Below are 72,089 nucleotides of genomic sequence, written 5' to 3' on the forward strand. Positions count from 1 at the left end.
TAATTTTATTTGAATGATTTTTTAGTTATTTTTGCATGATATTTATTTGCATTATTTATTTTTAAATGAATTTAATTTAATTGCATGTTTTTGCATGGATTATATATATATATATATATATATTTGCATGAGTTTGATTATTTGCATGATTATTAATATTTTATTTGTGTGATTTTTTTTTGCATGATTAATTATTGTTTGCATGATATTTTAATATTGTTGCATGATAATTTATATTATATTTGCATGTTTAATCTATTTACATGATTATTTTTGTATAATTTTTTATATTATTACATGATATTTTATATTATTGTTTGATATTTTTGCATTGATATTTTGGTGTGATCCTGGTATGATTATATATTTAATTTCATGTTTATTTGCATTATTTATATTATTATTTATATGATTATACATTTAATTGGATGTCTATTTGCATGATTTATACTGTTAATTACATGATTATATATTTAATTTCATATCTATTTGCATGATTATTTATTTCTTTGTGTAATTGTATGATTATTAATATATATTTATTTATTTATTATTACTGTTGCATGATTTTATATTTATTGTATAATATGATATTATATGTTATTGCATGATTAATATTACATTTGAATGATATCTAATTGCATGTGTGCATAATCGTATGATTATATTTAATTACATAATTACTAATATATTGTGTTATTATATTTCGTTTTATATTTGTATGATTATTAATATATTTGCATGATATTTTATATTATTGCATGATAATATATTTGCATGATATTATATATTTACATGATTATTATTATTATTGTATGATAATTAATATATTTGTATGACATTCTTGCATAAATATTTTAGCATGATCTAGGCTTGATATTATTACATGATATTTGGTATGATTTATAATATATTTGCATGATAATTTTTGTACAATATGATTTTTAATATTTATTGTACGATTGTTTGATATTTTGATAAAATTTTTGTATAATCATATTTTGTAAATAAATAAAAAGATTGAAATTGATTTATTTACATTATAAAAATCATATTTGATAAGGCTTAAATAAAGTAATATACAGTTAATTTGATACCAATTTTGGGTGTAAAAGGATATTAATACATTTTTTTCACATAACTGCTCTTAAACCTTTATTCTATTTACGTAAATCAGAACTTATTTTTTTAAGGACTTTTAAATTACACTTAAGATAATCTCAAAGAAAATAAATTTAGATAGATGATCAATCACACTTAAATAAAAAAAATTGATAATGATTCTATGATTTTTTATGTTTAATGGGTAGATTCTCCCTGCCTAAACGTTATGACGGTACATTATCCTTCTGCATCAGCTTAGCAACTATAAGTGGCATTTTACCAGCTTTTGCATTTGCTCGAAGAAGTGTATACTGACATGGCCAGCGTTCCGAAGAATAACTAACAACTTCTCCACCTCTTCAGTACCACATAGCTCCCTGAGTTTCTTAAATACTTCTCCAACCAACCTGTCATTTGGATTCCACGTTTTACACTATCAACAGCTTGCTTAAAACAATCTAATACTTTTTCCATTTGGTGCTTCTTTAAATAACCCCATGTAAGAAGTTCCCAAGTAGTGTAACAAGGTGAAATACACTTCTGCACGATTGCGTGATAAAAGTTTTCAGCAATTTCCATTCGGTCTCCATTGATGTAAGCGGCAAGGAGTATGTTTGGGACTCTAGCGTCACCACTACGAGAAACAGACTCCCACTCTTTGTAGAGTTTCTTCAACATCCCCAAGTTTCACAAGTGAAGATATCATACATGTTTACTCAGCATCATTCATTTTGCGGGAGCTTGATTTCATCTTCTTCCAGATTCCCTGTGCCCCGTCTTTGTCCCCCATGCATGTTCGTAAGCAAAATGAGAAGGGAGGGATAAACAACTTGATTTTTCCGAGTAGACTTAGTCTCCATTTCCTTCAAAGTAGATGTTGCCTTACCAAATTGTTTTCCTCTTATCTACAGATTGGTCAATGTACTACATGTTACACAGTCAGACTCTTTTTTCGCATTCTTTAGCTCAATAATGATTTTTCCTGCAGTTTCAATGTTACTTTGGGAGCCACAAAACAAACAACAAAAATTATAAAGTAACGATATCTGGTGAAGCATTTTTCTTTAATTCCTTCACCATTCCAGGAACCTTTGTCGTTGCCCTTCTGAGATGTATAGAGAGCATGTGGTTGTAAGGAAGGGGAAACGTTACAAAACCATCTGACATTTTCTCCATCAAAGCCTCTGATTTAGCTGACAACTAGTTCTGGACATATGTGCGGAGAAGGGCTGTACATGTGGCTTGACCTCTCATCTTTTCAGAAAGGTCTTCGACGTTTTGTCCGCACTAGCCTAACCACGTACTTTTGTGATCAAGTCCAAGTGAATGGCATAGTAACCAGGTAAAAGCTAGATATCTTGCTGCAATCTCATCCATTCGCATATCTACAATAAATAACCATGGTGACATAAAGCCGGCCAGATTTTGAATATAAACATTTCCAAGCAATTCTATATACCCAGTTTCAATAAGCAATAATTATTCTCTAAACGGATTGGTTCCTCATCTCACAATGGGAGCAAAGGTGAGGAATAAAATATAGTTTTAGAAACAATCATGTTCTCATTAACCAGAATATGAGCAGCATTTCAGAATCAAGCCTAGTTTCCAAACAGAAATTACAAAATTTAGTGCAAAATTCCGAGGCCATATAAGCATCAATAAGAATAATGGGCATGCTTATAGCTCTTGAGCTTGCAAAGCTCTCGAACGACTCTATTGAGCTCTTACTTACGGACAGTATGACTTTCCTCTTTCCATTTCAGTACTGTAACCACAGCGCTACGTTTCGGATACACGAGGCCTATAAGCCTCCAGCCCAGCGTATCTCGGCCACCTCCACCACCAACCCCGCTTTTCGAGGCGCCGTCGATAGTTTGTACTGCTTTCTTCTACGCAACCGCTGCCGCTTCCGTCAAGAGAAAACGCGCTGCAGAGAAAGACGAGCGAACGTAGCGCGCCAACGTTGTCCTAGTTTAATTAAATTGGTAAGTCATCAATGAGGGTTTAGGAAAGAAGAGTTAGAGAAGCCAGACTAAAACGACACGGACCTGTAACACGCAATTCTGTATTATATGGGCTTTCAAAGGTCCAGTAGGCTCAAAGAGACCCAACCCACAGGAGCCACTAGTCCGTTAACGAAGGCGAGTACACACACTTTCGATACACGTAACCACACTCGGACTATTTTTTCGGCTGTCTGGCTTCAAACTTTAACGCGTCCCTCACAAAAGGCATTTTTTTAAATCTAATTATTTTTATTTAATAATCGATATATTCTTACCTGAAATTTAAACAAAATATATTTATTTTTTCATATAATAAAATTTAAAAATAATTAAAATTCTTAATAAAATGTCTTTTGGTTTATATGAAATATTTTACTTTTTTTTCATATGGGATTAAAATTACAAAAATGTAATAAGATGATAAAATTGTATAAAAAATAGAATCATAAATATAAAACTTCAATTTCTTTTTTTGAAAAGAAAAAATTTAAGGATAGATAAATTGTTTAATTCTTTATATTAGAATAAGATGTATCGTATCTGATAACTTAAGATAAATAATTTTAAATCGTGCATTCGAAATTATCTTAATAAATAATCATCAACAAGACTCGAACTCAAGATCTTTTCATAAAAAAAAGCTTTAACCAATTAAATTAAGTATTTATTGGTATTAAACTTCAATTTAATACATTGATAAATTTAACTATTTTTCCGTAATATTATTACATTCCCAGTTAGAAATTTGGTAGAATCCAGTCTCTTTCTCTCTTTTCTACTACAGTCAAGCACAGGCAGGTGGGAATCATGTAATTAACTAGTGAATATAGAGTTAAGAAATCTTGTTTTTAATCATTTGTAGAGAAATCACATAATTATGAAGTCAAAGATACTTTTGTTAAGCAGGTGGGAAACATGGACGGTTGTGATTCCTTGAAGCAATAATATGCAGTTGACGTTAACAAACTATGATCAACCTATATGAGTAGGCCCTGTCTATAACCAAACCTATATATATTTACTAGATATTTATTAGAAGGACGCTCAAAATGTTTCTAAGATACTGTAAGTGGAATGGGAGAGCTGGATATCCAGAATCTAATGATAACAGAATTAGATGGCGTGGGTCATGTTTGTGGTACACTCTTGGATCAACACTCTGAACATCCCATTTCCGCACTTGCAAACCTTTAAGAAGCGAGCCACCAGGTGAGCTCTGCCCTTCCCTAACGTCCCTTATCCCTGCTTCTACTCTCTCAGGAGACGTTTGATTTGGATCGATTCGTAAATTTATTTTTTAAATTTTGTTGATTTTTACGTTTGGTTTAATTAATTTAATTATTAAAAAATTAATAAATTTTTAGTAGTATCTAAAATTTTGAAATAAAAAATTTGCATTTTTATGATATTTTAAGATTTAAAAAAATTATTTTATTTTTAAATTTATTTAAAAAAATTTATAAAATAATTATTATTTTAAAAAAATATGTCTGAAAATAATTATAAATTTTTGTTAAATTTTTATATTATAATTAACGATGTTTGCTATAAAAAAATACTTTAAATAAATTATTATTTAAGATATTTTTTCTTACAATCATCTTAATTGTCTCATGGATATTTCTAGATTCTCTTTCTCTTCCTTGCTTTATATTTAACAAAAATAATACAAACTCATTATTTATTAATGCTTAATTTAACATTGTGACATCCTAATCCAATTTCTTTTTATAATTAAATATGTAATTTAATTTAAATAATTCATTAATTTTTTAAAAAAAATAAATTTTCGTGAGATTCGAATTCAATGCTTGTAATTTTTTTGTGACCATTATAAATAAAATTAATTTTCATAATCAAACAAATATGACTCAAATTTTAATGTAAAAAAATTATTTCTACTTGAAAGCTAATTTGTCTGAAAAGAAAGAACAAACTCTGCTAATGCAATGGGCAGTATTAATTACATTGGTTTTCCATTTTAAGCAGTGTTTAATTGGCTAATACAGCAGACAAGAAGTGGGGCCCTCTGATACTGTGTGAAGGATGAGGCTTCTTGAGTTTAGGAGAGAGAGAGAAAGAGATATGAGGGTTGATGTAATAAATGCCCTCGAGAATCATATATATTTAAAGAATTTTTTTTAATTAAAAACGATTTCAATAATTTTTAAAAACTTTGAATAAAATTATTTAAAATTATTTTAATAAAAAATATCTTAAATAATAATTTTTAATTTTTTATTAAAGTTTATTATTTAAATTATTTTTGGTTAAAAATATTTTAAATAATTTTTTTTCAAAATTAAACAAAATTATTTTAAATATTTTAAATAAAAAAGCTTAAATAATATCTTTTAATTTTTTACTGAATTATTTAAGATATTTTCAATCAAAAAATATCTTAAATGATCTCTTAAAAAATTAATTAAGATTATTTAAAATATTTTCAACAAAAAAAGCTTTAAATAGTAACTTTTAATTTTTTATTGGATTATTTAAGTTGTTTTTTAATTGAAAATACCTTAAATAAATTTTTTAAAAAATTGAATAAAATTATTTGAGACAATTTCAACTAAAAACGTTTTAAATAATTTAATTATATTTTATAATTTAATTATATCAATTTTTGTTACTAAAAGAGAGATTAAAACTCTTAATTGATAATATTTTATAAATAAAAAATAGTAATCAAATAAATTATTTGTTTTTCGTTATTACAAAAGGTATTGTTTGTCATTTGATTATTTATTATTAATAAAAATTAATAAAAAATTTATCATCATATATATCAAAAAATTATAAAATTATTTAAAAATTATTATAAGTGAATTTTTTTAATTAAATAAGTGAATATGAACGAAATACCATGAAAGTAAAAAAAAAATTTAAGTATCGCACTTTTTTTAAAATTTAAAATTTTATGAATCAAATGTCTTCTTTACAATTTTGCGCCATTTTATTTTTCTCACCCAATAGTCCTTAAATTATATCCACGAGTCTGATCTCCCGATCATGCACCTATTTGTTAGCCAAGTTTTTCATTTCATTTAATTCTTTTGTTTTGCCTGATCAACTCGTTTCTCTTCCAAGTAAAAAGAAAAAAATTAAGATAAAATTTATATGAAATTTTTTAGGTAAAATTTGTAAATAAAAAAATAATTTAATAAAAATTTTAATAAAAAATTTAAATTGATATATTAATAAAATTTAATACAAAAATTAATAATATATAAAAAAATTATTAAAAATATTTTTTACAATTCAAATTTGATTTGTATTTATTTAACAATGAAATTTTATCAATATTTTTTTAATAACATCTATCTAAAAATATATATCCAAATTTATTAATTTTTTAAATAAAATTTACATAATTTATATAACGATATTTTTAAATTTATCGATTTTAATTTTGATTTTGATTTTAATTTTTAATTTTTAATTTTTATTTTGTTATTCCTAATAAAAATTTTCTGAATTTTCATGTAAAAAATTTCGTAAAAGTTTTTTCCCAAATATCCACTCAATTATACTTTCCAGTTTCTTTGTTAGGCTTCACGGAAATCAAAACAAACCGCTATCACCAATTCACCGTCATCAACACCACCCTAGCAATAACTCTAGGTGGCCTTGGTTGTAAGCCATGGTTTATATATCTATATCTATATATATATATATATATATATATATATATATTTATTTATATGGAACCTTTCAGGGGTATGGTTCTCGTTTTCTTTCAATTCTTTCTCTCCTTGACGCTTCTAACTCCATTCAGAATCCCCAAGAAGCTGTACTCCATTGAAAGTTTGAATTGCTCGTTTTAAACGGAAACCTGTGTGTTACAACTTAACTAAAATGGAATCATTGTTTTAACCCCATAGTACAAGATTAAGTACTCTTGTGGATACAAATGCAAGAACCGAAAATTTTGCAGTATTTTCCAAAGAGTTGTTAAGAAAAACACTTTAAGTAGTACATAAAACTTTCAGTTAGACAATAATTAATGGAAACAAGATAAGGGTTGAGATTCCAATTCTTAGAAAGAAAAAAAAAGTAAAGATTCAAAGACTTTGAGGACTTGTAATTTGAACAGATTAAAGCAAAAGAAACTGGATTAGGTTGGTGACAAGGATGTCAACTACCATATCTATTATAAAAAAATGTTGCAATCAAATACATATGGAGAGCAATGAAGTTGAACACGTAGGAAAAGTGGGTGACATGAGTGGAAGACCACAAAATGGCGGGGGATATACAATTTCTTCGCGTTGGCACGGTAAGGCCGACTACTGGAAAAATGTTTCCGGTACCCCTCTCTAGTATTAAGGTTTTCAATTAGTCCTTCTTAATGTGACATTGTCGTGTGTTTACGTGGTGCATTTTTCAGGTATATATACCACTTGCCTTGTCATCAGCACAGCGATAAATAGAACTCAATATCTGCTATATTTGAGAGAAAATAAAAGCACAACGAGCAAATTACTCAAAGAAAGAGCTCAACGGGAGCCCATGAAAAAGGAAAAAGAAAAAGGTCACGAGCTTCGTATTCGTCAATTTTGTGGGGCTATGGTTTTTGTTTCTGTCCATGGAAGGTTGGGTGGACGGTGGGCAAGTGGTGGGGTTGGCGTCTTGACTTTGGTTTCATAAAAAAGGGCTAAAGCTGACTCCTTTGCTCGTCGATGCTGATGGGAGATGATATCAACTCACCCAACAAAACCTAGCATATTATCCAATATGAATGTTTGTGCCGAGTTCAAGGGATAAAATCTTAAAATTGATAAGAAAAAAAAAAAGAGCAGTTAAAAATAAAAGTTGGGAGTGGTCTCAATATTTGTGCTTTAACGCTCAAGTTAAAGATTCGTAAAGGAGGATAATAGGAAGGAAAATGTAAGGAAAATAGAAAAAAGCCAGATAGTGAAATGATACTTAGATGGTCTTATTTATGCCCAAGGTCAGTTTAGCCCTAGGGCCTAAATGACTTGGTAAACTTGGACATTGACTGTCCACTTTGGGGATAACAAATCAATGCTTAAAGGGTCTATTGGGTAGACTGGTGAGGTGGTTGGGCTAACGTGGAATTAAGTTGACCTGATATATTAACTCCAAAAATAAAAAATGTCTGCTAACAGTTTCTAATGGGAAAAAAAGTTATCCTACCCTTTGGACCTAAAAATGCCCCTAAAATTCTATCCCCCATCAAGTAGTTTGAGTATTAGACTGACGAGCTTTGATTAAATCGATCTTATGTGTGCTTAGTGATGCCGAGCTTAAATTCTAAGTGTGGGCTTTAAGAGCTTTATTCAATTGGTTTGATCTGAAGTTACCAAGGTGAATGACCAAGAATGTCAATGTGAATGAGGATTGGATCAAGTAGGTCTATGGGTGGATGTCGACGTATTTTATGTGTTTGACCTCACGTTTGGTTATAATTTGCTAATCCAGTGTCTTGATGACTGTTGTGGGACTTGTGCTTTTTTGTTGTCTTTAAATTTCTTATATTAGTACATTGCTGATTTAAACATGTTGCAGGTGTTTGGCCAACATGAATGGTCTTTGCTAAAATGATTGATGTACCATTTATGCATTTAATTAGGAAAGAGAAAATTAAGCAATAAAATGAATTAGGCTTGAGAATGAGAAAGGTCGTACTCAATAATCATTTTGGCTACATGGCATAATTTGGAACGTTTATCTGATCTTTATGTTTGCTATATAAAAGGTCCTCTAGGGCCTCAATTTCTCACATTACAACTTTTTAGCTTTTAGGTTGACTTGATTTAATTGGCCTTTAATACTACTAACCATCTTTCAACCAACTTTTTTCTTTTTCCAACTTCTCAATACATCTCTTATACTTTTTCTTTATGTTTTTTTATTCTAGCATGTTTAGAAATTTTAGGATAGAAGTAAAGGAAGGTCAATTCGATCATCAAGGTTTCTCCTCGGATGATGAAGTCTCTTCTATTATTACAAGAAGAGATTATAGCTAAGTTACTTTTTAGTTAAATTTGATGATCGTTAAATACTAGAAACAAATTGAAGACAATGCTCATGCAAAGTGAGAGTGGGTTTATCATGAGATGAATAAGCTTTTTATTACATTAGATTTTGAGACTCAAAATCTTTTAGCCCCAATGCTAAAGATTTGTTTAGTTTCTCTAGCTAATCTTTCTTCTTCTTCTTCTTCTTTAGACCCTTTTTTTTCTTTTTAATCTTTTTATTTTTTTATTCCCTTTCCTTCTCTTTTTTATTCTTTTTACCTTTTTACTTTTTCCTATCGACACTCTAAGTTGAGCTTAGGGTCTAACTCTAGCTCGTATTTTAAGATTAAAAAGTCCTCTAGCTCTTTTTTACCTTCTTTTTCCTCCAACGTAATGGAGGTTTCATCTCTTACTTAGGTGCAAGGTCTTATTTTTTTCCTCAAAAGTTGAGTCATCTGATGATGAAGCTTTTAAAAGTGAGTAGGCTTTAGGTAAGGAGTAAGCAGAAAGGTCAAACCAAGCTAAGGAAGACGGTAAGGATGAAAGAGAGGAAAAGGCCACTTAAGGCAACATTATAGAAAACTTCACCTCATTCTACACCACCTATAGTTTAGGTATAACCTTAAAGGATATGATACAAAGCTTAAAGGGCAAGGTCAACCTCGAAGACTTCCCTAACATGTGCTCGTTGCATCATTCCAATGCTTTAAAAGTTAAATTTAACTTTCTAAAGAAGAGGTATAATATAATATCATTGATCACCAATGACTGAGTAACTGTTTCTTTAGACAAGGATAAAATTTAGGCATATTGAAAGTCTATAATGGCCAATCTAAGGTTCCCTCTACATTTTTTTATTTAAATTTTTTTTTCGTAGGATTTAACAATCACTTAGTTTATCCCAAATTTTTTTGGGTACATTTTAGGTTTTATTATTCTTTGTGCAAAATTAAGCTTAATTTATACTATCCCTTTATTTAAGGAATTTTTTGTAATTAAAAAGCATTCACATAATAAAAGTTGATTTTATGTGATAGCTTGACCTGCTAAGAAGATTTTTACGAATTGCTTGAGCTCAATAAAGAGTTGGAAGCTACTCTTCTTTTTCATAGAAAAGAAAAATAAAGTGGTATTAAAGGTAAATAATGAGCCTATCACTTTTAAAAATGTCTAGGTCAACCCTTTCACGACCAACGAGCTCAAAGCTCGAGATAAAATAATTGACTTCCTTAAAGGGGAGAACTAGTTATTAAGGTAGGTGTGAGGTAATTTTATATGGTGTTTATTTTACCAACACTTAGCTCATTTTTCCTTTGTAAACATGTCAGCTTAAGGTATACCTTTTGATTGGACCTATTTTGTACTTGCCCCAAAGGCAATGGTCAGGGTTAAGGCCTCCATCCAACTTAATGTTCTTTCAAGGGGCATCAAAAAAATTTATCCATCTCCTTCTCAGCCTTTTTCTAGCTCTATCGCTTCCTAAAATAGGAAAAAAAGCATGGCGCAAACGCCTCAAAAGAAGTAAAAGATTGAGACTTTACCTTGCAAGCTAACCACAAAACTACAGGCCACTTTGAAATGGATGGCAATAAACATGGAGTATAACTTCAAGAAAAATGCATTTAAGGACCACAAGGTGGTCAAAAAGATCACACGAGTTACTTTTTTAAAAAAATGTTAGTATATCTTTCATCTCAATTTATTCTTGTTTTATGATTTGTTTTATTTGTCAAGTCTAAGCTTGGTTGATGCCTTTTATAGTCTCTAAATAGCTTTTGACCTTTATCTCTTGAATTGTGAGGCAGGGTCTATTGAGGTTCTATCAAATTCTTATGCATTATCATAAGATCAAGTAAGACCTCAAAACCTATGCTTGGGACCTTAATGTTGCCAAAAATGTGAATACGAAACTCAACGCCCATTATGATGAGATGAAGAAGTCTAATGAAAAGTTCAATGAAAAGCTTAAGGACATGACTGCTAGACTTGAGGATATGTCAGTCTAAAAAGCTATAGTTGAGTCCTTATAACAACAGGTTGACCTTAAGCTCAATGAGACCTTGGTAGAGATGAAGTGGTTGAAGTCAGAGCTTAAAGTTGAGAAAAAGATTAGGTAGCAAGTAGTGGAAGATTTGCTAGTGTTTGACGAGTTTTACAATATGCAAACAAAGTTTTCTTGGGGTTAAGTTTTCAACTCTTTCAACTTAGCATTGGAAAAGCTAAAGTTCCTCTATGTTGACTTGGACTTGTTTGGGATCAACCTTTAAAACCTAAAGTTCAAGCAAGTTCTTGCACCTACTGACACTATTTAAGATTAGAAGGACACAAAGATGGAAGCTGCTATTGATATTACCCTTAAAACTGAAGCCAGGGAGCTTATGGTTGAGGTCGGAGCTAGTGAACCCTTAACTTTTGTTCTTAAGGAAAAAAGAAGAAAGCTCGAAGATAAGCATGCTGAAGATAGATTTTTTTTTTTTAACTACTGTAATTTTTGTTCAAACTAACTAGATGTAAATAACTTTTGGTGAATAGAAAATATATATTTTTTGCATAAGTTTCAGTTTTGAATTTCTTTATTTTACTTCATAACTCATCTTTTTTTAATTCTAATAACCAAATCTTAGCTCGATATTTCACAGAATAATTACATAAGTTAAACATAAATTGCACAAGTGTCGGCTTGGTATAGGATTATGACAGAGGTTCCTACTTAAATTATAAATATGCTTCTCAAGATTAGTCTTTCAATATTAGCAGATTTTATGTAATGGTTTCTTAATAGAGTTGTTTAAGGAATTATAAAATAAAAAAAATAAAATCAACTAGTTTAATTTGTCAACCTAATCAATAGATTTTTGACTTCAGAATTCATTGTTAATTTGAACTTTATTATTGACTCAAATGAACAAGAGTTAGCTCAGTTCGTGCCCAAGCTAGACTTTACGTATAATATTAAATCTACTATTGTATGTTTTGAATAGAATTAAAGCTTTTATTCAGTTCATAGAACAAGCAACATAAGAATTTCTTCAAAGTTACAAGTGGTAGCTCAGCCTTATGCATTTTACTGGTAATAAACTTTTAGGTTGTCTGCATTTCATGTCCTCGAAATAGGACTATCATTTATGTCTTGCAACTTCTAAGTCGTATTGTGGACAACCTCTTTGACAATGTAGGGGCCCTCACAGTTCAAGGATAATTTTTTACCTTGGTCATTAACTCTTAAGGCTTTTACTTTTTTAAACACCAGGTTACCTTTCTTATGTTTTTTCCTTGGACTTTCTTATTTTAAAAATTGGATACTTTTTGATGGTAGACCACTATTCTGGTCAAAATTATGTCTCTCTGCTCTCCTATCAAATCTCGATTAGCCTTAAGGGCCTTATCATTCCTTCTTCAGTTTTAAGCTCAACTCGAATACTTGGGAGACTGATATTTTCAAACATGATAGCCTTCTTTTTAAAGGCCAAATTGAAAAAGGTTTCTCTTTTAGGAACTGTTATAGTCATTTTGAGAGCCCATAATACTTTAGGTGGCTTGTTGATCAATTTGCTCTTACCTTCATCCAATCTCTTCTTAAAGCTTCTAAAATGGTTTTATTAAATACCTCAGCTTGACTATTAAACTAAGGATGTGTAAGTGAGGTGAACCTCAAGTCAATGCTAAGATTGGAGCACCACTCCTTAAACTTCAGATTAGTGAACTATTTTTCATTATCTATTATTATGGCCCAAGATAAACCAAATTGGTAAACTATATTCTTCCAAATAAATTTTTGGACTTGAGATTTAGTTGTGGCAGCTAATACCTTGACTTTGGGCTATTTAGTGAAATAGTCAACTGCTACTAACAAAAATCTCTTTTGCCTTGTGGCTAGGGTGAAGGAGTTGAGTATTTCCATCCCTTATTACATAAAAGGCCAATGGCTAATAATGGAAATCAGTTAAGTTGATAGAAGGTGTTGTAAATGTGTGAATCTCTGACACTTATCACATTTTTTTACTAGATTGGTCATATCTTTCTTGATGGTTGACCAATAGTAGTGTTGTCTGAGTTCTTTATAGGTCAATGGCCAAGGTTCGAGGTGATTGCCACATATCCCTTCATAGATTTTTATCAGTACATATTTTTTTCTTTTTTTTCATATATGCATCTTTGATAAGGCAAACTCAAAAATCTTTTGTATAGTTTTCTATTGATTATGGTGTACCTAGGAGCTTTTATCACTAAGGCCTTACTCAAACTTTATTTTCAAGTAATTCACTAGACATCAAGTAAGCTCTAATTGGGGTTATCCATGACTCGTTTATTTCAATTTGGCAAACCAATATTTCATCAATGTTTTTCTCTGCCAACTTTTCCATTAAAACATAAGTTGAGTTGTTGGTTACTATTCTTGATGCCAATTTGGATAATGAGTTAGCTAGGGTGTTCTCTGATCTCGGTATTTTTTTTATCTCAACTTTAGAAAATGTGGCCAAGTGTGCTAATATTTTGTACAAATACTTCTTTATTCCTTCTTCTTGGGCTTCAACTTCTCTATTTATTTGACCAACGACTAGTTGGGAGTCATTATAGAAAACAATGTTTTTCACATTCAACTCGACTGCTAATTTTAGACTAGCAATTAGTGTTTCATATTCAGCTTCATTATCTAAAGCTTTGAACCCGAACTTCAAGGTATATTGGAATCACATGTTCTCTAGATTGATTAGAATTAGGTTGGCCTTACTTTTCTTATTAGTAGCTAATACATCCATGAAAAGTTTTCACATTTTTTCTTTTTTTTTTATTTCATTAACCTTTTTAGGCTGTTCATCAGTTTGAGCCAAGATGCATTCACCGACAACATTTGCTAGCACCTTTGATTTTAGGGCCAACAAAGGTAGAATATGTAAGTCATATTAACTGAGCTTTACTGTCCATTTGATTATTTTCCTAATAGTTTAGGCTTTTGTAGAATCTCTTATGTGGTTGGTAAGTTAAAACATTGATTATGCGAGCTTGAAAATACGACTTAAGCTTTATGGTTGATGTGATAATAGCATAAGCTAACTTTTTTTATTTTGGAGTAGTTTATCTTAGAACTTGTTAAGACCTTGCTCACAAAATATATTGATCTTTGCCTTCTCTTTTATTCTCTAACTAATATCAAGCTGATAACCTGCTCAATTATAGTAATATACAAATATAACGTCTCATCGATCCTCAGTTTAGAGAGAATAGGTAGAGAGGACAAAAATTCTTTGAGCCCTTCAAATACTTTCTAACACTGAGGCATTCATATGAAATCTGGTATATTTTTAAAAATTTTGTAAAAAGGTAAGCACCGATCTACCAATCTAGACATGAATCTGTTCAAAGTAGTAATTCTTCTGATTAACCTTTACATCTCTTTTACTGAGGTTGGTGCTTTCATTTCAAGGATAGACTAAATGAAAAGTTTACCTTTATGCCTTTTTTTTTTATCATGTAATTGAAAATTTTTTTTGATGTGACCTCGAAGGCATATTTACTTGGATTAAGCCTCATATTATATTTTTTGAGAGTATTAAATTAAAGGTCTCTTTTAGATCTTTCAAGTGTTTGGCAAAGCTATTACTTTTAGCAATCATGTCATTTACGTACACTTCAACATTTCAACTAATTTGATCATTAAAAACTTTATTAACTAGTTTTTGGTAAATTACCCCAATGTTTTTTGGACTGATGGGCATTATCTTATAACAATACAAACATTTTTTAGTTATGAAAGCTATTTTTTTCTTATCCTATTTTAACATTTTGATATGGTTTTAGCTAGAATAAGTGTCTATAAAGCTAAACAAGCCATACTTAGCACTGTCATCCATAATCGATCTATGTTGGATACAAAAAAATTATCTTTTGGGCAGGCTTTGTTGAGATCAATAAAGTTTATGAGCAATTTTCATTTTTCACTATGCTGCTTTACCATTATGATGTTGGCAATCCAATTAAGGTAATGTGTTCCCCTAATAAACCTACCTTAATAGCTTGTCGACCTCTTCTTCTATTGTCTTTAACCTTTTTAGGGCAAAAGTTCTTTTTTTGTATTAAACTATTTTAATGCTAAGATCAATATATAACCGATGGACCATCATTGTGAGGTTTATCCTAAGCATATTAGATAGAGTCTAGGCAAATAGGTCGACATTATTTCTCAAAAGTTGAATTCATTGCTCATTATGGTCAAGCTTTGCCCTAATTTGCATGTGTCTTTCAGAATTATTCACCTAGAATGGCATAATGATAAGATCATATTGCTTTTTACCCTGATTTTCTTATTTTTTCAATCTCTTTGACTTTCACCTCTATTACTTTAGCACATTGTGGTCTCTTGGCTTTGGCCGAACTGTCAACCTGCTTTTTCATCTTACCATTCATCATCGTTACATGACACTGTTGCTCCATGGACTAGTTTCCTCTAACTTCTCAACCCCATTTGGTGTTGGAAACTTGATCTTTAGATGAAAAGCTAAGCTGATCATTCTTATAATAGATTCACTAGGTCAATCTAAAATCATATTGTAAGTTAAAGGTACATGCTCCACCATAAATTCAATAACCAAAATGATACTTCTCGATTTGATACCCAACAAGATCGATAGCTTAATAGTTTTTGTCATTAGTACCTGCTAATTTTCAAAGTCGATCAATATGATGGTGTATAATTTCAACATCTCTTCTTTTATGCCCATTATTAATATTGTGGCATGGTATAAAACGTCTATCGAGCTTTCACTATTGAATAAAATCCTCTTTACCATATGATTATACATAATAATAGTGATCAAAATGGTATCATCGTGTGAAAATTGGATCCCTTTCATATTTTTTAAAGTGAAAAAGATCGATTCTTCTTTCTAGCTCTTTTTTTTTTGTTAAAGGCCCTATCGCAATCACCATTCCTTGATCAGACTTTTTTTTAGTCAACGTAAAGCTTTTCTAGTTATCACTTGATAATGCCCGTAATGGGCATGTTATTTATAGCTCGTCATTCTTCTTTTTACTTGTTCTTTGAGTTTTCACCACATTTATTTCTTTATTCTTTGTCCCTTTGATTCTTTCTTGTCTTTTTTTTCTAATTCCCTATTTTGAAGTCTACTTTACCCTGATCCTGTGTTGTTTAATCAACAAACCTACTAAACTAACCTCTTTTGATCGAATTTTATATTTCATTCTTTAGGTTAATACATTCTTCAATGTTATGATTGATGTCTCTATGAAAAGTACACATTTTTGTAGGATCTTTTTTTATGTTATACCTTAATAGCTTTGGTCATCTAAGTTAGGGTCCCTTTCAATATACATCAGAATTCTTTCTCGAAAGGTATTTAATGTAGTGTAATTTTTTCATTAGCTTGGGTTTTTAGCCCTTAGGTACCTCATTCTTCTCCCTCTTGAGAGCTTGTAGCTTTTTTTTTTTTTTTTGGATTGAGGAGGGGGCATGGGCTTCTTTTACCTCACCATCGAAGAAGAGGAATGAGATTTTCTCACTTCATTATAAATTTAGCATTAATATATTTCTCTATAATGAGTAACATGTCGGCTAATGTTTTTGATGGCATTAGAGAAAAGGTAAGTTTGAAGTGGTATTCTTTATCATTGAGCCCATTGTTTAGACTAGAAACAATAGTTGCTTGTTCCAAGTTTTTCACTTAAAAACTTCCACGTTAAAATGTGTGACTAGTCTTTGAAAAACTTATTTTTATCCGACTCGATCAACATCAGACTAAGTATAGTTTTCTTTTTTCATCGACTACTGATAAATTGGGATAAGAATAAGTCGCTGAGCTATTTAAACATGGTTATGGACCTCAACTTTAAACTGCAACACTAGGATTGATCTACCTCTTTGAGCGTAGTGGCTAATCCTTTATACATTAAAGCTTCACAGCCTTTTACATCATCATATTAATCCAATAAAGCTTTAAATAATAAAAAAGGGTTAGTAGTACTGTCATATACCTCAAAAGTTGGCATCTTGAATCCTTTCAGGGGCATGGTCTGATCTATTTCCTCAATGAAAAGTGAAGTCTTTAGAAATTTTAGCTCATGCTCGAACATTATGGCTTTTCCTTTCAATTTGTTCTTAATGGCCTATATCTTGGCTTTCATATCTTTTTTTTTGTTTGAGGCTTAAGGGCAATCTTAAGGATTATCTATTTGGACTTTCAGGTGGTGGTTTGTGTTGAGGTATGGATATGATAGTGGCTGGCTGGGGTGGTGTGTTTTTTTTTTCTTAAAGTTAAGGAAGCTTTAATGTCATTGTAGCTCGATAGCTTTTCTTGGTGTGGATTTCTTAGGGTGATCAGATCAGGTGCTTTGGAAGTTTATGATGGAATGAAGTTTTGAATTATCTCTTTAAAGGACTACAGTTGTTGGTTTAAGGTTAAAAATTCATTCATTATAGGTTCTACTAATGTAGGTTGGTTTGTAGGTTGGCTGGTTTGAGTTTTCATCCCAATTACAGTAGTTGGTTTTTCTTTCTCGATAACTTTCTTTCTCAGTGGCATAGTATTTTAGCTTGGCCAAAAAAAGAAATGCCACTATCCGGCATCCCAAATGTTTATGTTGAGCTGTTTTTAAAGGGTAAAACTTTGAAATTGATAAGAAATAAAAAAGAGAATGGTTAAAGATAAGAGCTCGTAGTAGTCTCAAAGTTTGTGCTTCAACATTCAAATCCAAGATTGGCAAAAAAAGATAATAAAAAGGAAAATTTAAGAAATGTAAAAAAAAGCCAACTATTGAAATGGTATATAATTAGTCCTATTTATACTTGTAAAGAGATAAGGCATGGGTAGCCTAGGCTGCCTTAGTCAGCTTTAGGGCCTAAGATGACCTGGCCAATTGAGTTGACCTAGATATTGATCGTCCCTTCTAGGAATGAAAAGTTAGCACGTAAAGGGGCTTATTGGGTAGACTGGTGAGGTGGTTAGGCTGACTTGGCCCGTGGAATCAGGTCGACCGGACATGTCAGCTTGGCCCAAAAATAAAAAATATTCATAGCTATCTACTAATAATCTCTAAGGGGAAAAAAAAAGGCTATTTTACCCTTTGAACCTTAAAATGCCCCTAATAAAAAGTAACATTATTTTGTTTGATTTTCGATTGGTTCATTACTCGCAAGTGGCACAACAAAAAAAGTTATTTTTACTAGCATTATAAGTGCTAGTAAAAGATCCAAAAAATGCCGCTATTACTATTATTGGTAGTTTTTTTACAGTTTACTAGATGAGTGTCAATGAAAACTTTCTGATGGTCAAGCCACCAATACCAAAATTAACAGATATTTGCTGGTGTGACTTTTGCCAATAATTTAAATTGCTGTTGTAAGTAAAAAATCCTTTAAAGGCATTTTAAAGTGCCAATAAAAGTCACATTTTATTTAAATTTTTTATATTTATTGAGTGAGTTATATTAACACTTAAATCTACCTTTAAAAGTCTTACTTTATTTTTTAAAATAATTTCCATATTTATAATCTTTGTACCCAATGAAATTAAAAAACAATCCATTCTTGTTTACTTGGTTCACTGGTAAAATGAAAAATGAAAAGAATGCACACCCATCTAGTTCACCACAAAATCCATTTTGGCCATGATTTTTTCCTTAGAAAATGCAAAACAGAATGGATACTTCCGAAAACATTCCCAAATATCTTTTTTAGACTTACCCCATTTCTTCTAAACATCAAACTTCCTGTCCCGAGTGGATTTGCTCATTCCAGCCAATATACATACAGCATAAACAAATTTCAATATCAGAGGATTCAACCCAGTTTCCTTAACTTTTTCCACAATCTCCTTCAAGCTACTGGGATTTATCAACAATGCTCTAGGAAATTAATAAAGTATTTTGGTAATATTTGATTTTGGCATTCCATGATCTCAGATTGATGACTACGAACTAACATAATAACTAGTATTATTACAAGGTAAAAAAAAATGATAACTAGTTCATTTGGTAGAAACTGTTGGTAAGTTTACAAAGAACATGGAATTTCAGCTTGGCTTAACTCTACCTGTCTACTTCATATAGTTGCAACCTGATACCAATCCTATTACAAATACCGAAACATCAAAAAACCAATTATTAATAAGAACATTGTAGTATTATCCTTAAAATATAATAATAAACATCATTCTAAAGTATAAAAACATATATTTTTAAATGCAAATCTTAAAAATTGACTAACCTTTTGCATATATTCACTACTAAACCTAAATTTTTTAATTCAACTTGTATTCATGGTTGTAATATTTATGAAAAAAGAAAATAAAACAATGATGAAGAAGGACACAATTTAAAAAATAAAGCAATTTTTAAAAATTATAACATAATAAAAATCAAATTTATTTTAAAAAATTTTATGCACATGAATATTACTTGGGAAGGGATTAAATCAGAAATGGACAAGAATCACTTTCTCTTCTCTGTGCACAAACACAATGGAAACAAAATGTTATGATGGGAATCGGAGAGTATTATCAACTTCAGAGCACAAAATGATATGATGGGAATTGAAAAGTATCATCAACTTCGAAAAATAGATTTTATAATTGAAGGCTAAGAAGCATTGGTTTGGGGTTCCAATTCATCAAACTTTCCTACTGCTGCTTTACCTGACCTGACTGCGACTTGACTTTCAAAATTGGCCTAATTTATTTCCACTTTGTAGAGGTGAAAAATAAACTTTAATCTTCTACTTCTTTTATGGCTTTTCAGCTGTTATCATTAAAACTATTCATCTATTATTGTAAAATTAAGTTTCTGCTATAACTATAACAATAATGAATTTCAACGCTGCATTTTATGGTCAAGGGGTTAATATTGAAAAAAATTAATAAAAGCATGAAATGTAGTGTGCAGAAATCTGTTTTTATAGTACTCTCTTTTCTTAGCAGTCAATCTTAATTTGGAAGAAAATGAAGATTTCTATATACAGAAAGTAGACAAAGTTCTAAGAAAAAGAAATACTGAAAAGAGGAAGAGTATCTATGCATGGTTGCAAAACAAACAATAGAGAGTTCATGAATAATTGATCAGAATTATTTTGAATTCATTATAAGGCCTGTTTAATATAAAAAGCTTAGTTCAAACAATTTTTATATGGTCGGTTTTGTAGCCTTAAAAGAAAGTGCAGTAAATGAAAGTAAAAGAAAAAAAAAAAAAGGAAGTTTCCACCAAGAAACACATAGGAAAAAGGCACTTGATACAGATTGGAAAACTGGGTTGTTTAAATGGAAAATCTTGGGGTTAAAACACTAATCATAGGATTTGAGTTTTTGGTATTTGATACTGTAAGAGAAATTGAATCGTGATAACCAAAATTAAAAGTTTACTATTCTCCCTATATATCACATACTTTTTTTATCTTGATTATTATGCAATTGTAAGTTGCAGAAGGAAATGAAAATCCATTATTTTGCTAATAACTGCAAGTCTAGCATTATCCTAATATTATTAATATCTTAAGAAGCTAATTTATGGTATGAATTTAATTTTCAAAATGCAGGTTGTGGTGCATTGTGACACAATGCAGGTTATTGAAGGATATAAGGTGCATAATTTTTGTGTAAAGGGTTATTAAAACCATTGTGCTTCAGTCACCATTTAGTGAACTGCTTCCAAAGCACAATAGCTGCAAGACCAAATACATTGCAGGAAATAACTCTGGATTGCATAAACAGATAAGGAAGAAACAAAATGAAATTGTAGAAGAATTCTGCGAAGGCATGGTATGTTTATATGCCATGAAAAGGTTAAAGTAATTTGTGCTTCAAAGAAATGCTCTCTTTCCACTCAATTTGTTGCAATAGCTATAAATTTTCAATAAGTTGAGCTTTATGATTCTAAAGAATCTAATCTTAGAAATTACTACTATTGTTTTCTTCTAGATTTCTTTAGCTAAAAGGCTTTCCTCACAACACAATATACACAATTTCCACTACTACAACACACACGAAATCTTCTTCTAACAACTCAGACACCATAAATTTGAATCAAATAGCTCTAGAAAAAAATATACAAAATCAAAATCAAAATAAGGAGTGAGCGGAAGAACCTATTTTGAAATGGCGTTGATGAATTTTAACACAACGATTGAGCTGAAACTAGAGAGGAAAAAAATTAGGGATTTTAAAAGAAAAATTAAAGAATGATTTGTTAGATTTGAAAAACAATAGATGAAAAAAATTATTTGTAAAGAGTGATTAGCTGGAAATCGAAGAAATGCAAAGGAAATTGTGTTATATCTAACTGCAAGAGGAGGAAATCGAAGTTTGTAGCAGAGTTTATAGCAATCGAAGAAAATGGTGAGAATGAGAGTGAGAGATTTAAAAAAAAAAAAAAAAAAAAAGGGAGAGGGGAATATGAAATATGAATTGTGATTAAAAAAAAAGTCCTATTAAGAGTACGAGATAGATATTCTAATTTTATTGAGAGAGATAAGAGTGTTACATATGGGTTAAAGTGCCCTTAAAAATTAAGCTCTTATAGAAAATTTTATTAAACCAGTAAAATAAAAAAGATTTATAGGCACTTTTGTGAACCCTTAGAATTTTAGTGTCAATAAAATTAAAAATTTTTGTAATGTAGCATAATTTTGTTTTCTTTTATTTCTATTTCCATGCATGCATCGGATTATCATGGTTATCATCAAATTGGCTAGTCAGTCACCTTTCTTTACTGCCCAGCATTGGACGAAGGAACAATACTTAACTATGGTCATATATTTCAAATGTGTGCAGGTAGAGTGAAGAAAAAAAAAAAGGTAAAGGAGAATTAACTGCTCCTGGTGGTTAGGTTTGAATAAACCAACCAAAGTAACTGATTACTTTAAAAAAAAAAAAGCAACCAAATTTTGAGATGCTGACAATCTCCGGAAGTTTAGGAAGTCTCACACACAGTTTTATATTCAAGTAGCTAAAGGGATTGACTTATTCTACTACTACTAGAAAGTTTGGTCATAATTCCTTATCAGCACATGGACTGAATTTGACATTTGTTTCACTAAATTTGTGGAATCTCTAATGGATGGCATGGAGTTTTATGGTAAAAGTAAATTCAACTCTTCAATGATCTCAACCCTTTCACCTTCTCACCTAGTAGCTCCTCCATCTCCATCTCTGTCAAACTTCATAAATTAACCAATGTTATAAACTTTTCTTCGATTATAAATGCAGTTTTAATTTAAAAAATTGAAATATTCTAGGTAATGGATTTATTTTTGTTCCTTCTTGCTTGTAGGATAATCTCGGCAAGTTGCACCTTCCATTCTGTCTTGAAAAGAGAAGTACTGAAAGATTGCACTACAAAATTTTCGAATCCCAGCCAAGAGGAAACGTCTTGGTATCCGTCAAGCATTTTTTTTAGCCAACCTTTTTTTTTTTTAATTTATATTTGATTTATTATTAATATATAAAATTTATATATTATCAATAAATCAAATTATATTATTTTATTAATAAATATAAACTCCTAAAATAAATATATAAAAAATTAATATTTTTAAAAAATTTTATTTATTAATAAAATATTATCATTCAATTTATTGATATAATGTATAAAATCTATTTAGTTATGATACATCAAATATAACTTTTTTCCTTTGAAAAAAAGGAGACGTGCTGATTTTCTAAAAAATTTGCTTACTTGTGGGTTGATACGGTGAGAGAATATGCGCCTGAAGGAAGGTCTCTAAGGTTCTCAAAGCACGTAACTTTAAAGACACGATGATGCATTAATGCATATGCAATCTCTGACAAATTCTGACCCCCTCCCCCCCCTCGTAGCAAAAAATAAATAATAAAAGGAACCCTAAAAACTTAAAAAAAAAAAAAAAAAACCTTTATATACGGGGACGGATCCAGGCTGGGGACAGTGGTGGCAGCTGCCCCACTGGAATCTTGAAAATTAATTTTAATTATTAACAAATTATCTAAAATTTTAATGATTTTTGTATTTTATTTTTATTAAAATATTAAAAAAGTAAGTAAAATTATTAAAAATAAATCTAAAATTTTTATTTATTTTTTGTTTTAGAGCTAATTAATTGTAAAAGAAATATTTAAATATGAATCTTTTATAATATTAAAAGATATACGAATGTATTAAAATAATTTAATAAAAAATTCAATTAAATAATAGTTTACAATGCAAATATAAAATTATTATATTAATATTATTGATAGTGAATATAATATATTTGTCTTCATTCAGCACAAATCTTAGATCCGTCCTGTTTATGAATGGTTATCCAAATTCCACGATGGGACACTGCCCACCTCTTTTAAGGTAGGTTACCCACTCGCCATCCCCCTTTTCATTTTCCATGAACCAGACCAATCAATTAATTCCTAGCCTTTGCCCATGTCCGGTATCCAAAATTATGTTACCTCTGTAACACCCAAATTTTGAACAATACCCTTACAAGTCAACAGCCCAAATACTTTTTCCGTACAAATGATATTTTTCAGTATCTATGATCTTGATTAGTTCCATGATCTTTCATCTTGCATTTTGAGAGGACATAAATCGAATGTCCTAACCTTACTTTATCTTTCTCAGCTCGGGAGGGAGGGTTTCAAAGTAACTTCACAAGAAAGATATTGGGGCACGAGCGGGAAATTTAGATAGTGGACAGTTTCCCCAAGATGAGGTAAGAATTGTGGGGTCGTTTTTAAGTGAAATTGTCTGTCATGTGACATGAAGAAATTAACCTCATGAGTCGTAGTCACCAACGAAGGCTCGGAAAGAAGTTTCAACAGTTTGGAATCTGAGTAAAATAGGGGAAGCAGCAGCTGCAACCGAAGCACATGGATGATCATGTGTAATGAGTTCACTAGCATGTCGCCTTGGTGGGTCCGAAACTTGACAGTTTCCAGGCATTAGTACTCCAAATCTCCAATCCTGCACCCCGCAACTTGCCCCTCTTCCACACCCCCCCCCCCCCAACTTGCCATTCAACTTTCAATTAACGCAATATTCTTCTTTTTTCTTTCTTCTTTTATTCGATCGATCAGCATTAGACAGTGATTTAGTATTCGTACTCTTCCAACTAATTACCCCAACCATCCATCGGCGCCTATTTGACAGTTGATGGATTAACGAAGATATTAATACAAGGACTACCAACTCTCTTTTGGTGTTGTACATTTACCAAAAAAAAAAAACAATCATATATTGGAATTTCAATTAAAATCAAAGGGTAAATGCAGCTGAGGCCTTCCTACAGTGACGTACAGTGATTCACATTAATCAGATATCAAAGTATGTTTAAATTTCTTTCTTTTTATTCCAATATATCTCTAACTATCCAATGCGGAGGATGCTACATCTTGCCCTACAACTGAAACAAATCACGTTCGTTTAAGCCATGTTTCTTCTATGCCACCCTTTTTTGTCACCGGGCCATAAAGTATGATCATTTTTTTTTCACTTTTGATTAGGAGGATCATTGTAATTTAGAGTCTAAATGTCCAAATACCTCTTAAAACAAATAGGAAAACAATGTAATAGCAAAAATTCACAAAGCAAGTATTGTAAATATTTGGAAGTTCATAGTAGTAATTTTTTTCCCCGTCTCGTGTTTCCTTTTCTTCAATGATGGTGTGCCCCTATATTGAAAGCGATGAGCACATAAATTATAGGAACCCCATTCCCATTAATTGATCGTGCTTGGTTGGGACCATCCAGTTCACTATACTTGGTGGTTGGAGAATTAAGCCAATCCTTGATTGATCCATGTCCCTTTTTTTTTTTTTTTTTAATTCAGAAAGATATCATTTGTTTGCGTAACTCTTGCTTAAAGTAAGTGTTAATTGATCAATCCAAGTAAAACTATTGTATTGGAATTTGGAAAGACATATAAACAAGGAAAAAGATTGTATGAAACACTTAATTTCCATTCAAATTATGAAATTAACCACATTACTGCAAAAGCCATTCATTTATTATCAGAATCATTAATAAATTTATTAAAATAAATATTTATCATTTAATTATCATATATAATGAATAATAAATAATATTTTTAATAGTGTAATTATATGTCATAATTTAAATGAAAAAAGTATATACTGATCTAAATAAAAATCTCATATAATTTTTTACAAAAAAAAGAAACATAAAATATAAATTAAAAAATTAAATCGAGAAAAAAGACTACGAACATGGGAGAAAGGGATAGAAGAACGATGTGATTGCATAATGAGAAAGAATTATATGAAATAGTTAAGTCATGTCAATATATACTTTTTTTATTTAAATCATGTGATATAATCACATTATTTAAAAAAATTAATTATTTATTATTAAATAAATTATTAATTTATTAAAATTATTATTTATGATTTAATTATCAGATACGATGTATAACAAATGATTGACTTTTTTTCAATGACACTATAAGAAAAATAACTTTTACTGATGAAATTTTCTATCGATAATAGACAAATTGGCAATGCTATTTCATCGATAATAATTAAATAAGTCGGTAATTACCGATCAAATTTTTTGTTGGTAAATTTCATCAGTAATTACCAACAAAATTATTACCATCAGTACATTCTATTGGTAAATTCGTCAGTAATTCGTAGTTAATACTTATATTTCAATTATATTTAATATATTTTATTTATAATTTTTGTCATTTTATTTTAGTTTTGTAATTTAGTTTTAAAGTAATTACATGAATACTAAATATACAAAAATGAAAAATAAATAAACAAAATGCTCCATTTTATTTATAAAAAAATGTATAATATTTTACAAAATTGTTTATGAATTTTATTAAATAAAAATACAAAAAAAAACATATATGTTACAAATTCCGTACAAACATTTTGGTAATACATGCAAGTCAAATAAACAAGTACTTCTAATATATAATAATAAAAATACCTACAAAACATGTGAATGTTAACAACCTTTCCTTCCTTACCTTAACCTTCTTATAGAAATAACACAAATACAAATGTAAAAGTTTAGAGTTTACTTGAATTATTGCTCAAACAATTTAGGAAAAAAACATTGTCTATAACAAGTTATATTAATACAACCTTGTGGAATATTTATGCAAACATATATCTGCCCATATGTATATATATCTTGTCTTATGTCTCATATGAGTTCTACATCCAAATACAAAAAACCAAAAGCCTTGCGTATAAACATGAAAAACAATATTTGACAAGGGAAATAATATATATCACAATTCGTAACCAACAAGTTGTTAAGCATTTATATATAGAAAAGAAGAAAATGATTAATAAAATGAAAAAAAAAAAGCAAAAAAGCTCAAAAATTAAAATTTTAACCTTCTTAATCTATCATATTTAACGTTGAGTATTGTAATTTTCATTATAAATTCCACCAAAAACCTACCAAGGTTGATGAACACTTAATGGATGAAACATTGTACTCAATTCTTCGTGCAAGTATACACATAAGAACGCACTTATTGTATAGGTTTAATAGGGCATTGTTAACACACGTAAAATTTTTGCCTAGTAGGTAAAAATTTTTATAAGTTCTCATAGGAATTATGCAAATTAAGCAATTATAAAGAAACTTGAGCAAATAAATAAGGAAAAATATGTCAATTTTAAGTCTAAAAATTTATCTTTTCAAGTTGGGTTTTAAGGCTTGACAATGACCTAGGGTATAATTTTTCTTTGACACAACATGGAAGGGTAGGTAGGGTAGGTGTCATCAGAAAAAAACTTGTAAATGGTGGCATTAAAGAGCCAAATGGGGTGGATTGAAGTTCATTGTGTAAATCATTGATCCTTTGCAAAAGCTTCTTTAAGTAATTAATGGCGTCCTTAAGAATTGAAGCCCTATCTATCTTAGACATAATAAGCACGATGAATAGCTAGTTACCAAATGTTGTAACTTCAATGATTTAGATTTTAGAGTATTAAAAACTATAATATTGATGGAGCGCTCTTTGAACAAAGTATTAGAGAAGACCACCAAAATGGGTAAAACAAGTTATTTCAAGAAGATTTCTAGCTTTTGTAAAGAGACAATTGCAATAGTAGTCAGACAAAATGTTTTTTTTTTTTCTTTGTTCTCAGAATTATAAGATTGCATTCTCTTAGATATTCCAAAATGTATCTTTTTTTTCTAGGAAAATAAGTTTTGGAATATTTAAGAGAATGCAATTTTGTTTTTAGATTGAAAGTACACAAGTAATGTATTCTTATCTCTTAAAAGAATTATAAAATATTTTCATTAAAAGTAAAACAAATAAGTTCACAACTAAATTGATTTTCTGATCCACTTTCTATACCTTAGAATGACATAGAACTAATGAAATGATCCATGTATAATTTCATAACTTTATTAAGTCCTAGTTAGAGATGGTGCCTACTAATTTGATAGTTTCATGTTCCTCGTAGAGTAAGATTTTACTTATTTGATAAATGATTTAACTAGAAATGAGCAAGTGGAAACTTAAGTTTGTGTTTATATCATCATAGCTATTGAAAATGGTGGAGATAATTTTAAAGTCTTTATTATTAGTTTCTTTTTGTAGTAAATTTTCCCCCATTATTTTCTATAATTAGAATTGATGTTTAAGGAAAAAGTCTTAGCTTAAGTCATTCCATTTTAGACCCAATTCTCATAAATAGAAAAAGCTAGATGTAGTTACACTTGTTTAGTTTAGACTTCATTTAGTTATTACTTTTATAATTTACTTTTTACTTTTTTAATAGAAAAGTGAAAAGAAAAACTAACATAAAGAATGCATAACAAAAGATAAAAATAAAAATAAAAACACCAATCAAAGGAATCTTAATTATCCCATTGGTCTCCCTCAAATAGACTAACCAACTAGACAATCATGGTCCATACCCAAATTTTATTAGTGATTAACAAGGCTAAGTCTTAAGCCTTAGCATATGGAAGTAACAATGAGAATGACAGAACATGTTGGGCTCATACAGGTTTCTTAAGCAAGTGTATTACAAAAATACATGTATTGTATAGTCAAATGTTGGTGGTAATATGATATATTTCATTAATAAAAAAAAAAAGCATAGACCCATATTATTTGGATGTTACTGATTTGGAATTTTGCATTTTTTATTTTTCTATTAATATTCTTAGTTCAATTTAACAGAATATCCAAAACAATATGAAAACCCATACAAAGTACCTAACAATCAAGAAGAAAAGAAGTTTCGTGCATTTGACAAGTTCTTAAGAGCCCCTCTTCCTTGTTATAGATAAATTTATATCTAGATATGATGGCATTTCATTATAAGAATTGCTTGTCCAAAATATATAGAAACTAAACCCTAAATGCCCTAAAATAAAAAAAAATCAAGTACATCAACTCATAATACTATTGAATATTATAAAATTTACGAACATTTTATCAATACAATAATACCATAATATTTCAATAATTATTATTAAATTTTAAAAATATTAAATATAGAATTTTTTTCAAAACAAATAAAAATCTTAATACACATTAAATCCAAATTTAACATAACATCAACATGAAATTTTTAATTTTTATAATTATTATAAAAATTAAAAAATATATTGAATTTAAAAAATTTTCAAAACAAACATAAATCTTAATACACATAAAACCCAAAGCATAAAATCAATATAAATCTTACACATATAAAAGTTAATAAATTTATATATAAAAAAACCAATAAATCTTAATAATACTCAACAAATAAAATAAAAAATCCAACAAAATTAATAAAATGTTTAACTTAACAAAAACTCAATAAATATATAACAAAAAACTCAACAAATCTGAACAAATCTATAATAAAAAGTTTAACAATAAACTTAACAAATAAACAGCAAAATTCTTGAAATATAAAGAAGTAAATTACTAAAGATGGAGGGATATGACTTGTCGGCCGATGAATTTAAAAGGACGACCAACAGTGGAAAAAAAAGGAGGGGAAGAGGGGGATTTAGGGATTTGAGGATTTAAATTTTGAGAAAAAAATAAGTGTTTCTTGGATTTGGGAAGGGGGGTTAAAATTTTATGTGATTTTCCAATGGATTATTGATGAAAATTCCATTGGTAATTGGCAACTATTAAAATTGTTTTACCTACAAAAAATTTCATCGATTTTGACAATAAATTACGTTATTTTTTTACTTACAGATTACTGATAAAATTAAATTTATCAGTATTTCATCAGTGATAATCAATTTTTTTTACAAATACATTCTATCAATAATTTATTGATAATTATCAACATAATTTTTTTATCAGTAAAATTCCATCGATGATGTCAATATTTTTTGTAGTTTGACATAATTATGTGACATAATTTAAACAAAAAATATAATAACATAATACAACTGTTTCATACAATCTACTTTAGAAGATAATAACTATCATAAGCATATAGTTAGGAAATCCAGGGTTCGTTAATCTCAAACGGAAATTAGAAATAAAAAATAAAGGGAGAAAATGGGAAATTAGGGAGAAAAATCTTCAACTTTAAGCTTTCAAGTAGCCAGCAAGAATTGCTCCCAATGAAGCAAACCTTTGTGCCCACGCCCTTTTTCTTTGCAGCTGCTTGGCCTAGGAAACTTCCCTTTTCCAATTTCACCCCCAGCATTGGCACTATTTCCTTCCATATCCTCAGCTCCCCAATGACACTCCTCTTCTTCCACTTCTCCTTCTATTCCATTTTCTTCATAATCTACTTTGCCATTTTCATCTTCTCCTACTGCCTCTTCTTGGTCTTCCTCTTCGCCATCTTTGTCGGAATCCTTCAAAAGGGAAAGCCTGAGCCTGCCATCACTTCGTTCTACATGGAAGAAACTATGACAAGGACGGATAGTTACGGCTTGAAGAACTAGGCGGCCGCCTTCTCGTTGAGGCCTAACTTGAACACCATTGGAACCGCTAATGGATGTCAAAGGAGGTGGAAAGTTGCTGCCACGACTCATTTTTCTTGTCACCAAATTTTCCCTTGGTTTCGATGGATTGCAAGCCTCAGTTTCTAATGAAAGCAAGAAAATGTCATCGCTGCTGTCGCTAACTTCACTTCCGGTTTCACTACCCAAGCTTTCGGTGCACATTTTAAGACTTTTTTCACTTAGCGCTGAAGCTGAAGGCTTAACGAGAGGATGCACGTAAACTTTGTCATGCTCGGTAGAATCTTCTGCGTTGGAGAGGGACTGGAGGAAACTCCAGCCGCCCATGTCAAAATTTTGATTGCCAATTGTTTTGCAATCATTTATGTTGCTCTTATTGTTGGTGATGGCGGTGTTTTTTTCTTCATTATAGGGCATAGGTTTGGGCTCGGTAGGGGCAGGGTTAGTGAAACAGGGCTTAGGAGGAGCAATGGAGCCAGGAAAATTCATTTTTGGTGGAGCTAGTTTCAGCCTCAAAAAACGTGATTCGAGCCTTTGCTCCGGGCATGATTGCAACCCTTGATAGACACTTGAGGACATTTTCTTATCCACAACAAAATGTTGGGGAAAAGAGAGGTAACAGGGGAGCCTAAACCTTTTCCCCTCACCTTCTTTTTGGAGTTTTCTGAGATCGAATGGGGAGGTGGGGGATGTAGATGAAAGAGAAACCTTTTAAAAGAAAACCCCCAAATATTTTCTTTTAGTTGTAAATGAAGATGGGGTGGTTTTGGGAATGGAGAGAAAAAGGCAAGGAACAAAGCAGTGAACATGGAAGAAAAGTAAGGGATGGGGGGATGATTTATAGTAAGGAGAACTGAGACACAGAAGCAAGGCCATAGCCTTTTACTCCCACTAAAAAATTTTGCAAACTTACTCCACCACACATTCGATAGCCAAAAAAAAAAAAAAAGATAAAGTATATTGAATTGGAGTATACTTTTATTGAAACATGGTAAAGACAACTTTGCTGTTAGAAATTATTATAAATTTAACTTTGTTTTTAGGATTAAAAACACAACAAAGTTAACAGTTGCAGCCCAAAGCCTAACTCCTACTTATGTCTATGTTGATGATTTTATTTTAAACCAAAAACTAGTTATTATGGATTATGTTTTTTTTTTTTTTCTTTCTTGTGCTACTAAAAGAAATCCAAACATCGCAAAGCAGACAGAAAACGATTTTGATTCTTCTTTTTACAGTTTTACCCATTGCTTGAGTTTGTGTTAGCTTTGCCTAATTTTCCTTTTCATTCATATCGTGCACTCTCAGTTCTAGTTAAAGAAACCAAACATAGTTTTCATTCAAGTGAAAGAACACCAAAACCTGCAATTCTTTGCTCTTAAATAACAAACAGTTGTATTAACAGTTACATTTTTTTCCTTATTTTTTGCTTCTCCCTCTCCTTTCAGGTTGATTTTAGGATTTGGAAACAAAATCATTTACTTTGGAAGGTTTAAGTTACATTATTTGAAGTTATTTTCATTTCACGTGTTGAAAATAAAACCAGAAAAACAAAATATTATAATGTCCTACTTTTCCCAAGTTCCAACTCAAACAAATCATTATATATTTATGTTTGAAGGATCAAGTTAGTAAAGGTTGAGTGATGTTTGCAAAATTCTGTTTTAATTGAATTGGATGCTAGTAAAAGATCTTAACTTTGATTAATGTTTAAAACAACCGGCCAAATGAGAAAAACTCATTGGCAGATGATACTAAATTTTAACATAAAAAACTACGTTTAATATATTCTAAGGCAAGAGGTCACACAACTTTTCTTTCGGTAATCATAAACGCTTACAAATCACGCCTTAAATCTATAGAGCAAAGGAAAGCAACATCACTTTGCTTTTTCAACTCTGATCTATATAATGGACAAATATTATATTAATTTGGTTAACTGAAATGTCAAAAAAAAAAAAAAGTATCGATTGGTTTGTTTGCTTTAAAATATTAGTAAAACTGTCTACTACAAATTATTTCAGAACCCTTGTGATATAGGCAAAAAAATCTTTCCCACCAACTGCTATGTTGCCTTGGTTGTTGAGAAGTACTTTCTTTATATGCTCTATTTGTCAGCTTAACCCCACATTGTAGTTAAGAGTCAAGGGGGATATATGGCAAATAAAGTGCATAAAGGGGATAACAATGGATGGGTGGATGTCTCAATTCAGGTATCTGGCAAGGAATGCATTTTAATTTAGATCTTTTCTTTGTTGAGGATCAAAGGATGGAGATCCGAAAACAACTTTTATAATCGCTTTTTTTCCATTAAGATGTAAAGTTTTGAATCACAATTATTGGTGAACACCGTGATAGCAAAGTAGGGTATTAATTATTGGCATCCAAAAGTCATTACAAAATTTGCAAAAATTCTGAAATTAATGGAGTGCCACTTGGGACTTGAGGTCCGATTTTATAATAAACAACTCTCTTGCTATTGTTGGCAGTGTCACCAATGCAAGATTTGTGGAGGATGTGTGTGGCAAACTCCTATAGCCACAGGTCATATGGCCTTAAACGTATGCCTGGTATCATGATGGAGAATTCGAGTTTGGTGGAGAGAGGGAGCAGATTTGCTCAATCACGGTAGCATTGGAAAAATGAATGTTTGCCCCCAACATATCCTCCATTGAAAGATAGCAAATACCTATTTGGAAGAACTGATGAAGAGACGTTTTTCTAATAATAGGGGTGCAACCATCCTTCTTTTCTATGTGAAATTATTGTAGCCATTAACAATTGAGCCATAAAATTTCTCTTTTTATGTATAAGGAATAATAATATATCCTAAATGAATTTATTCACATTAGATGTATTAGTTGCAATCAAATGTCCAGTTCTTATGTTGCTTTGTAGGCCTTTTTCTAAACTTGTTGGGGGTTTGTTACTTCTAGTAATGATTCCTAAAAATGAAATATATGGTGCTTCTGCTGTAGAATTTAAATATCGAGCCCATTTTTTTATATGTAAACTAACTTGTGTTTTCTTACAGTATTAGAATGGGGGCTGTGTATTTTCTGAGGATTGGAAAAAATGAAGGATATGACCTTGGTCACAAATCTAACAGCAGCAACTGAAACAGCAGTGAATTTTTCTTCAAGCCTTTACTTCAATAATGAAACTTCGTACTAGTAAATAGACCTCATACTAGATAAATCTTAGTAGATTTTGATGGCGTTTGCTTGTTACAGAACATATTAATTAACAAAATTATTGCTTATTGCTTCATTTGGTTTACGTGTGACCTAATGCTGCTGCTCTTCATCAAAGTACTCATCAAGAGACGTGGGTAAGCCAAAGATATCCCTTCAAGGTCTATCATCAGCATCATCACAATCTCCATTGATTTCCTCTTCTTCTTCTTCTTCTTCTTCTTCTTCTTCTTCTTCTGCTATGGGAGGTGAAAAATCCAAGCACATTCCTCTAATCACTTCCTCATACGATGCAGATAGATCTTGGGAGGTCATTTGATGGTACTCTACCAGCTGGTGAAGGCACTGGTTTTCCCTAACCAGATTTGCATTTTCATTTGCCAGTCTGGATTTCTCTGCGAGCAGTACTTCCAATTGAAGCCTCACCTGCCACCAAAGCACCATTACTTTAAATTTGGATCACAACTTTTCGGTGTGCTAAGCGAATAAAGAAACTTACAAGATCATCTTCCTCAGGTCGGATCCCCTTACTGAATCCATCTCGAAGCCTTTTGTTCTCTTCCTCAAGCAAACCACAACGCTCTTGTATAAAACACAAATCCGATTTTATGGAATTCAACTCTCTGGCAAGTGAAGCTGCTTTGGTAGCCATTGAAATTGCTAGCTGCAAAATTGAAGGAAAGAGAACCTGAGAACTAAGCTTACTACATGGTTGCTGATAAAGTAAAACAAAAGGAAAAAAACCAACATTTTTGGCTTTCTTCATCATCTTCTTATTTTGGGAACTTTGGCCATTCTCCTTTTCTGAATCATCTCCTTTCTTCTCATCTGAGCATTCACTGGAATCAAATTTCCTCTTCATACCTATCTTACTGTCTTGTTCGATTCCTTTTTGTTTTGGAACTACCTCTTTGGACTCCGAATTCTTCAGGTTACTATGAAAGATATCGGTCAATGTGGGAGGTTTAGACAGCTCTCTAGCTCCCTTAAAAGCAGAGCAAACAGAAAACAGTAACTTCAGCATGTTTCTAAATTTCTTATAGACCTACAAAACTAAAGCTAATCTCCTAATTTGTAATAGAATTGTTTAAGATTACCTGAAGAGCATTATCTAGATTGTTTGATAGCTGAGAGAGAGTTTGTGAGATGGAATCAAATCCTCTAAGCAAAAGCAATGAATCCTCCTTCAATCGCTTAGCTCTATCGGATTCTCCAGAATTCTGCCCATAAAATTAGAATGAAAACTTATCAATTCAACATCATCCCCTAAAACAAACTTTCATAGCATGGCAATTAGCTTCAAAGAAAAGCTGAAGAACAAAGAAAACTTACAATCTGTGTAGGCAAAGACGGATCAACATTTTGGACAATGGAGATCTTGGCATTCCGATCATCGATGAGTGCATCGACCCGGCTACGCAAGGTGCTCCAAAAACGCTTGTCTGAAGCAGGGCTGAAGAGAGGAGATGAAGAAGCCATCAGACTTGTGGGCTCCTGTTAATGTATCCAAACCAGAGAAAAAAGATAATTAGAAATTAAAAATAAAAAAAGAACACCCCATTAAAGCTGAGAAGAAGCGGAAAAGGGTAGAAAAGCAGAAAGAACCTTGGTGAGATGAGTTGGTGATGAAGTATCAATGGAAGCTGCCATGGGAGAAAAGCAACAGGAGAGAGAAAGAAGCAGAGCAGAGTGGCGAGGGTAACGGCTAGTTTATGAGGGAAGCTCTTTGATACTGGGAATTTAAAAAAGGTGCGCCGGTCGGGGCCAACGTTCTAAAATCTAATCCACCTGAAAAGTGTAGTTGGTCCACTCCTTTTATTAGATCATTTAAAAAAAAGTATGGTTTTTCAACGCGCCTGGTAAGGGACCTGGATAGAATCTAACGGCTCTGGTTTCTTGATGGACTTGGAGGATCGTGGTTTAAACTGGACGATTTAAGCTTGGGTGTGGGCTGATTGGATCAGGATTTATTTGTTTATCATCCACAAAATTCAAAATGGTTTTTTGGATTAGGTTTTTGTTTGTTTGCATACATGGCAGTGGATCCTGCTTTGAATTTGGACGTTGTTGCCTTGACCATCCTCTTTCTTAATTGCTTTTGCTAGTTTGCCACCCTGGAATCCAGACTTTTCAAAACATTAGGGCTCAAGTCGAAAGTTTGCCTTCGATGTCCTATTTATGCAAAAATAAAAAACAAAGGAAAAAAATTTTTTAATTAAAAAAAGTAAAAATAGTTAAAGTTCAAGAAAACTTAAACGCCTAATGTTCTATTCAGCTGAGTTTTTTTTTTTTTGTTTTTTTTCCACTTTATTCAGCTAAGTAAATAAGGATTATGAGTTAACGGTAGATTAGAATTTAAAATAAATAAATAGAGTTTAGTTTCATTATTCTTCCACCCTATGATTTAATTCTCGTTAAATCACATGAATTAATTTTTCGTCTTCATATTGGGTCGAATGCAAGATACCAGTGAAAATCTCTAAAAATTAAAAAGAAAAAATTTCACAACACCTCAAAAAATAGTTTTTTGCCACATTTTCTATCCACAAAATTAATAATTTCATTGAACAAATTTTTTTAATATATTATAAATAGTCACTTTCAAGAAAAAATCTTGAATATGATGGAATGGCACCACAAACCTCCCAGAGAACTTGAAGGAGCGACGCGAGGAGCATGTAAAAATGGGGCAAAACAAGAAACGTATGCAGCTCGAGATAGATGATAAGATACTAGAGTCCCTTAAAGTTCCGGTAGTTGTTTGATCAACCAAAATCAAGTGGCATTTTAAACTCAAACCACTCTGTACATGACTGTCTGAGATGTATTTTTTTTCCTTGTTTGTTTTTCCTTCGTTCGCATATGTCATCTCTATGTTTTAATATATTCATTTCTTTCAATAATAAATAAAGCTGTTACCTTTGAGTAAACCCGATGATGCATTTCAAGATTGTTAGGGGCATTTTAAAGGTAAAATGGACTTTTTTCTCTTTAGTATAAGTCAGTTGACGTGTCAGGTCGACTTTAAATTTTAGGATCCGCGTTAGCTTAGTTACTTTAACAACTTGCTAGTTAGCATATGAAGGTTGCTAGTTGGTATTTTATTTTGATAAAATAAATTGTATGTTAGTTATTACTTTATTTTGGTTTTGTGTTTATGATTTATTTATGGTATTTTGATTAATATGTCACTTTGCATACACTTTATATATTCACTCGCATGCATAAATTTTAAACTCGGGCTCTATTCTTTTTAAAAAGAAGTAAAGTAGTTACGCTCTCGTGATGTGATAAACTCCGCATTTGCTAGCGAAATACTTTCATTCAAATTGAATCTTTTCTGTTAGTAGCTTTTAATTGGTAAGAATTAAGGAACCTTACTAGTTTATAATAGACGATTATATAGGGAATAATCTGAGAACCTTTAGACGTATAAATCCTAACCCAGTATATTGTGAGCTATTAGAAGCTTGCCTAGGGTATAGCCCTGTCGATCTTTTTATAGAAATAACCTGAATATGTATTAAAATTTTTAAAAAATTGATAATAAAAGAAAAACATTTTCTTGAAAAAAAAAGTAAATTTTCTCTTAACATATAGTTCATTCATTTTTCTAGTTATCCAAAATTTGCATTTTCAAAAATGTTTTAAAATAAAATCAAGAAATTTTTTTAGCATTATCCAACCAAAAAAAAAAAAAACAACAAACAAATTTTTCAAAAAAAATGTGTGTTTTTGAATTTTTTCCAAAAAAAAAAAGAAAAAAAAAGAAAAGAGAAAAGAATTTTAAATCTGAATGTTGTTTTATTTTTCATATTTTCATTTGATATTTACATACATTTTCATTATGTTTAAAAAAAAAAAGAGAAATAATAGGGTAGTATATACAACCCATCCTATGCATCCTTATAGATAATACGTGCATCCTATCTAATGCACACATCAGTAGATAGTATATGCATCCCATTTCATACACATGTTGATAAATGCATATGCCTCTCATGCACATTTTAATAGGTGGTACATGTAGTCCATCTCATCACATATTTTAAGGTAGTATCAACCTTATTAGGCCAACACAACACATCCATTGTATTTTATGTAGACATATTTTGTGCACTTGATAGGTTTTTGCATTCTATACAAATATGTTATATTAATCATAGGAATATATCTGATTACTTATGTAAATATGTCATTGCATTTCATACATGTGGGTTCATAAATGGTAGGATTTTATAGAACATGCATTACGTTTCATATCCTACCATAACTGTAACATAACATTACATTCCTCACATACAAATCCATGGATGAAAATTTTGTCATTTGGGGCCCATACATGTGAAAATCAATTTACCTTTGGCATATTGGCATTTCATGACATCTTTTTACATTCCATCATATTTATAAACATGCTTTATGTGTCACATGAGTTAGAAATTGTTTTTGTGACATTCATTCAATAAGGGTAATAATATAAAATTTTTGGCTTAAGTCTTATAATAAAGTGTCTGTCTTGGTGGAAATCAGAATTGTGAAAATGGGAGATCAATTGGAAGCATGATTAGTGCATTGAAGTTGAACTTTGAGGAATGAAACAACGATGAAAATGGTTGAAGCTAATGGTATGGTTGAGTTTGTTGCCTCACAAGAATCGTTATCACTTTTGATTCCATTAAATTAAGACCAACTGACTCCTATTGGTTCCAACACTTTTTCTGAGTATACTAAAGCATTGGGTGATTCAAATAATGACCAAAGTTTGGGTGAGCTCAATAAAGGAATGAGTAAATTAGCCTTACAATGATTGAACTCAAAAGTTTGATTTTCAAGATGGAGTTGCCTGGCTTCAAACAACCCTTACCAATTATTTTGAGTCTAAATGCACACTTAAATTCTTCTCATGACTATTTTTGATCTCCTTTCCAAGCACCTAGGATTAGGCTCCCAAATTTTATACAACCTTCGAGAATTTCACACTTGAATTTGTTTCCACCACCTCACATTTTACAACCACTTGTTCAGCGGCTATCTCATCACCACCTTCTGAATCCAATTTTCAACCTAGAGTATCTCAATTCACTTCAAAACCAAATATACTACCATTTTTCCAACAAAGCAAACCAATTATAGAATAGAAAAATTCTTGCAACACCAAAGGAAAAACCCATATTGATCCAATACCCATGTCCTACACAGAGTTATCCCCACTACTTTTAGAAAACTACCTAATTGCCCCTGTCTCTGTTGAACTCCGCAAATCACCTTTTTTCAAATGGTATGACCTTAATGCCCGATGTGAATACCATTTTGACATTATGGGTCATTCTCTGGAATACCATACGGCTTTGAAACATAGGGTATAAGGATTGATAAAAGTCAGATATTTGGATTTTAATGCCAAAATAAAGCCAATTATTTTCAAGAATCCTTCGTCGATCCATGCTGAGATAGCAAGTAATGTTGTAGGCAGTATTCAAACTGGCTAAGATAATGAATGAAAAGAAGAAGCGTTAAAACAAAGGGTCATCTTTACCAGTAGTCAGAGTCCATTTCTTTTGGATTTCTTAGGCGAGGCAAAAAGGAGTAAAAGCTAGTCTAGCTTTTTATGGTCTTTGTCCTAGGATTGTGCTTGATGTATAAACTTGAAACTCTTGGAAATAAAGAAAAATTTTTGAATTTCCTATGAATGGACATCTCTGTTTACGTTTCATTTTTAATAATGGTGTGCCTAAAAGAGTCTATGGAAAGAATGATGATTGCAATTTTATTTTCACCAAACTTTTGAGGCAAAAGAATGTATTTAAATAACCTGACTTAAATACAAGAAGGAATCTGAACTTATCCTCAATAATAATAAATTTTGATTTGCATATCATGCCTCATTTGTTTGAATTTATTATTTTTCATGCCAGCTAAGGACAAAGATTAGTGATTGTATATACACTTTCGTTAAACCTTCCAAGCAAAAAATGATTCGCAATAAAATCCCACATAAACAATTTTCAATATCAAAAAATAAAAAATAAGTCTTTTCAAAAGGAAATATATGATTTTTATGGCGAGAATCTCAAAGTAATTAGTGATTACTATAAAAAAAAAAAAAAAGAACTCTCATCCAATACCACTACACTTTTCCTTAACCACTCCTATGTTTCAATCCATTTGAATAATTTTAGTTACCAATCATAATTCTTTAAGAGGCATGAATTTTCACTAGTGAACCTTGTCATCATTTGATACATTGAACCGTAATCTTTTCTTGGGTAATGAGTAAAAGAGACCAATTTTAAAAATTTATTTCAAATTTGTAATTTGTAATTCAATGTGTATCAAATCTTGCTAATATAATTGAATTATCCAAATTCTTTCAATGACATAGACATGAAAAATACTTGAACTTTATTTTTCAAGTAACCATTATTTCATGTCTTAAGACATATTGACTAAAAGAAGTAAACTAATTTCCTGCCTAAGATAATTTGTTTCATACCTTAATACATTTTTCCCTTATTTTACCAATATGCTAGACAATTTGGAACCAAAATGAGCCTTTTTTATGAGTTATGCAATCAAATTTTGGACATCTCATATGACTTCATAAGAACCTTGAATAGGAAAACAAAAGGGGCATCAGTCAAACAAAAATAATTGATGGTTGTAACAAAAAAATAAAAAAAAAATGAAAACAAAAACAAAGATGAGATTTTTATCTATTTCTTCAAATACATTGCTCTTCTAACCAAGTGATCGTGTTTGAAATGATGAATGACCATCTTTATCTATCATTTGCTTATAAAAAAATTATCCACTTGCTACCCCTTTTGAGCCTATTAAATTTATTGTTCCCAAAATGAACCCCGGCCAAGGATCGCTTTTTACATTATGGGCAAAATAAGGAAATCTTTAAAAGCTCAACTTTAAAGAAAGTGTCTAATATTGAAAATGTCTAACATGCATTACAAAAATGAGAGTCTGAGGTAAAAAGTGAATGAAGCTTCAGGAAAATAGAATTCAAGAAGTTGATTGCTAAAGATGAAGTTAGATGTCCCAAAAAAAATAAACAAAAAAAAAAGAAAATGATTATGACATCATGCACTTAAAAAATTTGAATGAATTCCAATAAAGTCTTAACAAATTCAAAGTTTTGGAAAAGGGACAAGAAAAAGGCCCAAAATAGAAAAGTAAAAAAAAAAACAAAATAAAAAACTATTGAAATGAAAACCTTTCTTCGAGATTATTTTCCTAAAAAGAACTCCTCTTCAATTTAAGTTTTTATACTTGAAATGATAAATGGCTACCTTTCATTATCTTTTCACAAATGTAGAAATTTATTACTTGCTACCTCTTTGAGCCTGATAGAATTCTTTCGAAATAAACCCTAACTAAGGATCACCTTTTACACTAAAGAGCAAAAAAAGAACACATTTAAGGGTTAAGAATGGAGATGTCCAAATGATATCTTGTATGTTGGGGCAAAGGCTCAATATTAAAGTTCACAATAAGTTTTAAATTCACTCAGTGAAAAAAAAAAAGAAGAAAACAAAAACAAATGAATGGGTGGAAAGTAAAAAGGAATAGATTTCAGAGTGTATCTTTCGAATGGAAAAATAATCCTTTGTTTTGAGTACCCTTAAATTCTTATTTTAGGCTTTCCTATCCTTTTTTCTTTTACAACTTAGAACTTTAACCTACGTTACAATCTAAGTCCATATTGGATCAAGCATAAATGCTTAAAATTGAAGAATTTTTTATGGAAAAATCACCATGAATCTTTTGAGTCTCTATTTATTACACAATTTCCTGTTTGGATCATTAAACCCTTTCAAAAAAAATTCTTTTCCTCTTTTAAATTAGTTTTGAAAATTTAAATGCATGGTATGTTAATAAAAAAAATAAAATAAAAAAAAGCAAAGAATGACAGACACATGGCTTTTTATTCAGAGAATGCTCCATAAAATCTTTGGCCTAATTATCCTGAATAATATATTTTTAGCCTATTTATCCTTTTCTTTCAGAACCCAGAACCTTGGCCTACATTACGTACCTTGAAAAGTCAATTCTGATCAAAGGTGGACACTTGAATTAAAAAGTTATGTCCTTGAAGATTTTACTAAGTTCTTCATTGTTAATTATTAAAAAAAAAAAAAGGCTCTAAGGTGAAATCCTAAAAAGGGCAGTTTAAAATTACAACAATTTTTGAGACCCTAAAAGAATTTTAGAGTTCCAAGATTCTATGCAGAATAAAAAGTCACAATACAAAATCTTTTAAAAGATCAGTACCCATTAAAAACTTTGCATTTCTCCAAAATGTGAAAATAAAAAAACCAGCCCTTTTCTCTATCCAAATCTTCCTTGCAAAATATTGATTAGCTTTAATGTACATTGACGCATCATGTTTTCAATAAAAGAAAAGTGTTTTAGAAAAATCATCTCTTTTGTGAGCCCAAGAGAAATTCTTACAACCCTCTTTGAGCCTTCTTTAAAGTATGCCCATTAGTGAAAAATTTATTACCCTATCCACAAATATTTCAAATAGTAATCATCAAGCCTTCTCTAAAATATGCTCACTAGTGAAAAAAATTGAATTGACAATTATACCATCCATAAGCATTCCAAATAGTAATCATTAATTTATAAGAGATTTGAAAGTCTTGAGTTTTCAATTTTTCTCATTAATTGTAAAGATAGTTTATATAGGGCAATTTTGCGTTCACTTTTGAAAACTTCATAGATTAGTTAAGCATTTTTGTACAAGATATTGAGAATCATTTTTGGTGAAGAATGAACTTTAAAATTTTGAACAAAGATTTTTTGAAAAAAAAAAAAGAAAAAAAATGAGGTCTTTGAATTTGCATCAATTGCAAAAGACATTTAATCTGCATATTGCAAAAACGAAAAAGATATTCACATTTGCTTTCAGCTCTGCATCATAAAAAAATGACATTCATATTTGCATCACTTTTATTCGCACTTGCATGTGCATCATGAGAAAGACATTTACTTTCAACTCTACATCACAAAAAAAGGACATTCGCATTTGCATCACCTGTATTTGTATCATTTGCATGTACATCATGAGAAAGAAATTTGCATTCACATCTACATCACAAAAAAAGAGACATTTGCATCACTTACATCTGCATCAACAAAAAGTCATTCACATTTGCATCACTTGCATCTGTATTGCAAAAAAAAAAGATATTTGCATTTGCATCACTCATATTCATACTTACATGTACATCATGTTGTAAAAAAAAATTGCATTTACATCACTTGCATCTGCATCATAAAAAAATGAAAATGACATTCGCATTTATATCTCTTACATTCGCACTTGCATGTGCATCATGAAAAAGACATTTGCTTTCAACTTTACATCACAAAAAAAAAAAGACATTCGCATTTGTATCACTCGCATTCATACTTGTATATGCATCATGAGAAAGACATTTACATTCACATCTACATCATAAAGAAAGAGACATTTGCATTTGCATCGCTTGCATATGTATCACAAGAAAGACATTCGTATTTACATCACTTGCATTTGCATTTATATAAGACGCTTGCATATGCATCATATAAGACATTTGCATTTTCATCCTGGTATTTGCATCCTAAAAAAAGTATTTATTGGGGCATTTATATAAAAAGAACATTGGCATTTGCATTATGAAAAAGTCATTTATATTTGCATCAAGCATTCACATTCTTACATGCGCATTGATATTTGCATTCACATTAACATTTACATTTACATCATTTGATGGAAATAGATATTCATATCATGATTGTGTTTGTCAACTTTGTAAATATTAGAAAAAGGATAAGGAAAAAAAGGGCAAAAAAAAAAAATCTATCATGGAAAGATGAGAAAAAAAATAGTTTGATAGAAAACCAAAATATCAAAAAAGGTTTGAAAAGTTGAAAGAAAAATGATCTGCAAAAAATGAAAGGATTTTTGAAAAATGAGATATGATAAAAGATCAAATTTAAGCCTAGCTTAGCTGGTCCTTGGTTAAATTTTAAGCCCAAATTGGCTAGCCCTTGGTAAAATTTTAAGCCCAAAAAATCTTATCACGGGTCAAGACTTAAACTCTAGGCTCATGTGGCTTCAAGACCTGAACATGGACTCATCCGTGTCCCAAATCACTCTAATTGTCATGGTTCACACCAACTTGTGAGGTATTATCCGTTTTAGCCCCCATTGGCCTCACGGTTTTATCCTACAAAATGTGCCTTACAAGTTAAAGGTAGTATGAACCTTTATATCCCATGATCAACTTTAGTACATAGTCGATATTAGATTCCTAGCTCCATCATAGGCTATGACATCTTCCCTCACTCTAACGAAAACTCACTATCTTTCGTGGTATATCACTAGTACCTCTAGAGCTAGCTCTGATATCATTTGTCATGGGCCAAGACTTAAACTCTAGGCTCACACGACTCTAAGACCCAGGCATAAACTTATATGGTATCCCAGATCAACCTAACTATCATAATTTACATCAACTTATGAGGTATTATCCATTTTAGCCCTTCTTAGCCTTACGATTTTGTCTCATAAAAGGCACCTCACAAGTTAAAAGTGGTGTGAACCCTTATATCGCATGACCAACTCTAGTACACAGCTGATGTGGGATTCTTGGCTCTACAGCTTAGCTAGCCTTCAATAAAATTTTAAATTTAGCTTAGTTGGCCCTTGGTAAAATTTTAAGCCTAGCTTAGCTGACCCTTAGTAAAGTTTTAAGCCCAGTTTAGCTGGTCCTTAGTAAAATTTTAAGCTTAACTTAACTAGCCTTTGGTAAAATTTTAAGCTCAAATTAGCTGACCCTCAATAAATTTTAAGCCTAGCTTATAAAGAGCCTATTAAAGTTCCCTATGAACTTGAGAATGAAGTCTAAGGAATATTAGCTTAAAGAAGGTGATTGTTGCCAGTCAATTATGTAACTACTCTACCTGCTAAAATCCATCTCAATCTCAAACGAAATGATTTTAGCAATTTAGTTAGTATTTAAAACTAATAAAGTGTCACTGCCAAGGAGATTTTCTAAAAGAAGTTTGCAAACCTTGTCAGTCCCTATGGATGATCAGTTTATTAAGGCCATAGTTCAATTTTGGGACCCCTCATATTGCTGCTTTGTGTTTAATGAGGTTGACATGGTTTCAACTATTGAAGAATATTTAACTTTCCTTTGCTTGGATCTCTCTAACCCCAATAAGGTATGTTGGAAGAATAAAAAAATTGGTTACCACAAAAAGCTTGCTTAAATGATGGCCTTAGATGTCTATACTATTGATAATTGGGTAAAAGGAAAAGGTGAAAGTGTTGGTATTCCTTGGTCTATTGTTCATGACTTTATATACAAATATTTTGGCACTGAAAGAGGAATGGATTTGATGGCATTGGCTTTATATAAGGTAATGGGATTTTCAAAAGTAATAGGTTACATTGATGTTGTAGTGGTGAATTTTTTTGATCAACTTGGTTACCAAATCAACCCTATTCCTGCAATTTTAGCAAAGACCATTACATCTTTAAATCATTGTCATCAAAATGGATGTGCTTAATTGTTGATCGTTTGGATGAAAAGTCATATAAAAGATAATGGTGGTAAATTTCGCAAGCCCTATTTCACTACAAGTACTTCCACTAAGGAATTTTGTGGGAATGAATGGCCTACACAAAATCTAAGGAAACATGGATCTTATTTCTATGCAAGCTTACTAGCCAAGATGTAATATGGAAAGCACTTTGGATGCCTTATGGACTAGTATTATATGGCTGTGAAGATAAGCTTTGGGTTCCTCTTTAAGGCCCTTAGGATGCAATTAGTTATTCTCCAATCATGGTGCAAAGATAATATGGCTATGAACAGTTTATCCTAGCTACTTTCGGACTTAGTAAAATGGAGCTTTCATATGTTAAAATCAATGCCTCCATAAAGATAGCCAAAGCCCTACAAGCTTGGAATTTGCCTCAAAAGGAAGATAGGAAGAGATGCTCAAATGAGGTTCCCCTCGAGTACTTTATGTAGCACATTAGGTAAAATAAAGACATTAAAATCCTTGAAGGAATAAGTCTAAATGGCCTAATGAAATCATCACCTTTTGATCCCCTATTCATAGTGAAAGCTGTTAAAAGAAAGTTTCAATTTGAAAAAGATGAATTGGAGCTTAAAAACAAAGGCTAAAAAAGGAGTTAGATGGAAGAATGAACTAAAAGATTCAAGCACTCAGACAAGAAAATGATGAATGGAAGAATTTTTTTTTCTGATCTTAACATACACAGTCATCCACCAATTGTGAGTTACCTCAACTTTTGAAAGAAAATAGACAATTACAAGCAAAGATGCAAAAAAAAGATGAAGCACTCACCGAAACACAAAAGCACATCTAAATGCTCAATAAAGTAATGGTCAAAATTGGAACACAAGTGGGTGTTGTGAATGAAAAATGTGAACAAGCCAAGGAAACATATATGAGAAAACATAACCAATTGGAGTGCTTGCTTGATCAAATCACTATGGCTACCGATAAAGCTAAAGACTTGGTAGAAAAAGTTGAAGAATGAAAAATAAAAGTACCACCAGTGGGAACACTTGGCCAAGAGTTGCTAGTTTTCCTTAATGAAGTGCAAGGCTAATATCAACAATTAGGGATTTTTTTCTACAATAAATTTTAGACTTTTCATGGATGTAATATTGGATTTGGTTAGAAATAACTTTCAATTCAATAAAGATTTTCTTTGTTAATAATTTTTATGTGGTAAATCCTCTTTATTGCATTCATATATCCATGCTTCATACATAAATATCTTTTCAAAGTGCATGATAATAAGTCATCCTAATTTCTTTAAAAATTATAGTAAATCAAGGTTCAATGATAGCTCAACCTTCAAACAATCTGAGGTGTTACAATACTAGATATCAGGCAAGAATCATGGAAGAAGAAAACACTCTTCACCTCCAAAAGCTACAAAAGTCATAAGAAGAATTAAAAGGGTAGTTGGAAACTATTACTGAATTATTAAAAAATATGAACAAGGGGAAAAAGTGGAAGAAGTGGTGATACAAAATGAGGTTGATTCATTATATCCCTCTAGTTTTGGCCTATACTCAACACAAACATCTCAAGGAGCCTAGCACCAAATGTCATTTACTACAAACTATCCCTATGTCCAGACTAACATGCCAACAACTATTGCTCCTACTCCCCTTACCCCTACTTTTGACATTAAGATGCTTGATCCTACATAAGTTCCAAATCTTGATGATCCCAGAAAGCAAGAAAAGTTAAAATTGGCCCTATTGAAATTAAAAAAAAAATTGAAACCTAAAAAATGAACACTATTGAAGAAAGGCTTAAACCTATCAAGGGAAGGATTTTTATGGGTCAATGGATGCTACTGGACTTTACTTAGTCCATGATGTTGTAATTCCACTAAAATTAAAAGTGTTTGAGTTTGAAAAGTATGATGGAACTAAATGCCCTACTACACATGTCAAGATGTATTGTCACAAAATGTTTGCATATGCTCACAATGAAAAATTACTCATCCATGTTTTTCAAGATAGTCTTACTGGTTCAACAGTTAGGTGGTACATACAACTAATAGATCTCACATCATTGGATAGAGAAAACTTGCAAGGACTTTCATTGCACAATATAAGCATATTATAGACATGGCATCAAATCATATGTCTCTCCAAAGCATGGAGAAAAAAGCAAGTGAGAGTTTCAAAGAATATGTTCAAAGGTGGAGAAATATGGCTACCCAAGTTCAACCCTTATTGATTAAAATAGAAGCCACAGTTTTATTCGTCAATACTCTCAAGGCTTTCTATTATGATAGAATAATTGACAATGCCACCAAAAATTTTACTGATATGGTAATCTTTAGAAAAATCATTGAAAATATTATTAAGAATGGGAAGCTAGAACGGGGTGAAACATTTAGTGCAAAAAAAAAAGTTGCACCCAAAAAGAAGGAGGTTAATGTTCAAGCTATATTTCGTAAAAGGCCACAATTCAAAGGGTACCCTTGATATCCTCTATGCCCCACATACTAAGACCCTTACCATTCCACCCATAACATCTTATCAAACACCTATCCTTACTACCCCGCACCACTTACTTATCAACCTAGTGTCTAACCTATAACCCCTATGCATGGCCCTGCCCCTTTTCCTACCGCCTAACCAAATGTATAAGCCAATTATTCAAAGGTGCCTTGAGCTACCAAAAAAAGGACCCAGATTGATCCCATCCCTATGACCTATACTAAACTGTTCCATCAATTAGTAAAAGGTCATCTTATAGTACCTCACCATGTGGCACCATTAAAGCCTCCTACCTTAAATGGTATAATGCTATTGCTAGATATAACTATCATGCTGGAAATATAGGTCATTCAACTAAAAATTACCCTAATTTGAAATACAAGGTGTAACATTTCATTGACAAGGGTGTGTTAAAATTTGATACCTTTGGAGGACCAAACATCAGTGGGAATCCTATACCAACTCATACTAGAATAATTAATGCTATAAATGGTGGTAAAACTTGCCACACTAAAATGAGTGTCAATAATGTCAAAACTTCATTGGAATAAGTTTTTAAAGCTCTGGATAAAGCAAACATGATTCATCTAGTACCCCTAAGTCACAAAGATTATTGTGACAAAAAATATTCAAACCAGTCTTACAAATATCATAAAAGAACTTTGGGGCATTCTATCTAGCATTGTGATGCATTTTGTCAAAAGCTATAAAAGATGATGGATGGCTTTCAAATCAAGTTTTATGAGAAAGCTAAAGAAGACATGATGAATGTAGTAGGAGAAAAAGGACCTTATAGGGCTTGGGTCAAACCTCTCACAATTTACTGCAAGCCAATTCAGAACTAAAAGCAACCTACTTCAAAGTTGGTTTTGACAGTCAAGGTCATAAGTCTTTGAATGATAATCAAACTGTAATTAACTTTGCAAATATAACTGAAGTAGAGGGCATGATTAAAAGTGTATGATGTTATTCACCTGAAATGATGGATTAGGCTAGAAAATAGAAAGCCAAAGAAAGTGAAAAAGGTGACCAAACTAACCCTGTTGAAATTCTTAATAAGGGATTCCAAAAACCAATCACTGAGAAAAAGACATGTGAATTTTTGAAATTAATTAAGCACAGTTAACATAGCATGGTGGAATAACTAAATAAGATATCTGCAAGGATCTCACTTTTTTCATTAATTCTTTCTTTAAAATCCCATAAGAATGCTTTGTTAAAATTGCTAAACCAAGCTTATGTCTTTCACAACATATATGTGGAAGAAGTAGGCAACATTTCTAGGAATTTGCTAGTATCTAATTACATAAGCTTTAATAATGTTGAAATACCCCCTGAAGGATAAAGAAGATTAAAGGCTCTTTACATCATTGTAAAATACAAGAGTCATACCATTACCAAGATCCTTATTGATAATGACTCTTTAATAAATGTCATGCCTACTAGTACTTTGACCATGCTCCCAATCAACACATCCTATATAAAAGCTAGCCATATGGTAGTACGGGATTTCGATGGTTCATGAAGGGAAGTGTTAGGGGACATTGAGATACCATTATCAATTGGTCCTTGTACTTTTAATATCAAATTTCAAGTGATGGACATCTTTCCAACCTATAGTTGCCTATCGGGAAGACCATGGATTCATATACTAAGTGTTGTTCTTTTTTTTTTGTACCAAAAAATTAAATTCATTGTTGATGGGTATTTGCTTTATATTTCTAGGGAAAAAGATTTGCTTGTAACACAATCCACATCCACTTGATATGTAAAAGCAACTAATGAAACATCGAGTGCTCATTTAGATCTTTTGAGATAATCAATGCAACGTATGTAAGGGAAAGATCTAAACTTTATGCCCCTCAACTATCTACAAGCACTAGCATGATAATCAGACAAGTAATTGAAAAGGGTTGGCATCTTGAAAAAAGATTGGGGAAAAATCTACAAGGGATAAAACAACCTCCATTGATATCATATAACAAGGATAGCATGGCCTGGGATATAAGCTAACAAGGACAGACAAAATGAAAATAACAAATAAAAAAAGAGAGAAGAGAATAGCTAATCTAAAGGGATACGAACTCGAAGATGAAGAGTTAGTCATTTCCTACCTTTATGATACCTTTCATTCTAGAGGATGCACGTATCCTCAGTCTTCTCAAGCTAGTAATGGGGATATGGCATGGAATCTAGGGAAGATCTTTTCTAATTTCTCTATTATAATGGTGGATGATGAAGCTGTTGAAGATTAATAAGAGAAACCATTTATGTATTTTACCCTGCTAGGCAATGATGTGAAAAATGAAATATGACAAAGTTACTTATTGTCCTTAAACCTCTGAAAAAGTAATATAATGAGTTAAACCCTAACTATTTAAGCCCAAGCATCGGGGATATCTTTTATGTATGGGCTAATTTACTCATTATTGTTTCAATAAAATGATTTGCATAATGTATTATCATTATATTTTCTCTTTCAATTTTTTCATTCTTTTCCACAAACACTTGTTCACATCCTTATATTGCACATGTTTTTCAAGTTTCTAAATAATGGATGTTCAAACAATCATGACCATAATTCATTATTCAATTTTGAAAGCATTATTCATGCTAATATGATTGATAAATTGACACTTTTAACCTACTAAGATTGCTGAAATGAAAGAAGATAGACTTCATGAAATGAAAAAAGAGTTTTGATCACTAAAAGATGAAAAAAAAGTAATATGTGATTTTTTTTGTAATGATTCATTCACAAATTTACTCTTAGTCAATAAATGTTCTTCATTAAGAGTATTCATGTTTGATATGAGAAATGACCATCTTTCTTCTACCTTTCACAAAAAAAGTAAAATTATCTATTTGTTATCCTATTTAAGCCTATCAAACATTTTTTTGGAAGAAACTTTAACTAAGGATCATCCTTACACTGGGAGGTAAAGGTGAAAAAGTTTATTCATAAAAAAAAAAAATCAAAGTCCTTAATGATTTCAAGGGCAAAGCCCTTTGTGCTTAGATTTTTTTAAAAAATGATAAAAGTGTATTAAAAAAATTATGATGAAAAAAAAGAAATAAAAAGAAAAAAGAAATTTATGAGGTAAAAAGTCAAAGTGTTCCATATGAAAAGAGATGATCCTTAGTTCATAACCCTTCGAACATACATTTTGGGCTAAAATTTTTTATTTCATCTTAAGACCAAAAGGCCAAAATTTTTTTATTTCATTTCTTCTAGTTCTTTCTCTCTCTACTCTCTCCCTCTCTCAAACTCTCTTTCTAAAACCCCATCGACTGTCATCACTCCCAGAATCTAGGGATGGTGTGCCTTGCCATTTGCTTATCATCGTCCGCTGTCACCGATAATCAAAAAAAGTCAAAAACTACCAAATAACGCCCCTCAACTCCCTGAACCCAAATTCAAGCTTAGTTTTACGAGAAATGGCCTTGAACTGCGTATATCAAGGCCCAAAATTACAACCAAGATTTTTCTTTAAAGGCGCTAAGGTCTTGTTCTAAGGATTGTAATTTTTTATGGTGTTTTCTTGGTTTTTTTTACCAAGATATTTTTAAGATCTAGCAAAAAAAATTTTGATCTGGTTTTTCCTTTTTGTTGTAGGGTTTTTTTATCACCTCATTTTGTTGGATTTCCAAGGCTCTATTTATAGAGCAAAAAACAATATTAAAATCTTAATAATAAAGATATCGGGGCGATTGTCAGGGTGGTTATCGATGGCTATTAGGGCAGTTGCTGGTGGCTGTTAGGCGACTAATAAAAAAGTTGCTAGAAAAGAAAGAAAGAAAAAAAGAAAAAAAGAAAAAAAAAATAAAGATAAATACAAATAGGTGTCTTCAACTACCTTTATTTGCTTATTTTTTAGAATCAAGAACAAGGCAAAAACTAAAAGACAACCATTTTGTTTGGGCAAACATATACAAAAGATAAAACATTGAACACAAAGTTTCTCTCTCTTTTTTTTTTCTTGGAAAATTTGAAAGATTCCTGTAAGTAGAGGCTCAACAAAAATAAATTAAACCATCGAAAAATAACTTCAAATATCACCATTGAAGGATAAATGAACTTGGACATTGTCACCGAAAGGATGCGAATGACTTCAAATATCGTTACTGAAGAAAACTTGAATATCACCATCGAGAAAATACAATTCAAGTTTTAACACTCGGATACCACCACTGAAAAGATGCAATTCTAGCTTTAATAATTAGATATCACCAAGATGCAAATGACTTCGGATATCACCATCGAAAGAAACTTGAATATCATCATAAAAAAAATACAAGTCAAGCTTTAACATTTAGATATCACCACCAAGAAGATACCAATGAATTTAGATATCGCCACCGAAAGAAAACTCGAATATCACTACCGAGAAAATGCAATTCAAGCTTAACACTTGGATATCACCATTAAAAAGATACAAATAACTTCAAATATCGCCACTGAAAGAACTCGAATATCACCATTAAAAAAAATGCAATTCAAGCTTTAACAATCAAATTTCACCGTCGAGAAGATGTAAATGACTTTGAATATCACCGTCGAAGGAAACTCAAATATCATTGTTGAGAAAATGTAATTTAAGCTTTAACACTTGAATATCACTACCAAGAAGATGCAAATGACTTTTATATTACCACCAAAGGAAACTCGAATATCACCATCGAAAAAATATAATTCAAGCTTTAACACTTAGATATCACCATCGAGAGGATGCAAATGACTTTAGATATCATTATCAAAGAAAACTCGAATATCATTATCGAAAAATTTAGATATCATTATCAAAGAAAACTCGAATATCATTATCGAAAAAATACAATTCAAGCTTTAACATTCAGATTTCACCACTGAGAAGATGCAAATGACTTTTATATTACCACTAAAGAAAACTCGAATATCACCATCGAAAAAATATAATTCAAGGTTTAACACTTAGATATCATCACCGAGAGGATGCAATGACTTTAGATATCGTTATCAAAGAAAACTCGAATATCATTATCAAAAAAATGCAATTCAAGCTTTAACATTCAGATTTCACCACTGAGAATATGCAACTGACTTCGGATGTTACAATCGAAAAAACTCAAATATCACCATCGAAAAAATGTAATTCAAGTTTTAACACTCGAATATCACCACTGAAAAGATATATAAATGACTTTTAATCACTCGGATATCACCATCAAGAAGATGCAAATGACTTGGGATATCACCACAGAAAGAAACTCGAATATCACCATAAAAAAATGTAATTCAAGCCTTAACATTCGGATATCATCACTGAAAATATGCAAATGACTTTGGATATTTCCACCAAAGAAAACTTGAATATCACTATCGAAAAAAATGTAATTTGAGCTTTAACACTCGGATATCACAATCGAAAAGATACAAATGACTTCAGATATCGCCACCAAAGGAAACTCGAATACCACAATAAAAAAAATGTAATTCAAGCTTTAACATTCAAATATCACCATCGAGAAGATGCAAATGACTTCGGATATCATCATCGAAGGAAACTCTAATATCACCATTAAGAAAATATAATTCAAGCTTTAACACTCGAATATCACTATCAATAAGATGCAAATTGACTTTTAATCACTCGGATATCGTTACTGAAAAAATGCAAATGACTTCAGATATCACCGTAAAAAAAAACTTGAATATCATAACTGAGAAAATATAATTCAAGCTTTAACATTTGGATATCATCATCGAAAAGATGCAAATGACTTCAGATATCGCCACTAAAGAAAACTTGAATATCATTATTGAGAAAATACAATTCAAACTTTAACACTTGGATATCACCATCGAGAAGATGCAAATGACTTTTAATCACTCGAATATCATCACTGAGAAGATACAAATGACTTCGAAGATCATCATCGAAGGAAACTCGAATATCAATGTCAAGAAAATGTAATTCAAGCTTTAACATTCGGATATCGCCATAAAAAAAAACTCGAATATCACCATTGAAAAAATGCACTTCAAGCTTTAACAAGATGCAAATGACTTCGGATATCACCACTGAAAGAAACTTGCATATCACCATCAAGAAAATATAATTCGAGCTTTAACATTTGGATACCATCGAAAAGATACAAATGATTTTTAGCCACTCAGATATCACCACCAAGAATATGCAAATTACTTCGGATATCACCATCGAAGGAAAGTCAAATATCACCATCGAGAAAATGCAATTCATATTTTAATACTCGAATATCACCACTGAGAAAATGTAAATGTAGAGAAAGAATACAAATTCAAATTTTAAACTCGGATATCACTATCAAGAAAATGTAATTTGATACTTTAGTACTCGAATATCACCATCGAATACTTTGAAAATAATTTACCACAATATTTCTCTTAGTTGATGTCGATTTCACTAGGTTAACAACTTTTCTACTAGCTAGATTGGGCTTAAAGCTCTCATTTTGTGTCATTTCGTTGAAATTCCTAAAAATTTTTAATCTTTTGAATATGTTTTTACCCATTTCTTTTTTTTCTTCTTTAATGTTTCCAAAAGTGGCAAACACCATTATGATGCAAATGTCTTCTTTTAAAATGATGATGCAAATGTTTTTTTTTTTTAAATGATGCATATAAAATGAAAATGTTTTTTTCTTAAAATGATGCACATGAAATGCAAATGTCTTTTTTTTTAAATGATGAAAATGTCTTTTTTTAAAATGATGCACATGAAATGCAAATATCTTTTCCAAAAATACCAATGCATAACTTCCTATAAATGTTGGACAAGCTAATGATGCAAATGCAAAGTCAAAAGATTCAAATGCTCAAAATTTTATTTTCTTAAAAAAAAAAACCAAGTCAAGATATACAACTACGCAAAATCTTCTTTTCTTAAATATCTATTTTTTTTCTTTCAATCTTGAATCTTTTATCTTATTTCAATTTCAAATCCTTTCTTTGCTACTCATTTTTCATCAATTTTTGCTTTTTTCTTCCCAATTTGGATTTATCAATTTTTTTCCATTTTTTCATCTTCAAATCAAACATGCATATGATTAACTCAAACTTGATGAAAGTGAATTGAAGAAAATAAGCCATCAAACTATGGTGAAACTCAACTAATTAAACATACTTTTGTATTAAAAAGTGTTTCTTATAGTGCCATCTATTTTCGTTAAAGTTTTTTTTTCAAATTTTATTTTTCGTAAAACCATTTTATTTTAATAATAAAATTCTCACAAAAAATTGCCTTAGTCAACCTTTATGAACAATGAGATTCTTAAGTCTTTAAAAAAATGGTGATCATTATTATGTACATGTCTGAATAGAATGGCAATTCCATCATTTCAAATGGCTTGGATGATTAATTGTCAAATTAAGGTCGGCATTATTAAAAGGGACTTCACAACTTGATATGAAATTTTGAATTTTTATCCAAGCTCAACAACAAATTCTTTTGGAAGGTTCTTTTCTGGTTAAATCATATTTGACACCTTTTTTAATATCACAATGTGGTATTTTAATAGATATCAAGACCAACTGTGGTAAATTCAAGATCATATTGGAAAGGTCAAGATTTTCTATGATAACCCTTGCACATATCTCAATCATTGGTTGCAATGAGTTTTCCTATTGCAATCTTATTCTCGCTCTAGACTACCCATTTTTGGGTTTTCACCATAAAGCTTCATTCTTTCATTTTTCTTTTTTTTTTTTTGGTTTTTTTTTATGAATTCATTGTACATTCAAGTACCCTTATGAAAAAGAAAATTTTTCAAAGAAAATAGACAAAATGAAATTGGTCATAAGGATTCTACAAGGAATAAATTCTTCAATTCAAGTATCCACATTTGATCGAAATGGACTTTTCAAGGTATGTAACATGGTCTAGGGTTCAAGGTTCTGAAGAAATGGATAAATAGGCCCAAAACATGTGTTTGAAGTTGATCAAACCAAGAATCATTTCACATAAGAAAAACAACTTTTCTTTTGGGCGTTCATCTTTTTTATTTCTTCAATTCTTAACATTTAATCATTTCTTTTTCTCTTTCTTTTTTTTTTTGTTTTTTTCTTCTTTTTATTGTTTCCATTTTTGCTCTTTCTTGTATATTCCAACATTTGTTGAAATATGTTCAAAACTTTTAAAACTTAATTTGTTTGACATTTGCCCCTACAACTTAAGGCATTCTTTCTTTGCTATCGAAGCATGACTTCATCAAATAAATCTTTCTTTATATTTTTCTCCTAATGTAAAGGGTAATCCTCGATCAAGGTTCATTTAAAAAGAATTTATTAGGCTTAAAGAGGTAGCAAATGGATAATTTTTTGTTTATGAAAATGATGAAAAAATATGGCCATTTGTCATCTCAAGCTTGGTCACTTGTGCTAAAGAGTAATTCCTTAAAAAAAATAAAATTTTGTTTTTATGACCTCTCTTTTTTTTATCATTTTTTGTTTTTTTTTACTTTTTCTTTTTGGGATCATTTGAATATCTAGAGTGCACAATGTAACCATTGATATTTTTTTTCTTTTTTTTAGTTCTTCTTGTTTTCACAACTTCTATGACAATCAATCTTTATCCTATCTTGGCAAGTCAACAAGGTTTATGTGACAATGAAAATCATGTTAAGAAAGTTTATTTAAGTCCTGACTGTGCATATCATTAACAAAGTGGATAGTGACATGAGCTAGGTAATTTTGGGGCAATTGAAAATTATTTTTTTCTGTCAATATACCACTTGATAAAAAAAAAAGTGCATTTGTGTATTCGTGGCTATCTAAATAACTTTTTGTTTGAAGTATAGTCTTACACCTATCAACTCACCAATATTTAGATAAAAAAAAAACATCATATTTATCTAATTTTTCAAAAACTCAGAAGGTTTTTCCAAATTGATCATTTCAGTGATTGTTACTTGACAAGAGGCATCACAAAGTTCAAACTTGTATCCTTTGGAGCATTAAAGTTTTTCAAGTGATTTTTTGACATGAAAAGAACACGAGAATATTTTATTTGAATAGATTCATAATAATGACCATCATTTTTTTAAGACTTTTATTATGAAAAAAAAAGATTTTAAAAAAAAAACTTGAGAAAAAAAAAAACACTCTCTCAATTAGCATTCAGATTTAACTTTCATATAAGTCATAAAGTTCATACGTATGTCTAATATAGAAGTGGAAAAGGAAACAAAATGGGCACACTTTTTGAATCAATCTGCATCTTTGCAACATTAAACAAAATGTCCATCACTTTTCCAAAAAAGCTATAGAATTATTCTCTAATTTTTCATATGTCCATTGCATCCAAATTATTCATATCACTATTTTAATTCCCTTGGTTCACCTCTTTTTTAATATATCAAGGTAGAGAGATTTCAGCGATATGATGATCCCTGTTAGTTTCAAATTTTATTTTTTCAGCTTTATTGAGATCTCTAATTTTGTATTTAAGTACGGGGCAGTTCTCTGTCAAGTGATCCTGATTTTCATTATAATAATCACATTTTGCATTAGGATCATACCATTTTGGGTAAGGGGTTAAAGGGATTCTAGAAGCATAAGCTCTAAAAGTTGATTCTAGATAAGTTGGGATAATAATTATGTGTAAGATATGAGAATAAGATTGAAAGTGGTTCTTTCTTGGGCATTTCTTATAGCTATCAGACCACTACTTAGATTGGGTCTTTATTCTGGTCTGGTAGATACAGTGGGACGATTGTATGAATAGATGAATATCTAAAAGGATGATTGAAAATGAGACGGATAAGCTAGTTATTGTAGTGGTTAATATGGCTGATATGGATGAGGAATGGATGTAACATTGTTTATGGAAGGGTAATGGGTTTGGTACACTGGTGCTGGGTATGATGTGAAACCTCTAAATTGTTACCCCGCATAGTTCATTGTTTGGGCTTTATTTTTTTTTCTTTTGGGGAGCTCCACCTTTTTTTGCTTTGCTTGTTTTTCTTACATCAAGCTTGTCATTTTTTATGACGTTTCAATTATCTCACTTAATATCACTATATCTATAAAATTCTTAGTTGTATTACCTATTAGTCTTTCATAATAAGGTGCTTTTAGGGTGTTCACAAACAAGACGGTTATTTTTTTCTTAGTGAGGGGAGGATGTACTTGTACGGCCATATCTCTCCACCTCTATGCATACTCTTTAAAGCTTTTTGCTACCTTTTTTTTTTCATGTTCTATAGAGATAGACAATTTAGAGCTAGATCCATGACATATCGTTATTGTGAAAAAAATGTCTTTGTGAACTCTTGCCAGAAATGAATACAAATCTTGTCTAGTTGAACATACCATCTGATTGTGGAACTCGTAACGTTGTCCTGAAATACATACATCAACAACTTCTTATCATATACATGTGCTACCATCTTATGATAATACATGATGACATGAGTCATTGGATATTTATGCTATCATATTTTTTAAAATTTAGGACCTTGAATTTAGATGGAATGACCATGTCTAGGACTAAACAAAGTTCAGCTGCATCCATGGAGCCATAAAAATTCATTCCTTTTACGACCTTAAGCCTTTTTTCTAATAATTTCATCTTCTGCTGGACACTGGTATCTTTCACTTTCTCAAGTGTCTTTATCCCTAGCTTTTTTCTTTCTTTGAGATCATCCAAGTTATGAACCAAGATTGGCTTGGGTGGTTTTTTTGTAATAATAGGATTAACAAAATTTTGAAACTATTCTGAAGCAAGTATAGATGTCATTCCTGGATAAAGATTGGAATATCCTTCAAGAGTAAGAATTTATAGTCTAGTTTCTTGAGAAGGTTGGGTCAATCATGGCTCAAACCCTTGAGGGTATATAGGATCCACTATGTCTAGCAATTGTTCTTGAAAGTCGAGATTTTTTTCCACCACTTTTTTTTATGAAAATTCTTAAGCATGTCCATTATCTTATCAATATCCTCTTTTAGTTCTTTTTTATTCTTCTCCATCCTCTCAAATCGACTATCATGTTCTTGTTCTATGATTCTTGTTTGAGCTCTAGTGTTGTATGAATGGCAAGGAGCTGGAGTCGAAACTTTTGGTGGGCGAGCTATTCTTGAACCTTTATTACCATAACTTTTTAAAAACCAGAATACCATGTGTTGAAAATTTTATTTTCATTTTTTATGATTTTTTTGAAAGAAAAAAAATAGTGCACATAATGCATGAATGCAAATGGGAGATATTTGCTCTTGGACAAATTTCAACACTATAAATTTTCATTAATTCATACAACTTTTGTTACATGAGATTTATCATCATAGAAGAAGATGAGTAAATCAGTAGTTCTATGGGATCAATGAAGAACTTCTCTAGAAAAAATGTCCTAGAGCAAATACCTTAATGCTTAATTGTATGATATGATTTATGTAAAAGGAAAAAGAAAATAAAATAAAATTGAGTTAATGCGAGGATGTGGTTTGAGATTAAAAAAATGTTTTTTGTTGTTTTGAGATTTTTTTTTGTTTTGTTGTTTTGTTTTTCTTTGTTTTGTATTCTTACACGTTTTGGACTTAGGTATTTTTTACACAAAGGTTGGCAAAGCTCTACCTAAGGTTGGCTTCAAATAGCTTATTACATGCTTGTTTTAGATTGACATGAATCTAAAGGTCTAAAGGTTTCCAAATTGCTCATCACTGTTGTCTACATTGGACTAGTAAGGCACATCGATCCTCACCGATTACAGGCTAATGAAAAGTATTCAATTTAAGTGGAAGTATTTCGCTTGCTATTGCGAAAGTTATCACCTCACAAGGGCATAAATATTTTACTTCCTCCTATAAGGGACAGAGCCCAGATATAGAGCTTATGCATGAAGTGCAACGTGTCATCGTGTGTCCAAATATCTCCTAATTTATTCAGAATAATACATACAAATAAATAAAGATGAACAAAAAGCATAAAAAATATGTAAAATCTTCTTTTTGTCTTTAATTTGTTTTTTATTTTTGATTGATCTTTTTTTTTTAAAGGAATCAAAATCTAGGAACTTAAAATTAAATATTGATTAAGATTATTTAAAGCAAAATTTGAGGATAACACATAGTTAATTTTGGTCTGACTCTAAAAAAAATAGCATCTCCAGTAGAATCGTTAAACTATAGTAATGATTTTGTATCCATCCAACGAATTTAAAAAGGAAAAGAAAAAAAAAATGAAGTCACCACCAATCTTTTTTTTGCCTAGGTGTGATTGGCTACTTATTAAAATTTATCATTTTAATAAAATCTTAAAATTAATTAAGAGGATAATTTTAGAGTCTATGAAACTGTTTAGATCTAGAAATCGGTTACATATGAAGAATGATTAACACTCCTACAGTGCCTATTTAAAACGGTACTAATTAATTACGTATTATTAATTGATTTTGACAAGAACAATCTTAGTTTCGGTATTTGAAAAAATAATTTCCTTAATATTTCTTATTATTTGAATTTTTTTAATATATTTTATTGTTTATTGTTCTATTTTTATTTAAAAAAAATAAATTAAAACTTTTTTATTAAAATAATTTTTAAAATGTTCAAATACGTTAGTAACATTAGAAAAACTCTTTCTCACCTAAAGATTTCTTAAGCATCACTTCTCAAAATACCCTAGAATCTCATCCTCGAAGCCTCAAATTTATTTTTCGTAAAAAAACTATGTTATGCATGCAATACAAAATTACTTATATATTAATGCGTACATTTTATTCTCTTCTTTAAAAATTTTATTCATTTTTTATTTTTTTTCATTTAAATTTTTGAAGAAAAGAGAAATTTTTATTATATTAAAGATTTTTCATAAATATTTTAATACACTGATAATATTTATAAAAAAATCTTCTCACCTAAGGATTTTGTAAAGCATTACTACTCATAATACTTTTAGAATCCCATCATGGGATAAAATTTTCTTTTCTTACATTTTTACTAATTTTTATTATATATATTAATTATTATTTTTTATAAGATTTATTTTAAAATTAACAAAATTATAAAAAATTTTAACTATACATTTCATCAATTATTTATTTATTGATTAATTATTTATTACAACAAAAATTTATTCTAACAAATTAAAACATTTAAACATGCATAAATATTAATAATAAAATTTAAAATAATAAAAATAATATATAAAAAAATTTTAAAAATTCAAAAAAAATTTGTTTTACTTGAACTAAAGCGGTCAACGGTTCAATCAACATCGATTTGGACTGGTTTGGTTAGTTCAACAGTTCGAACCAGCTTTCTAGCAATTCGATACTACTTCAATCGGACCAATCTTAAGATTATGCAAGTTGGTTGCACGGATTCCGGGTTTAGTGATGGGTTACGTGCAGATCTTCAGGCCTAAAAATGGTATCGTTTTGGCCCTTCCTTAAAACGGCATTGTTTTAACTATGCGGTTCTATAAAAACGGCCAATTTTTTTTTGTTTCATTTCTTTTAGTTCTTTCTCTCTTTACTCTCACCCTCTCTCTCCCTCTTTTTTTCTAAAACCCCGTCAGCTGTCGTCGTTCCCAAAATCCGATGACAGTGTGCCTTGTCGTCTGTCGTCGTCGATGATCGAAAAATCTCAAAACTACCAAATAACTTCTTTCAACTCCTTGAACCCAAATTCGAGCCTAGTTTTGCAAGAAACGATCTCGAACTACATAGATTGAAGCCAAAAGTTACTATTAAGAAATTTTTTTAAAAGGTGCTAAGATCTTGTTCCAAGGATTGTGTGTTTTTTTATGGTGTTTTCTTAGTTTTTTTTACCAAGATTTTTTTTGGATCTAGTTGAAAAAATTTTTGATCTAGTTTTTCATTTTTGTTGTAGGGTTTTTTCTGATCACCTCCTTTTGTTGGATTTTCATGGCTTTACTTATAGATCAAAAAACAAGATTAAAATCCTAAAAAATTTAAGATTTTGTAGGATTATGGCTACCAGCTCCTGGTGGCTGTCATGGTGGTTGTCAGTGGTGTCATGATGGCTATCGGTGGCTGTTAGACAACTAGCAAAAAAGTTACCAAAAAAAAAGAAAAATAATAATAATAAAAATAAATACAAAATAAGTGTCTTCAATTGTAATAATGGAGCATAAATGAAATTTCATGAAAGATCTCTATATTGCTGTAAAAAGGAAAAAGAGTAGTGGAAGTAATAAAAAAACCTAAACGAATATTAATCCCTAGTAATTCAAAATAAAATCTTTGAAATCCCTATTTGTATTTGGATGATAAGGTGGATAAAATTATATGATAGCACATAATGTCCATAAAGATTGTGCATGATGACCCATGTTGATAAGAAATCTTTGAATTTAGATGATAAAGTGGATGAGACCACTTAATAGTGCATGATGTCTATTATGCATGATAACCTATGTTGATAAGAAATCTTTATACTAGGATGATAAAATGGATGAGATTGCTTGGTGAGGCATGATAGCTTGTGTTGAAAACTACAGCTGTTGAAGAGTTAAAGAAAGTAAAAAGATAAATCAAGAGCTTTGAAAACCCTATAATTTGCCACAATTGAAAAGATAAATGAATTGCATGGCATGCATTGCATTTTTCCACATGCATTACATGCATCAGATTAAGAACATTGTATTCATGCCATACATCATGCATGTTTGAAGGGAAGAAAAATTAAAGTTTGAATTTTAAAATTGAATTTCAGAATTATGGAGAATCTTTTCATTCATTGCATGCATTCACTACATATGTTTGGAAAACAGGAAGGAAAAACTAAATAAGAAAATAATTTTCAAAAGAGATATTAGAAGGCAATCAATGATGATTCAGATGAAATACAAAAACTTAAGGTAAGATTTTTTTAAAGTTTCAATGCCTTTATTATGGAAGAGCTTTTTCGAAGGTAAGAACGATCTCACTTTATTTTTCAAAAGTTTCAAAGCCACTAAAGTTCCAAAGCCTCAATTGTGGGGGAGATTTTATTTTTCAAAAGTTTCAAAGTCTCAATTATGGAGGAGCATTTTATTTTCCAAAGTTTCGAAACCTCAATTGTGGGAGAGCATTTTATTTTTTAAAAGTTCCAAAGCCTTAGTTGTGAGAGAGCATTTTATTTTTGAAAAGTTTCAAAGCATTAGTTGTGGGAGGAGGAGCATTTTATATTTCAAAAGTTCCAAAGCCTCAGTTGTAGGGAAGTATTTTATTTTCAAAGTTCCAAAGCCTTAATTGTGAGGGATATTTTATTTTCCAAAAGTTTCAAAGCCTCAGTTGTGGGAGATCATTTTATTTTTCAAAAGTTTCAAAGTCTCAATTGTGAAGCAACATTTTTTTTTTGAAAAAAAAAAATTTTAAATATCTAATGAGGAGCCTTTGCAATTTTCTTTTTCAATTTTTCTTAACGCAAACAAAATGGATGTCTTTTATTTTTGTACAATTTTTGTTTCATAGAAAATATATAAAGAAGGGTAACTGTAGACATCTTATTTTTCAAGGAATTTTTTGAAATTCATTGGGCTTCAATTTTTTATTTTGATTGTGCAATTGGGTTTAATTGAAAAAGTGAATTTTAGACCCAAAGATTAAGCTCTAAATTTTATTTGTATTTTAATTTTTTTAGTTTAATTTTTATTTTTTTAAGTCAAAAGAGTCAAAATCAATTGGTAAAAAAATAAAAGAAAAGGAGTAAAAAATAAAAAAAAAATGTGGGATTTTGCATGAAAAATCTTAGATTCAATTCAACTATTGGATTTTATCTCAGATTCAACTTTAATAGTTAAATAATTTTAGAAAGACTTGGAGCTCAATCTATTGAAAAAGGGAAAATTGTATAGAGAATAAATTTTGAAGAAAAATCTTAGATTCGGTTAATTAATTTTTTTCGAATCGAAAAGGATTCAATCTCTATATAAGGACTTTGAATCCAAGATCAAGGGAGGCCTCACAGCAATTGACTTCAAGATCAAACAGAGGTCATTGAAAAATAAAGAAAATTTGGGCAAAGTTTTGAATCAATAAAGAAGAAACAATAAAAAAAAAAATTACAAGAAGATCCGGTTAGAATTTTTGGAAAGAAGGCTAAGATTTATAGTAGGAAGCATCAATTTTTGAAAGGTAAAAAAATTTGTTGGAAACTATGGTCAATTGATGTAATGTTTGCTTTCTTTCTTTTTTCTGTGATTTTTACATAAATTTTATAATATTGAATTGTTTACTTTTATTTTTATATTTATTTGCATGTTTTATATTGTTAATTGCATGATAATATATATATTTTCATGTTTTATATAATTTTTACATAACTTTTATAATATTTAATTGCCTACTCTTATTTTTATATTTATTTGCATGCCTTATATTGTTAATTGCATGATAATATATATATATATATATATTTAATTGCATGATTTATATATTTAATTGCATGATCATATATTTAATTGCATGTTTTACATTGTTAATTGCATGATTAGATATTTAATGGCATGTTTTACATTGTTAATTGCATGATTAGATATTTAATTACATGTTCATTTGCATGATTATTTATTTATTTGTACGATTGTATGATTATTAATATATTTATTTGCATGATTATTATTAGTATTGCATGATTTTATATTTATTACATGATATGATATTATATTAATTTTAAGTGACATCTAACTGCAAATTTTGTATTTATTGTGTGCATAATTGCATGATTATATTACTAACATATTTGTGTGATTATATTTGATTTGCATTTTACATTATTGTTATTATTGCATGATAATTAATATATTTGCATGACATTCTTACATGAATATTTTAGCATGATCTAGGAATGATATTATTACATGATATTTGATATGATTTATAATATATTTGCATGATAATTTTTGCATCATATGATTTAATATTTATTGGATAATTGCATGATTGCTTGATACTCTTGATAGAATTTTTGTATCACCATGTGTTGTAAATAAATAAAAATGATTGGAATTGATTTATTTGCATGATAAAATCATCTTTGATAAGGCTTAAGTAAGATAACACATAATTAATGTAGTACCAATTTTGGGCATAAAGGGGTGCTAATACTTTTCCTACATGTAACCGACTCCTAAACCTTAATTCTGATAATGTAAGCCAGAGCTTATTTTTTTTAGGGACCTTTAGTTTACATTTTGGATAACCTTAAAGAGGATAGATTCACATAGGTGGCCTACCACACCTGATAAAAAAGATTGGTAGTGACTCTATAATTTTTGTGTTTAATGAATAAGTTCTCCCAACCTAGACATTATGACACTCTCTATTAAAAATGGTTATGTGTAAGATCGGTATATTCCAATGTTCAAAAATAATGTTCATTGTGAACACTAGTTTGATTCGTATGAATCCTTGAAGTATAACATCACTACTAATATCTATTTTATTGGCTTAATCTTAGTTACAGATTAATTTCTACGAGATTAGTAAATTTGAACAAGCTAGGCTCAAGTCTAGCTTGATTATTTCTTTTGACTCATGACTAGAGATTCTGTTCAAAGGACTTAGCCAATTTCTTAATCTATATCTTGGTCATTCTTACCAATACACAAATAAACAATCTCCTTATCTTTATGTTAGCTATTCTCTGCCAATTAATACCATAGCTAAATCCTATTAACAGTCTAGTCCTTCTTTTGGCCATTTGTTGCAAATAAGTAGATGGATGATCACCTCATCTCCTTTTTATTTAGTTGTTACAAGCAAATTCATGGCAAAGTCTTGTTAATAACTTGATATTTACCTAATTATCTTCTCTGAGTAAGTAGATGGCTAGTATTTTCATCGTTATCTTGGCTATTTTATGGCAAGTAAATCTACAACCAAATTCACTTGACAATCTAGCCTATAAATTAACCATTTTTTTGCAAGCAAGTAGATGGTCAATTCATTCTCCTTTGTCTTAATCATCTGTTGCAAGTATATCCATGACTAAGTTATACTAATAATTATTCTCATATCACAACATTAAACAATACACAGCTATAAAGATTAAAATAGCCAAATAAGACAAAAACAACAAGAAATTCATTTCATTTGTATTTGAAAAATGTATACATGGTCAATGAAAAATACAAGACTACAACTCAAGCATGAAAAGCCTTAAGGGATGGCTAGGATATTTTTCTAGCCAATTCTTCTCTACAAAAATTTCCATAGGTGAAATATCGAGAACATGTAACTATTAGAGAAGTGGAGTTTTCTATTTGATGCCATGATAATCCAAGCTTTAACCACTGAAGAACAAAAATGTATATCAAGGCTTGGCATCCCTGGCATCACATTTCTCCAAGTTGGAATTCCTTCACATTTTATTCTTGATCCCTCGAAACTATGATTTCTAAATGAAACCATCACGAGCTAGATTGGCACTTAATAGTTGGAAGCCTTTGAAGTAAATCCCACCAAATGCCTTAGGATGGCTCCTTATCCACAAGCCTTCACAATAGGAAGAAAAGTAGTGAAATTGGAAGAGTCACCTTTCTTCCAACACTTTTTTCTCCAACCATGATGGATGAGGTTAAGGAGCACGGTAAGGGTGACCCCTTCTTCTTTTATTACTTATTGAAGCATCATCAGGGAACTCAATGAGCAGGGTACTCATTATATTCAGGGACAAAAATTACTCCTTTGTTTTGTTTTCTTCATTAAGATTTCAGGGTACTTTATCAGCTCAATTACACATATGTCATCAAAATCAAGCTTTAGACCTTGAAAATTCAGTAAGGAAATGCCAATTGCTAAGACTTCAGCAAACCATGGGCATACCTAGAAACCCCCATTCAATATGATTTGGTTGACTACAGCACGAGATGTAACCAACTTCAGCAGAAATGATGGATTCAACTATATGTTACCTCCAGGTTTTCTCTGGCATTGTTTTCATCATCCTTACTAAATCCATTAACAATGGCCTTTTTTTTTTTGGAATCATTTTTTTTTTCTCACAATCTCACTCAAAAATAAAGTAAAACACAGCAATGAAGGGTTTTTCCTCATAACCAACAGGCAGATGTAAGACTTAGAAACCTAAGTCCCTTATTTATACTCAACTAAGGGGGGATGTAAAGCACTAACCTACAATCCACTTCAAATGCATCATAAAAGATAAAGAACTTAAAACCATTAATACCCCTCAACCCCTCTCTGAGATTTGTGAAAGAAAATAAATTCACCCTCCAAAATTGATGCTATAATTAATTCCTTTTCAAAAACTCTCTATCATCCCTTTCAAAATCGATGCATAATGAGAAAAATACACCAAATAAATAGCCATAAAAGTGGTGCATTTTCCATTGAATGTATTTGATAGCCTTTCACCCAAAGTGTGACACATAGCCAATCCAATCACTTCCCTAAAAAACACAGGTGCATACAACACATTACCCTCATTAGATGCATCCTGACTATGTGCACTCCATAGACAAGCATAAAAAACTTTTTACAAAATTTTTATAAGTCCCTACCAATTCCCAAACTTGCCTAAAGATAGTCATTGCTTTCCAACATGACACGTCAAAAATAAAGCTCACTAAAAACATTTGCCTTTCTCACAAGGACACTCTAACACAATTACTTGCCAAACGCACTCATCTTATCCCCAATAGGACATGTCATCACTAAATCAATAGCCATAAAAGTAGTGTATTTTGAAAAATGCACCCATTGAATGTATTTAATAGCCTTTCACCTAAAATGTGACACGTAGCTTATCCAGTCGCTTCCCTAAAAAACACAGGCTTGTATAACACATTGCCCCATTAGACACATTCTGACTACACACACTCCATAGATAAGCACAAGAAATTTTCTAGAAAATTTTTCTAAGTCCCCACCAATTCTTAAACTTGCCTAAAGATAACCACTACTTCCCAGCATGACACGTCAATAATAAAGCTCACCAAAAATAGTTGCCCTTCCCATAAGGGCACTTTAGCACAACTACTTGCCAAACAAGTTCATCTCATCCCCAACAAAACACATCATCAAACTAAGCTCACCAAGACACAAAAACCTCTTGCCAAAATACTATTGCTCCAATTCTCTTTAACTTTTTCACAAACTTTGGACAACTTCTGATAACAGTCACTTTATAACCCCCTCAAACTTGGAGGAAAATTATTATGCCTAAGTCAATTAGTCAATGGTCAAAATTTAATCAACGCATCAAGACCTTCGGATCTCGGGTCACCCAGACGAAGCACACCCAAACAATCATGTCACCTATTTTAAGGAGACAGCTCACCATCTACTAAGGGAAGAACTTGTCCAAGGTTCTATCAATGACTTGTTAAGACAGTCATTTTGGAACTGATCAATGGGTCACGAACTTGCTTGAAATCATTAAATGCAAATCCAAGATCATTAAATGTGACCAGCGCCTACCTAAGATCATTAAATGCAATTCTTATCCATTCATGTGGACCTTTCTCGAGTTTCACACAGATATCTTTTCAACAGTCAATCGTCTTAGTTAGATCATGACCTTTTGTCTTACATTAGAGATAAAGGGATCATTAAATGCAATTCCTATCCATTCATGTGGACCTTTCTCAAGTCCCACACAGACATCTTTTCAACTGTCAATCGTCTTAGTTAGATCATGATCTTTTGTCTCACACTATAGATAAAAGAAGAACTAGATACATAATATAACACAGAAAAAAGAACAAAAAAAATTGTCATTCTTTATATTCTCTTACTACTAAAACTTCTCCCACACACTTCATCATTTTTATCTACTTTGCTTCCTACTTTTACCTTAGGTACTACGTTGACTTGAGCGTTTGAGCACACTCCAGAATAACAACTCAGGCAATCCTGACTGTGCTTTCTGGCTATATGTTATAGCTGTCTTTCTTTCTTGCCTCACTTCCCTCATTCCAATTAAAATAACAAAAAAAACCATCAACATGTCTTATGAATAATTTAATAATTAATGTAACAGAATATATTTAAATAAAATACTATTTAATATGATAATTTTTTGAAATCTTAATTTAAAAATTTAAAAATTGTAATTATTAAATTTTGAATTTCAAATACATTAAATGTCATTTTTTTTTTCAAATTATTGAACAAATTAATTAAATTAAACTCAAAATTTTAATATGATAAATTTAAAGAATGCTTAGTTTAAAAAAAAATCTGACTAGCCAGGAGAAAGAGTACTTGGTAGAGCTAAATATGTAGGTGAAAAATTATTACTAAATCAAAATCTTGACGGGCATTGAAGGAGAAGGATAGAAGAGTGACAACTATTCAAGGATTGAATTTAATTTTTTGGACGCCAAATTAGATGAAAAACCTAAAATACGGCTTTTATATATCTTGTCATTGTCAACACCTATCTAGCAGTGAGCTTACGGTCGACGACCACCTACCATAATTATTTTTTAGGCTGCCTAAACTCATAATTAAGCACCAACATTTGTTTGGGTTGTTCCTACCCTCCAAAATTTTTACTTTAACCCTATAGGAATTCTCTCATATTGCTTTTTGAATTTTCTTTTTTTTTTTTTATAATTGAAATTGTCAAGATAGAATTTGAATTCTATTATTGAAATTTAAAATTTAGTATTTTATCATAGATTATAGGTGTTATTAATATTTATTTTATGGATTTTATTAATGGAAAGTAATATATTTAAAAACATTTGTTAAGGTTAAATAATATTTTATGAGTTTATATTTAATATACTATTAACATATAGATTTTATATATTTTGTGTCAAGCAGACGATGATATCCCATTAATAAAATGAATTAGATGATGATCTTATTAATGAATAATTTTTTTAAATAGTATTATTTTTTATCTATTTTTTTGTTGATTTTTGCTCATCATAATCTAATTCACTGTTAACATATAAAATTTATTTATAATGCAACTAAATGTAAACTCATATATTATGAGTATTATATTTGCATTAAATGTAATAATTGATACTTAATATGTATTAGTAATATTTATTTTATGGATTTTATTAGCGGAAATGAATATACTTAAAAGCATTTGTTAAGGCTAGTTAATATATTGTTTAGAATATTATATTTGCATTAAATGCAATAATTGATACTTAATTTGATGATTTTTAATGTGTTGAGTGAAAATTTTGTTCAAAATATTAATTTTAATAAATGTAGCTAACAAAACCATTATTTGCGAAAAAGCCCTTAAAATTGTTCAAAAAAGAGATTAGATTCATACCAAATTTAGAGTTGGAGACATCTTCGACCGTATTTCCAAAAAAATGAAACTTTTATTTCTTTTTTTTTTTACAAAAAATTAAACCCTTATTTTATTTTATTATATAGTAAATCTGGTAATTTTTTATATAATTTTAATAACTTTTGATATAATTTTCATACCCTTTGTAATAATTTTAATAACCTTTTATATAATTTTGGTAGTATTTTATAATAATTTGGTATTTGATATAGTTTTGACAACTTTAGTAATAATTTTGATAATCTTTGATATAGTTTCCATAATTTTTTACATAATTTGCAAACTTTCTATATATAATTTTAATAACTCTTGATATAATTTAGGTAACTTTTATAATAATGTTGATAACCTTTATAATAACTTTGATAATATTTTATATAATTTGGTAATTTTTAATATAGTTTTAATAATTTTGATAACCTTTGCAATAAGATTGATAAGTTTGATATAATTTTGATAACCTATGATTAATAATTTGGATAACTTTTGATAAAATTATGGCAAACTTAATAATAATTTTGATAACATTTTAGTGAAATCAAAATTATTAAAATAGTTATCAAATTATATCAAATATTACCTAAATTATCGCAAAAATTACTATAATTATATCAAAGATTAACAAAATTAATAAAAAAAAACTTATCAAAAGTATTTCAAAGATTACTAAAATCTATATCAAAAGTTATCATATTGAAGATTATTCAAATTATATTAAAGGGTATCAAAACTATATCAAAGGTTTCCAAAATAATATTAAATGTTACTAAAATTATATAAAAATTTACAAAAATTATATAAAAATTATTAAAATAATATCAAAATTATTACAAAGGCTATTGATTTACTATAAATCTTATCAAAACCATATCAAAGGTTACGAAATTATATAAAAATTTTCTAAAATTATATCAAATGTTATCAAAATATCAAAATTACATAAATACTTATCCAAATTTTGGCAAAGATTATCAAAATTGTTATAAAATTATTAAAATTATATAAAAAAATTTATTCAAATTATATCCAAAATTATTAAAATTATATCACAATTTATCAAAATTATAACAATCACCACCCTCTACTCTTTCTTACGGCCTTTGCCATTAGCATCAACTCCCTTCACCAATAGTTGGCATATTCGTTTTCTTTGTGTTCTTTGAGAACTGCTATCATCATTCCTTTTAATAATAAATGTTATCTTCATTACTTTTTTTCATTTTCTTTTTTTCCTTTTCCTTCATTATTAGCTTAAAAAATAAATTTTTTTTTTAAAGTTACTTCACCAGTGATTAGTTTTTTTAAACTAGTGTAAAAATTTTGTTTTAGCTTAAAAAAAAAATACATACATGCATAAATATCCTTTGCTTTTTATTCTAATTTAATTTTGGCTTTTTAATAAATATAATCAATTAAATTGATCAATTTAACTTGTAACATCAACTCAGTCAAACACCTTAATATTACTGTATATATATAATTGATGTATATATATATATATATTACATAGTTTTTTTTTTTTTTTTGAAATATATTTAATAGACTGTTACATGGCACGATGGCATAACGTATATAATCCCATATGTAACCGACACTTTGCCAGCTACAAACTAAACATGGTCTTTGATTAATAAAATGTAGGGATAGTCTTGGCAGATGCAGATGTTAGGTCATGATATGGACACGTCAACTTTAATTCACTTTAATTATTTGTATTCACATCCATTTTATATTTTCTTTGGGTTATTCTTTTACAGTTAGTCAATGACGTGGGGAAGATATATTTTTGGTCATAATCATACATAATGTGAAATATATATATATATATATATAGAATATATAATCATAAAAGATTAATAACATTTACATTACTTTTTTTCTCTCAGCAATGATTAAAAAATAAGTGAAAAAACACATTTTTATTTTTTTATTTGAAGAAAAGAAATTTAAACTTTATTAATTGAATAAAAAATCATACATCAATTACTAAATTAACAAATGAAAATGTATAATTTTTTGTTAATTAAGTATTCAATCATACTAATTATCAAATACTATTCAATACTTCCATAAGTTGCATTATATAGCAATAATGTTTCCATTTTTTAAAATTTAAATTAAAAATTGCTTTAACATGTAGGCATATTGGTTGTTCCCGGTTAAGTCGTGTCCCCTCAAGATGATGAACAAAATTTTAAGCCTGAAAAAAGGCGTAATTGTTTAAGAATTAATACATTGTTCCACAAACAAATTTATACTTGAATGTATCATTAATTGAAACGTAATAAGAAAAAAAGTTATAAATATGTATCTCAAAAATTTCATATTCTATCAATTAACATTTCCCCAAAATCGATAAAGGTTTATGTCAGTAAAACTTAAAACAAAGAAATTAAAAATGGAGCTTTTTGACTTTAATGTTTACTTTACACTACGATTTATGCATGAATTTAGGAAAATCGAAAATGGAGGGCGATGAAGAGGTGGGTAATGTGGGATTCCTACGGGAAGTGGGGTCCGGGCCTTAACCAAGGAGGAAAGCAGGCGAGGGGGGGGGGGGGAGGGTTTGGGCTTTGGAT

General features: G+C 30.3%; 3 protein-coding genes and 1 pseudogene across 3 annotated transcripts in view; 1 reads left to right on the forward strand and 3 right to left on the reverse strand.

Moving 5' to 3' along the window:
• Positions 1-1,328: 1,328 nt before the first annotated feature.
• Positions 1,329-3,101, reverse strand: LOC111283547 (pentatricopeptide repeat-containing protein At4g02820, mitochondrial pseudogene; annotated as a pseudogene).
• Positions 3,102-29,488: 26,387 nt separating this feature from the next.
• On the reverse strand, positions 29,489-30,777 carry LOC111283903 (protein FANTASTIC FOUR 2-like). Its single transcript, XM_022872575.2, has one exon. It carries the CDS (start codon positions 30,572-30,574, stop codon positions 29,621-29,623), a length of 954 nt encoding a protein of 317 aa, XP_022728310.2. The 5' UTR covers positions 30,575-30,777; the 3' UTR covers positions 29,489-29,620.
• A 2,397-nt stretch (positions 30,778-33,174) lies between these two features.
• Positions 33,175-34,937, reverse strand: LOC111283795 (uncharacterized). Its single transcript, XM_022872415.2, has 6 exons — positions 34,795-34,937; positions 34,522-34,683; positions 34,287-34,409; positions 33,938-34,174; positions 33,689-33,853; positions 33,175-33,615 (listed from the first exon to the last, which is right to left on the reverse strand). The coding sequence occupies exons 1-6, from the start codon at positions 34,837-34,839 to the stop codon at positions 33,346-33,348; spliced, it is 1,002 nt and encodes a 333-aa protein (XP_022728150.2). The 5' UTR covers positions 34,840-34,937; the 3' UTR covers positions 33,175-33,345.
• Positions 34,938-72,076: 37,139 nt separating this feature from the next.
• LOC111283661 (cyclin-U3-1-like) overlaps positions 72,077-72,089 on the forward strand; it is a 2,284-nt gene continuing 2,271 nt past the window's right edge. The window contains exon 1 of the mRNA XM_022872235.2: positions 72,077-72,089. This exon is cut by the window's right edge and continues 372 nt beyond it. The gene's annotated coding sequence lies outside the window, so the exon portion shown is untranslated.

Source organism: Durio zibethinus, chromosome 3, assembly GCF_047325235.1.
Source record: "Durio zibethinus cultivar Kanyao isolate XHJ-2024 chromosome 3, ASM4732523v1, whole genome shotgun sequence".
Lineage (NCBI taxonomy): Eukaryota > Viridiplantae > Streptophyta > Magnoliopsida > Malvales > Malvaceae > Durio > Durio zibethinus.

Excerpts from the sequence above, each read along its gene's own strand:
- LOC111283795 (XM_022872415.2), bottom strand. The coding sequence starts at position 34,839 with ATGGCAGCTTCCATTGATACTTCATCACCAACTCATCTCACCAAG. Across the intron at positions 34,410-34,521 it reads CGTCTTTGCCTACACAGATT|AATTCTGGAGAATCCGATAG; the intron begins GTAAGTTTTCTT and ends TTTTATGGGCAG. Across the intron at positions 34,175-34,286 it reads ATCTAGATAATGCTCTTCAG|GGAGCTAGAGAGCTGTCTAA; the intron begins GTAATCTTAAAC and ends TCTGCTTTTAAG.
- LOC111283903 (XM_022872575.2), bottom strand. The coding sequence starts at position 30,574 with ATGTCCTCAAGTGTCTATCAAGGGTTGCAATCATGCCCGGAGCAAAGG.